This window comes from Protopterus annectens, chromosome 5.part1 (genome assembly GCF_019279795.1).
Source record: "Protopterus annectens isolate FY-2018-M chromosome 5.part1, PAN1.0, whole genome shotgun sequence".
NCBI lineage: Eukaryota > Metazoa > Chordata > Ceratodontiformes > Protopteridae > Protopterus > Protopterus annectens.
The window spans coordinates 581,780,041-581,852,129 of record NC_056736.1 but is presented as its reverse complement, the minus strand read 5'-3'; positions in this window follow the sequence as shown (position 1 = coordinate 581,852,129).

The following is a 72,089-nucleotide window of genomic DNA, read 5'->3' as shown; positions in this document are numbered from 1 at the left end:
GGTCATGCTGCTCAATGCTATAAGTCTAAATCTCAAAATGCACTCACTTGAAGCACTCCTTAAAATGGAGAACATCAACATTTGTGCTGTAACAGTAACCTGGTTCAAGGCAGCAGGAAGCAGCCCTGCACTACTGGGCTATAACTCATTTCACACCTTTCAGCCCTAGAACTTGGACTGAAGCTCCAAAGGTGGTGGTGTTTCCATATTCATAAAAGATGAACACACTTCTAGAATGGTAGCCCAACATAATGCATCAGAGATACTTCAGGTGCAGCTAACATTGGTTAAGACAGTGATTCAGGTCGTAGCCTGTTATAGGTCCCCAACCATGTCCCAACACTCATACTCCACGTTCCTAAACACCCTGGAGAATACTAGGGTCCAAGCTAGCACTCTCATACTGGGCAACTTCAACTGTCCCTGGATTAACTGGGAAAACTACTCATGTACCAATACACTTGCCCAACATTTCCTGGAATTCATTAATTCCAGTGCCCTGGACCAGCTTGTTCTTACCCCCACTAGAGGTAGCAACATCCTTGAGCTGGTAATTACTAACATGGGCAACCATTGCTCTACACCAGTAGTCAACTCCTCCCTGGTTAGATTCGACCACAAACTAATCACCTTGGAAATCCACATCTCGCCCTCCCACAAAGGTAACCACCATGAAAACCTTCTCCAAAGCTAATTTTGGGCTCCTAAAAACAGAGGTGGCTAACTTTACGGCACCCATGCAAATGGAGAATAGTTGCTTGACCACCGAATCATACACCAATGCACTTTACGAACACGTACACAAATGCATGGATCTCGCCATACGCAATAGAACCAAGACCCTCTCCTTGAAAAAAAAAGAAGCCAATCTGGTGGTCCCCTGCCATAAACAAACTCTATAACAGAAGGATGAAACTGATGTGGAATAAGGTGAAGACCAAAGAATGGAAAAACTCCCTTATCATCCTCAACAAAAAGCTGAGATCCCTCATCAAATCCTGTAAAGCTAGTTATGAAAACAGAATTGCAGCAGATAGTAAAGACAACCACAAGGCCTTCTATAGTTATGTAAAGAATCTCTATGGCAATACCCAGATTTGCTCTGAGCTACTGCACAGTGGTACCTCCTATACCGAGCCAACAGATACTGCCAATATACTGTCCGACAGATTCAGTGCCAACCTTACCCCCTCCTCCCAAAGGACCAAACACAATACCAGTAGATTGCCAGGCACCCAGTATTGCTGCTGCACAGGTTAAAACAGCACTGTCCAAGGCCAAGAATACACCTTCTATGGGACCTGAGAATATCCCTCGCTGTATTCTACGTGAACTACAGAGTGAACTAGCACCTCACCTGTGTGCCCTGTTCATTCACAGCCTTATCACAGGCTTTGTCCATACTGAATGGCACACTGCTACAGTCATCCCTCTCCACAAAGGAGGAGCAACTATAGACCCTGGGAACTATCACCCCATTAGCCTGACAAATCTGATATGCAAAGCTATAGAACGCATCATCATGGACTTAATGAACAAGGATATAGGGAATATCCAAACTCTGGATTCCACACAGTTTGGTTTTCTGAAGAGTAGATCATGCCTGCTCAACTTGGTCGACTTCTTTGAGTCGGCCACCAGAGCTGTGGATGAAGTCAGCCACCAGAGCTGTGGATGAAGGCAAGGTGGTTCATACAGCCTACCTTGATCTGGCCAAGGCCTTTGATACCATTCCTCACTCAGGAATCATAGAAAAATTCACTAAGCTAGGTATCAACCCCTATATCACTAAGCGGGTTGCAAACTGGCTCACAGATAGACCCCACAGTGTGAAAGTAGCTGACTCCAAGTCAGACTGCTGACCAGTCACAAGTGGAGTCCCACAGGGATCGGTCCTGGGTCCTCTCCTGTTTGGTATCTACCTCTTATAAGTCCAGGCCAACACGAAGGGACTCTGGTTGACAGAGTTAGCAGACGACTGCAAGTTGGGAGCTATTATTAACTCCCCAAGTGATGTTGACATCCTACAGAAAGGCCTCACTGAGACCAGCGACTGGTGTCAGAACCATGGCCTTAAGCTCATTGCCAAAAAATGTGTCATCATCCCCTTTGGGAAAAACCTAGTTCCCATGAATTACCACATCAATGTCAGTCCACTGAACACAGAAGGCGTTATAAGAGATCTGGGAACACAGGTTGACAGCAACCTCTCTTTTGACCACCACATTGCTGTGGTCAGAAAGTCCTTCTATGTGGCACATCTCATCACTAAGGGTTTTGCATCCAGAAATAAATAGGTCATTGTCTCCCTCTACTCTTCTCTCATTGGGCCAGTCATTGAGTACAATGCCCCATTTGGCATGTACCTCACTAGACACCTGCAACAACTGGAGAGGCCGCAAAAGTACCTCACAAAAAGGATCCTAGGCCTTAAACACTTGTCCTATATGGACAGACTCATAAAACTCCAACTGTTATGTCTCATATCGCCTAAGTAGAGGCGATCCCTGCTTGACTTACAAAGCCATATCTGACTCAGCTCTGTTAGAAGTGCTACATCTAAAGAAATCCCAATCCCTCTGCACCACATGCTCCAGAGACCTCAACCTCATTACCACAGTCAACAGAACATGCTGGAGGGACAGGTTCATAACCCAGAGACTACCCATGCTATGGAATAGACTTCCCATACATGCCAAACAGAGCACCTTACTGTCCCTCTTCAAGAGAAATATTGATGAGTGGATGGGAAATAGAAAATTCATCCCGGGGATCACTCCAGTGGCTCTACTCGACAGAGGCACTGGGAACTAAGGTTGGGTGTCTTGATGCCAGGGTAATCCTATGGGCTAGGCATGTAAAGGCTCCAGGGCCATTAGCCTAGTACACACCTATGAACCTATTATCAGGGGACATAGAGGGTGTGCTGTAACAGGCTATAAACTTATGTATAATTTTGTTTAGTGTGATTTGGAATTCAGTGAACTCTATTTGTGGGTCTCTGGGGATCTGTCTAGAGGTGATCTGGTCCCTAACAAATATGGAGTTGCCAAAACAGTTGTCATTTTTAAATATCAATATCTGCTATTATTTAATTATTGATGAAGAGGGCTGAAACCTAGCCAACAGTAGTGGTGAAGAGGGTTAAAATTCTGACTATGGCCAAATTTAATTGAGTTCATTTAGTATATCAGACACTTGATGCAGGCAGATAAGGATGGACAAGCCTGTCCTGGCAGGAGGGGAGGGGTTGAAGCATAATTTATACATGCACAATCCCTTGGAGGAAGAGCTGTGGTGCAGTAAATATCCTGAAGGTAGGTTTATGGCTTGGCAAAATATCCACTGGTGGTAGCCCTCATTAGCTAGTTCGTTGTTCTCTGCACTTTAAGAGTGAAGGTATTGTGAGTACCTGTGGTGATGTATGTAACCTGTCCTCATTATTGCAGATACCTGCAGTGATGTGGTTAGTCTATCCCCACCATCCAAGAGCAAGGTTAGGACATATAAACAAAAATGATCTGCCAGTGAAAACTTATCTGCCTAATTGATATCCCCAGTGAACAGGTTCATGTTCGATACAGGTAGGCTTTATAGTCAACAAAGCAGAGAGGGAAAAATCATTAAAAAAAAAGTGTTGAATCTGACTGTACAGTGTGGATTAAAGATACAGTCCCTGTGAGAATGGAAGCATCTATATTTCATATGAATGTATGAGGCTTGTGTGGTACTTATATACAATCTGGTAGTAAATAAAATAAATATTAAGGGTTCCAGTGCTGAATATTTTGGAAATCCCATTTTCACCCACTAAAGGTGTGGCCGCTGTGGTGCAGTGGTTAGCATTGTCGCCTCACAGCAAGAGGTTCTCCTTTACGATTCTCAGCTGGAGTGCCTTCTGTGTGGGTCTGCATGTCCTCCCCGGAGTCGAGTGATGTTTAAAGACATGCAGGTAGGTGCGTGCATGAATGGGTGTGCCTTCTTTGAAAGTTGGGCGTTGGGCTGGCAACTCGGTGCTGTAAAAATCCACTGCCAATAATTAGCGGACCGGAGTTCCGCTGTGGCGACCTCTAACCGAGAAAAGATGAAAGACTGTTTTCAGCCACTAAAGGGATAAGTGGCTTTTCTGCCAGATTTCTGACTCAGTGCATTTTGATAAATACCTCTGAAACCAGCCTGTTGCTTTACTTCTGATCCCTCGGCTTTCAGTTTCCTTAATAGTAGTGCATGATCTGCTAAGGTGAATGCTTTTGGGAGGTTTTGAAGATGACCACAACACAAATAGCATAATTTCCTATGTCCAGATTAATGCAAATGTATTTATGTAGTCCAGCAGTAAATGTTTAATTGTAAAAACTAGCACTAAATCAGTGCTGTGTTGGAGATGGGATCCCATATTTTAGTAGGTATTGTAACCACTGGTTGTAAAAAAAAAAATATATATATATATATATATATATAATATATATATATATATATATCACACACACATGCACTACACACACACACACACACACACACACACACATATATATATATATATATATATATATATATATACATATATATATATACACACACACACACACACACACACACACACACACACACACACACACACACACACACACACTCTTAGGGTTCAATATGCTTAGCAGCCTGCAGTTTTCAACGTTTCAGTCATTACTACCTTTTCGGACAGATATGGTCCTGATATTTCAGACATCGAGGTTCTTGTTTTATACAAGTGTTATATTTATAAGTACATAATCAGTGTAGCATCTTAAATGTATGCAGACGGGACCTAATCAGCCGAAGCTGATTTGTAATTTTTAGGTTTTGACAACAGCAGCTTTAGAACAGCAGCCAATGTGGGCACTAGGCAGAAATCAGAAAGGTGGGTAACTGGAGACCATCACAACTTTTGGGATAGGTGGTTTATCAGTGTTACATAACAGAAATCATACATATAATCACATGTTCATAATGTTTAATGCTTTTTATGCAGGCAAAAGTGATTGAAACTCATTTGGTTTCTTCTTCTGGCTTTAAGTCCATGTGAGATTGTGAAAGGTGGCGATCAGGGGAATTTGCCCTTTCCCCAGTGTAGAGTGATCTCAGCCTTACTATATATAATTAACAGGGAGTGTGGGGGTGGGGTGGTGCTTGCACCCTACAAAAAAATGTAAGTATTTTGTTTTTTTTTTCCAAAGGGAAAAATCCAGGGTATCCCTTGACATCTCAGAAAACCCAGTATGCAACATATACTGGATCAAAAACCAAGCAGAAACTTCGACTGTGAAGTTTCTGCTTGGCTTATTTTGTTTTTTTTTTTTCAGTGTTTTGGCTTTCGATTTTTATGGATCGATGTTTAACTGTTTGACATTTGTGTACTTCGATGTTTCAAAGTACATCCTACATAATGTATTGTTGAATCACAGAATCACTTCATTTTGTATTGGTGACAAGATTTTTTTTTTATCTTTAGTTTTATTGTAGTGCATTCAGAACGATAAGGCAAGCTAATTTAGAATGCACTGTTGACATCAGTACAGTTTACTGTATTTAACAAAGCTCTTTTTAAAATGTTCTGACTGTGACTGGCTACTTTATATGCTGACTTTCCCTAATGATGAAAGTTTGCTTAAAAATGGAAATTCAGATGAATCATTTGACATTAGTGACTCACCAAGTTTTCCTATAGGAGTTTTTTTTTTTCATTACTTCACTTAAAACTCAGATGTACGTTGGCTGTGTAATAGGACAAAGTACAGGTTTCATATCTAAAAATAAAATACTTGTCTTCTATTTATGTGAATCCTATACAAAACAATATCACACAAGTCTTGCCAACCATAAAGACCAAATTCCAAGTTACAGACTTTCCAGACAGGCCTTTCATGTTTGAATTGTTTTACTTACCTCCCAAAATGGTCAGCTGTAAAAAAATGTGTTTTGATTTATCGTTATGGGAATAATAATGTTATTTTTAAAGAACATCAGGTCCAAACTATTTAATAAATTTAATTCATTAGAATTAAGTAATTGCACAAAAATGTCTCACAGGCTCACTCGACTGATTAATTAATGCTCGTTTTAAAACTTACATGTAATGTCTTAATTCCTAAGGGAAAGCAGTACCATTCTCAAGAACAGTATGAAGTCTTCCTTTTCTTTATCATGTTACATTTTGCCAGTCATAATGCTAGAAAATAATTAGACCTACAGTTTCTTTGTGCACGTGGACAGTATAAAGAATTGGTTTTAAAATGTGAAAAAAACAATTGCAATGAATAAAGATGGTCAAAACATGCATCCTACAAAGTGCTGCTTATGGTTTGAGGTGTATGAATTACTGAATCAGTGAGTGTTCTGGTTCCGTACATCGTGATCGAGTCACTATATGTTGAACACTGTCTCTTGGAGGAGCGATCGCACCTTACAACACCAAGAATTTGTGACATATAGAGCATTTAGTCACCTGTTGTTGTCTTGATGGTTCTTCTCTTCTCCAAAACTGCACTGCAAATGTCAGTGAATGCAAAAGAAATTCTAATCAACTATGTTTATCCTCTTGGGTCATGTTTTGAAAAACACTCAGTGAAAGTCCAGTGTGGCCATAGTGCATGATTGCCCTGAGGTTTCCATACCTGATATGTTATACTTGTGACGTGACTGAAGGATGATTATAGTGTAATGTTGACAGATGTTTTCTGCTACCACCTTTGCTGATGTATTTTCTGAAGGGAGGTGAACCGTGATTAGTGATTTGTTTTCAAATGACAACTTTTGCGACATAATATACTTTCTGTACACTTTTTCAGATGCATTGCAGGTATTTAATATAGGTTCATAGGTAGGTGCTAGGCTATCGGCCCAAGGGCCTACATAAGCCTAGCCAACAAGGTTCCCTGGCTTATGCCACCTAAGAAAGTTATTTTCCTGTGCCACTGTCAAGCAGAGACACAGATGTGATCCCCGGGGTGTATTTCCTATTTCCTATCCACTCATCAAGACTTTTCTTGAAGAGTGCTAATGAAGAACTTTGCTTGACATAGACGGGTAGCCTGTTCCAGAGTATGGGAAGTCTCTGGGACAGGAATCTATCCCTCCAGCATGTCCTGTTTATTGTCGTGACAAGGTTTAGGTCCCTAGAGCATGTAGCTCAGAGGGATTGGGATTTCTTTAGGTGTAGCATGACCAACAGCTCTGGGTTTGACATAGCTTTATATGTTAGTGATCACGTCGGATTAGGCGATATGCTACGGAGTAAAGCTGGAGTTTTTTGAGGCGGTTAGTGTAGGGCATTTGTTTGAGGCCAGTAATTCTTTTTGTGAGGTACTTCTGTGGCCTTTCCAGCTGCTGCAGAATTCTTGTAAGGTACATTCCAAAAGGGGCATTGTACTCTATAATGGGTCTAATGAGTGTCGAGTAGAGGGGAACAATGACCTTTTATTTCCTGGATGACAACCCTTTTATGATGAGGTGTGCTACGTAGAAGGACTTCCTGACTACTGTGGCGATGTGACTATCAAAGGAGAGACTACTATCCACCTGGGTCCCAAGGTCTCTTATCACGCATTCGGTGTTAAGTAGATTACTGCCTATGTGGTAGATCATGGGTACAGAGTTTTTACCAAAGGGGATGACACTGCACTTTTTGGCATTGAGCTTGAGGCCATAGCTCAGACACCAGGCATCTGTCTCAGCAAGGCCCTTCTGTAGGATGTCCACATCATTTGGGGACTTGACTATGGTTCCTAGTGTGCAGTCATCTGCGAACTTCATTAGCCAGAGGCCTTCTGTGTTAGCCTGTATTTCAGAGAAGTAGATACCAAACAGGAGAGGTCCCAGGACGGAACCCTGTGGTACTCCACTTGTCACGGCTTTGAGGTCAGATTTGGAGTCTGCAACTTTTACAGTGTGGGTTCTGTCAGTGAGCCAGTTGGCAACCCATCTTGTGATGTAGGGATTTATACCTAGTTTAGTGAGTTTAGCTATAATTCCAGAATGGGGGATGGTGTTGAAAGCCTTGACGAGGTCAAGATAGGCTGTGTGAACCACCTTACCCTCATCTATGGCTTTGGTGACTGTCTCAAAGAAGTCGATCAGGTTCAGGAGGCATGATCTGCCTTTCACAAACCCGAACTGGGTGGGATCCAGAGTTTGGAGGTTACCAATGCCTTTGTTTATGAGTTCCATGATGATACATTCCATGGCCTTGCAGACCAGGCTCATCAGGCTAATAGGTCAGTAGTTCCCGGAATCAGTGGTGGCTCCCCCTTTGCGGACTGGGATAACTGTTGCTGTGTGCCATTCAGTGGGCACAAAGCCTGATGCAAGGCTATTATTGAACATGGTGCTTAAGTGGGGAGCCAGTTCATTCTGAAGTTCATGTAAAACACAGCCTAGGATGTTATCCGGTCCCATGGATGCTGTGTTTTTGGTTTTAGAGAGTGCAGCTTTTACCTGCGTAGTTGTGATTACAGGGACTCTGCATTCTTCCTGTATAGATATGGGCCCTTTAGGGGGTGAGAAGGGGGGTAAAGTTAGCACTGAACCTATCTGCCATGATGTTGGCAATATCAGTTGGTTCTGTAATTTTCTTGCTTTTGTGCTGTAACTCAGAGCAGATCTGGGTGTTGCCATTGAGATTCTTGACATAGCTATAGAATGCTTTGTGGTTGTCCTTGGAATTAGTGGTGGTTTTGTTTTCGTAGCTAGCTTTTATACTAATAATTACCATCTTACTGTGAGTGATGCAGGATTTAACAAAGCATGGTTCTCTCATGAAGATGAAGTCATATTGCATAGATATCTTACATCATCCAGTTTAAAAGTATTTGTCTTACATTTTTAAAATAATTTTATTACATTGTTGCATTCCTTCATCACATCTCATTAAACTGAAAGGTTTCCAATGAGATGTTTCACAGATGCAGTATATGTTGTAACACTTTTGCCGTGTTTTTTTTTTGTCAGCTTAACCTTTAAATTACAATTTGTATTCTCTAGAAATGACTACAACAATTAAATGTTTAAAAGTCTGCAGCCCTGTATTGCTAGTGGATTATTTTTTGAATAAATATGTTTCTGAACTTGTCACCAATCTTGTTATGGTGGCATATTTAAGTTGCGTTTTACTGCTTAGCCACATAGACTTTTTGCATTAGTAATTGTATTTTCTCGTAGGTTTGTAGGTTCATAGGTTCATTTACCTAGCCTAGTTTCCCAAATGCCCCAGTGCACTACCTGGTTAAGTGACTTGCTCAGAATTGCACTGCAGACAAATGGAGGCTGTGGGTATCAAACCCTAGACTACAAGAAACATCTCCTTAACTACTCATAGCTTGAATCCTCTGTGATAAGTGCCAGATTAACTGGACCTTATTTAGCTAGGCAGTGGGTTGGATTTTCCGAACAGGTACAGAATGTGTAATAAGTTTGCATATATTGACCTCATGAATATCTGGGATGTAGGTATGATTTTTACATATGATCTGGCTGATGCAGTTATCAGACCAGTGATGAATGCCTGTGCTGTAGCACATTCCTTCCTGGGATGATAATGACAATAAAGTGGATTGCAATTCTTGGCCCTGAGGAGAGCACACACTGTTGTTGCTTGCAAACAGGCCAGTTGCCATTTGTCAGTGTACTTACAATTTGGTAGTAAGACTGATTTTTCTGGCACTAATAAACCAAGGCCAGTAATCAACTCTGAATATCGTACGGAAACTGTGACAGGTTGGAATAGCTTAAGTTTCTCTTGGCCTTTTTTGTCCTTCCATAGGTTGAAGAAGTGGGTGTTAGATGATGGTAGATATGTGGTCCTTTACGAAGTCTACAAATGCTGTCATACAACAGGGAGATGCTAAAGTCATGCAGCTCCCACAGGTCACATAAGACTGATCTTTTTGACTTATCTTTTGAACTAAGTCCATAATACATGTTATAATTTTTAACTTCACAGCTTAAAATATTTGTATGTAGTGTTTTATCTGTGGAATTTATTGTAACAGTGCTGTTATCTTTAATCTGGCACTTTAATAAATATGGATAGACAAGTGTGAGTTACTTTTAATGTAGTTTATCTGTTTGTGAAACCAAACTAATTTATCAAGAACCATGACCCAAGCAAAATAATCCATGTTTTACTAGTTTTCATTTTTATTTATGCTTTTCTTTAATATTTTTATTACGTTTTTTGCATAGGAGTACTGGACATCTACAAACCCTGGAAAATACAGACTCATAAGTCTCACTAGTGTTATATGCAAAGCCATGAAAAGAAGTATTATGGAAATGATCAATAATGACATAGGAAACCTCCAGGACCCAACCCAGTTTGTTTTCATCAAGGGAGGTCATGCCTACTCAACCTGGAAAAGGTCACCAAAGCAATGGATGAGGGCCAAATGCTTCACACTGCCAACCTTGACCTGACCAAAGTTTTTGCCACAAAACCACACTCTAGCATTTTTGATAAACTCAAGAGTTTAGGTATAAACCCTTATGTTGCCTGGTAGATAGCAAGCAGGCTCACAGACAGGACCCAGAAGGCAGAACTGGGGAATCAACCTCTACAAATAGGTCAGTCTCAAGCAGATTCCCTCAGGGATTAGTCCTGGGACCACTCCTTTTTGGCATTTGCTTGTCTGAAGTCAAGGGGAATATCATGGACCTCTGACCAAATTTGCAGACAATTGCCAAATAGGAGCAGTCATAGAATCCCCCACCGACACTAATGTTCTCCAGGAAGGGCCGACACAGACAAAATGACTTCTGTCAGAGCCATAAACTAAAACTAAATGCCAAGAAATGCATAATAATATTCTTTAAGAAGTCATTCACCACTGGTAACTATTAGACTGACAACAAACCCCTAAGATTCGTTCTAGTAGTCAAGGACTTGGGGACACACACGCAGTAATTTAGCCTTTGACCATTACATTTCTACAGTAGTGAGGAAATCATTCTGTGTTGTGCAACTTATCAACAAATGTATGGCATCCAGGTCCAAGGAGGTCATTGTTTGACTGTATTTAGCATTCAACAGACCTATCATTGAGTACAATGCTCCCTTTGGTATGTACCTAACTAGGCACATTCAACAATTGGAATGTCCATAGAGGTTCCTCACTAAAAGAATACAGGGAATAAGTAACATGTCCTATGCAGACCACGTCAAAGCTCTATCCCTGTATTCTGTCTCATACAAGTTACTGAGGGGACATCTATGCCTGCCATACAAGGCATTGTCAGAAAAATGTAAACCTTGCCTGTGATATAAATAGGTCCTGCTGGAGAGACAGATGTGTATTCCATAGACTACCCCTTCTCTGGAACAGGCTCTCTGTCCATATGAAGCAAATTCCTTAATAACCCAATATAAGTGTAACTTGGAAAATTGGATTGGGAACAGAAAATTCATCCCTGGTTTGGCACATATGTCTCTAATGGACACAGTCATCCTGTTAATAGTTCATCTCCCAGGCCCCCTGCTTCTAAATATTTCATCTTCCAGGCCCCTGCTTACAGGCATCAAGGGTACCAGACCTTGTCAGAGATTTGGGATACATGGCTAGGCTTAAAAAGGCCCTAGTGGTCATTGGCCTAGTACACACCTATGAACCTATGGAGTGCATTGTTCTTTAAGAATTGGTATATAGGGGTTTGGTGCAGGGTTATTTTTCTGTTTTCTTATTATTTTTCATAGATTGTTTTGATTGTCTTTTTTCTGGTTTGATATGACTGTGGCTTATGTTTTCCACTTTTTTTATTATGGTGGCAGCAGTTAACAGCTGAAGCTAGGAGTATCAACTCAAGGGATCTTAGGTAGTTATTAGAGCTCCAAAGCCTGTGTAACCCATCCCTGAGTGTCAGGTGACTAATAAAGGACTGGAATTGGTTCTCCCACAATGCTAGGAGTGGTTGGATCCTTTGGCAACACAAAGTGAGAGAAAATGCCCTGCTGTGGCTACTGAATCCAGTGATGGATTCTAATCCTTTAATCCAAAGTCAACAAACAAAAGAATAGCAAATCATTACTGGTCCTTTTGCACGAACACAAAACACTCTGTTAAAATATTCACAATCCAGATGTCTTTGTGGATAAAAAAACAACTTTCCTTATGAATGAATAACAATAGCTTAAGCGCTTTCATCTCTGTCTAGTCAGAAACTTCCTTAGAAAGTTGTTTTTTATCCACAAAGACATCTGGATTGTGGATATTTTAACACAGTGTTTAGTGTTCTTGCACAAGGACCAGTATTGGTATTGTGTGCATTTGCTTTTAAACTGTTATTTGACTTTGGATAAAATTTTGGAGTATTGAGTTTACCATAAGCGTGCTGCCATTTTCATCAGTTTAACTGTGTTCTCTGAATCCTGCTACTATGCCTAACGTCATAGTGTGGTCTTTGTTCATTGTTGGAAACAATGATACAAGCTATATTGGCAGTGCACCTCATGACTGAATTTTTATACATTTCTGATTGGTCTGCCATGTTCTTTACCCTCATTTGCATTTATTACTCTCATCAACATAATGTTGCTCATTTCCAACTCATTGTTTGCATACAATATATGACAGTATTTCATGTTTTTGCTCGACCACACTAACTATGTTTCCGAACTGGCCCACCTTGCATGCTACCACTCATCACACAAGCTTGCCTTATGCATTACATTTGTTTCTGAATCCCAGTTAAGAATTCCTGGTCTGTGCAACTGGCTATTTTTAATAATTGCAATTTTATACTTTTTTACTTTCAAAGACATCAACCTTTGAAGGCAAATATATTTCTTCATCTCTAAGAGTGTATTTTTTCAGTTCTGGCAAATATTTCTTCACTTCTGGTAGTACATAGTGTCAGGATGGTGAGTAAATAAAAGACAGTGGTGGTGTGGCTTAACCTTCATGTGGTCTACATTCAGACGACTTCTTTCGGCTTTTTCCTGGTTAGGGGTCGCCACAGTGAAACTCTGGTCTGCTAATGATTGGCAGTAGATTTTTACGGTGCCGAGGTGCCAGCTCGACGCCCAACTTTCAACGAAGGCACGCCCTACGCATGTCTTTCGAATGCCACTCAACCACAGGGAGGACATGCAGACTCCACACAGAAGGCGCTCCAGCCAAGAATCGAATGGGAGAACCTTTTGCTGTGAGGTGACAACGCTACCGCTGCACCACCATGGCTTAGTCTCTAAAAGAAAGGGTACCGCATGACACGCAACCTCCTGTAACAAGTTCATTAGCATTTAAAGACATGGACTACATAGGTTGGTATTAAAATGACTACAAGAGATGACTATCTAGGGCAAGTTCACATTTATTTTGATGCTTAATTTCTAAGCTTTTTACAAAAAAATATCTTAAGCAGTGTAATATAATGAACAAAAATTAACATTAGTAATGGCATTGTTAGACATCAGCACGAAGCTTCTTACTGCTGTCTCCATGCTTGTTGAAGTCACCAGTGCCCCTGTTAGTTGTAGGAGAGCTAATTCCTGTCCATCATTAGTCACCTGACACTCAGGGGTGAGATACACAGGCTTTGGAGTTGTGTCTGTGGAAGGGGTAGGTAAAGTGTACAACCCAGTATCCTTTGCGGACAACAGTACTGTGGGTGCTGATTGTGCCATGTTTTGGCTGCTGACATCATCTGGTTCAGGCAGTTTCCTGAAATCAAGCACACCCATATCCTTGGTTGGGGGGCCTATACATAGAATCACTTATGAAAGCAGAGAGAAACCCTCTTATTTATAAGCTCTACTTAGTGGCAATACCAGATCCCAGTGCTACATAGTAATAATACCAGATAGCAGTGTTGCTTAGTGACAATCCCAGTTCTATATAGTAACAATCTCAGATATCAGTTCTATTTAGTGATAATCCCAGTTCCCAGTGACACAAAAGCTGTACAATAATATGGCATGCTGTAAAAGTAAGTCCACATACCTTCTGTGGAATATCATAGCCACTAGAATGCTGAAATGCCTGTAAAGGTGACAAAACTGTATTCAATCTATGAGTACTTAAAACTGTGGCATGTGGCACTGTTTTATACATATATAAGTGCATACCCATCTGAGGCATCACCAAGAGACACTTGTGTTGGTGGGTTAAATTATTCTTCAATGTCCATCCCCTTATGAGGGAATAGTCTGGCACACGAAAGATGCCAGGAACTCCTTGACCACGAGGGTGGTATGAGTTGAAGGACCACAAGCTGTGGCCATTGTCTCTCCTACATGAGGGCAGATGCATTGTTGAGGGCATGGCAGATCATGTTGATGAACCTACTATGCACTTGTAATGAAAATCTATTATGGCCACTGACTGCATGGACAGTCACAGTAAGGTCCTGCTGTACACCACTGCAGAAGGTCTAGTCACTTTTGTTGGTCTGGGGGATCTGCTGGCCATGTACAAGGAAGGCCTGTAGTAAGATGGCCTTCTGTGCCTGAGATAGTTTTTCCAGATGTTTCACTCCTTAAGAGCCATCTCATCCTGCAACTATGAGCATACACTCATGGTTTGTGACTGGGGACTGATATCTGCTGCATCCAAAGAGGGGTCCCTCATATTTATGCCCAAAGAGAGCTGAGAATGTGTGACTACTGACCCACCACTGTGGCACAGGGAAGTTCCACAGGTAGCTGCCATGAAGCAGCTGGCTGTAGTTGGAGACAGGTATGCTTTCCTTAGACCATACTGTCTGGTACATACCAGTTACGCGTGTTGTTGCAGGGTGTGTGGATTCCATTGCATCAGTACATATAATCTGTGTACCGCATCCCCACATCATCACAAGTTTGGCTTCCACCATACACTTAGAATGTTATTTCTGTCTGTACCTGTACCCTGTTTGTCTTTATTTGGCATGCTGCTGTGCTCCCCTCAACAAAATAAAGTTTATTTGCAGTACATATGGCCATTGTCCACTGTTGTGTGCACCTCTACCTTACCATTCAACACGACAAGATGATGTGGCCCACAGCAAACAATTCCTGATTATGTTAGGTAAAACCCCATAGTTGTTTCCCAGGTAACTGGTTACATGTTAATGTTGTTAAAACAACCCCCCCACCAATAGTGCAAGTGTGCATATGTGCAATACACCACAGTCCAAATAATCAGTATGTATGCTGTTATCACAAGTGTTGCAACTGCTTTTGTATGCCCCAGAAATCCTCCAGTCACTCTAGTATCTCACTAATAATCAGATGGCAAAGTGAGCACCGCAGTGGCAATGGTTGCTTTTATCATGCAGTTTCATGGTGCATAGCATGTCAGTTATGCTAATAAGGCATTTGTGATTAATTGTCTCTGAACTGCACAGTTCATGCATGCACATGAGACCAAAGCACTGCAGCAAGGCTCATACCTAACCATGAATATGTACAAATGAGCATGAAGCACACTGCATGTGTCTGACGGGGTTACTGACCCCCGGGGGCTGCAGATGTAGTAATCAGCTTTTTGTCCCCTAGGGGTATTGCAGTGTAACTCTGGAAAGGAATATGGGTGGCTCAAGGTGCACAGATGTAAGCTAGAGGGTCTTTTATACCCCAGTCATCACCCTGACACTCTGTGCATTTATGTGGAACTGTTACTAGCTTCAGGCACTTTCATGCTGCCTCGCTGCTTACTGATGTGATGCCAGCAACACGAGTCAATATGGTCCTGTTACATTTTTCCTTTAAGGCTGCAACCTGTGAAATGGGCATGCTATCTAAGGGTTCTAGCTGTGGAAGGGCTTCTTGGTGATGCAGGAAGGAGATGAAGATATTTCTTTACTTCCTACAGATGGACTACTGGGAGCTCCTGCTGTGAGAGTCCCCAGTAGAAGACTGATGTCTAGAACTACCTTGCCATGGTCCCAAGTGATGCCACAGGTATCATCACTCTGGATGAAGTAAACTGAAGAGGCACCACTATGACCTTCTTAGCCAATAAGAATAGGATTCTAGGCAAAGTGCACTAGAGTTGTACAACAAGTACCCATGATAGATGGCTAATTGTGATTATTTAGGCATAACTGTTCAGCTATATGCAAAACATGTGAGTCACAAACATCTCTCCTTTTCTTTTATGTTTATCAGCTCCTTGTGAAACTAAGGATAACAGCTTGATGTACTAAAGAGGTGTGACACTTCTGTCCAGGTGCAGGGGTGTGTATATGTGTGTGTGTGTGTGTGTGTGTGTCTGTCTGTCTGTCTGTCTATCTATCTACATTCATAGGTTCACAGGAGATTACTAAGCTAACTGCTTAAGAGGTCTTACAAGCCTAGCCAATTTAACTGATTTTTACCCAATATATGGCCTCTAATGACAAGGGGATGGCATGGATTTATGCTTATCTTACACATTACTCCTGTCCATAAGAGAGATAGGTGCTACTCCATCTGTGAATTTGCAATTCCACATCCACTGATCCAAACTGCATTTGAAGAGAGCCAGGGAAGGCTCTGCATAATGTGAATAAGAAGCCTGTGACAAGGAAGGGACAACCTCTGAGATGCACATCTGTCCCTACAGCATGTTTAGTTTGAGTTGCTGACTAAGTTTGAATCCCTAGATCAGGTGATGCTCATGTTGTCTGACTTGCAGTTGTGTAGCAGATCCATCAGAGCTGGATTTGTGAGTCATATGTTACCCTTCAATAGTTGGTAGGGGACACAGCAAAGGAATAGAGCTTTTAGTCTATCCGCATATGATATGTTGTTTACACCCTGTACTTTCTTTGTGAGGAACCTCTGAGGTCACTCCAGCTGCTGTAAGTACATTTTAAGTACATGGCAGATGGTGTATTGTACTCAGTTATTGGTATAATAAGGGCTAAATACAGTGGGACTATAATTTCCTTGGATCTGGGTGCCATACCTTTACTTATACGATGTGCCACATAGAAGAACTTCCTCACCACTGTGGACACATGGCACCTCTGTCTTTTGTTATTTCATGTTGAGTGGGTGGTTGAAATGTATGAAAGACATTATAGCCATGCACTACTAGAGTGCTTTCCATGGCTTTGAATCATGCTTCAGTAACTGCAAAAATGTCAGTGTTCTCTAGGGCGAGGAGAGCTTCCAAGGAACGTAGTTTTTTTGGTAAAACTCCTAGAACTGAGCAGTAACACCATTAGGTTGTCCTGAGTAGCTTTTGTTATGTTGGAAGGTTTGTCTGCTTGGCAATACTTAAAAAGGCACTACAGGGATAGATAATGTTTTGGCCAATATCCATAAGCATAGAGGTGATAGATAAAAACCATCCCTGGCAAAGTAGCATGGCCTGTCAACCATGTCCTTCCAGGCTAACAAATATCAGACACCTTTGGAATAACACCAGTAGCTAAGCCAGTTGTTAAAGACGATCCTTTTCTGTTGGTATTGTGGCATCATCCTTGGAGATGTTAGAATGCTGCTCAGTGCCTGGATCGTACCTGCTGGTATTGTGGCATCATCCTTGGAGATGGTAGAATGCTGCTCAGTGCCTGGCTCGTACCTGCTGGTATTGTGGCATCATCCTTGGAGATGGTAGAATGCTGCTCAGTGCAAGGCTCGTACCTGCTGGTATTGTGGCATCATCCTTGGAAATAGTAGGATGCAGTTCAGTGCAAGGCTCATACATGCTGGTATTGTAGCATCACCCTTGGAGATGGTAGGATGCTACTTAGTGCTAGGCTCGTATATGGTAGAATGCTGCTCAATGCCAGGCTCGTACCTGCTGGTATTGTGGCATCACCTTGGAGATGGTAGGATGCTGCTCAGTGCCAAGCTCGTACTTGCTGATATTGTGGCATCATCCTTGGAGATGGTAGAATGCACTCTGTGCCAGACTCACACCTGCTGGTATTGTGGCATCATCCTTGAAGATAGTAGGATGCTGCTCAGTGCCAGACTCATAACTGCTGGTATTGTGGCATCTTCCTTGAGGTGGTAGAATGCTGCTCAGTGCTAGGCTCATACCTGCTGGTATTGTGGCATCATCCTTGGAGATGCTAGGATGCTGTTCAGTGCTAGGCTCATACCTGCTGGTGTTGTGGCTTCACCCTTGGAGATGGTAGGATGCTGCTCAGTGCTAGGCTCTTACCTGCTGTTATTGTGGCATCATCCTTGGAGATGGTAGAATGTAGCTCAATGCCAGGCTCGTACCTGCTGGTATTGTGGCATCATCCTTGGAGATGGTAGAATGTGCTTAGTGCCAGGCTCATACCTGCTGGTATTGTGGTATCATCCTTGGAGATGGTAGAAGGCTGTTTAGTTTAACCTCATACCTGCCTGTGACACACACATTCTGAGAGCTCAGTCATGTCTCTCTTCATATAGTCTAAGGAGGTACATTTCAGTTGATTCATGGTCATATGGGCTATGACTGTGTTAAACTGGTACTTAATTAGGTAAGTAACCTGAGTGCTTGCATGATCTGGCAGATCATGGCTTCTGTCAGGCAACTAATTGTAACCTTCTCCTTATCCAGCCTGGTAAGAGGGACATCAGTGTGTTTCACAATGGAGTCTCCCATGACCAGAATATTGGGTATGGAGTGTTTCACCTTATGGGTTTGGTAGCTGAGACACAATGATGTGTGGCTTTATGTGTTGTTATGGGAATTGTATTCTTTGTGTGCATGCAGAGTTTCTGAGGATTGCACCTGAGAGGCCATTGAGGTTTGTGTAAGTTACATGGGAGCACCTCCACATACGTAGGTCTATGTGTGTGTTCCATTGTAGTTGTGGTGAGTGATGTGTATGACGCTGACAACCTTTTTGTTGTGTTTTGTGCCTGTATGTGAGAGTCTAGTCTTCAGTGTCAATGTGTAACTACATCTCTTACATATTGTATTTGTTTGTTCAGGAATTAAGTGGTTGTCAGTGTACATAAGACAATTGTTACATTGCCTTAGGCTGCTCATGTCCACTAATCTGGATGCAGAGATTGCAGAAAAGTGCCTCTCTATCATTGCAGTTTCTAATGTGTACTTGCAAGGGATAGAAATGGGAGCTGTCTGTAAGCAGATGAGAGGAAAGGTGCTTACTTCATGTAATCTGCAGCTAACCTAAGCAGCAATGCTCCTCAGCACTCAAACCAGATGCTGTCTGAGCAACAAGTCCTGGATGCTATAATAAAGTATGGTAGACCTAAATAGTTCTAACTAAATGTGTAAATGCTGCTCACTGTGCAAAGGTAGGTAGTTGTACCTTGAGTAACACAAGACTGAGGTGGTTTTCATAAGGAAATTTCAACTTCTGATGCTTGCGTGTACACAAGGCACCAGTAACCACAGCTGTGAGAAGACCAGCGTTGTATAAACGTGAGGCTTATATACAACCAGAAAAAAACAAGTTTTATGCTAACTATGCCCTAAGGCCAATCAGGCAACCACACAATGAGCTTTCCACCAGCAATTTCCAGCCAGAACAGGAGAAATCATCCCACTACTGCCACAAGAGTGCAGACTTTGACACCCTTAATGTAAAATGACTGGTTTGGAGCCCAAGTGTTAAGGAACCACAAACAGATGCCTAATACTAACTAAGAATCACTAGATGCAATGTATTCAGTGCAGAATAGTAGCCCTTACAGCAGTTTGAAAATACAACTTTAAAATAGTGCAAAAAAAAACAATAAATAGCACAATAATCGTTCATAGTATAAATGAAAATAGGCAATGCAAGTGCAAAATGATACTTTTGTTTGTCTTGACAAGGATGCCGTCAGATGTTAGCAAAGTCTCGCAAAGTCTCTGGTGTTTTCATCAAGTGATGAGCAGCACAAACCACTGATGATATAGCTGAATATATTTCAAATATCTGCAGTACTTATGCAGTGCTGCTAGTTAAGTATTGCGTGCTGCTGTTATATGCCTAATGATACACAGTCCTTGGCAGTTTAGGCTGACCTGTTATACCATCTGTCCTATGTCTGGAAAGTGTCACTGGTAGCTGGCAGCAAGGTAATGAAGAGTTGCTCAAGGCTGGGTGACCCACAGTCACGTGTGGTGTCAGTCCTTCTGACATACCTTAGTGGTTGCCTCTCTACATCGCCGTGACCATGGTTACCTCCTTGGAAGTCATGCATGGTGCAGTGGTCTGTCTGATTGGCATCATTCATCCTCTGCCTGCTCAATGTTCCTTGCCACAACCTGTTAAACCAGGTGCACTATGCGTATGGATTTGGCAGACTACCATTTTCTATGTGCTGATGGTTGTCCTATGTCATGTTACATTAGTGCTACTCCATGCCTGTGACTCATGTAATGATATCTTTTTGTCTTCTGTTACTGTGTCCCCAAAGCATGGTCACTATTGTGTCAGGCAGTGTCCTGTATTTTAGGCCACATCTGCCACATTGTATGGTGCCATCCCCATGGTCAATGTTTGCAAAACAAGCCCTGTTCACATGACATACACACAACTGGTCAGGTTAGACAGCATATAATCTTGTATTCTGGGGCAACTGCCGGCTGTAGTACCATGTGATCTGATGAGTGTATTATATTTTTTTACACTATGTACATAACGGTATTTTACTCCTCCAGGATCTGTTATTCCACACAGTGTGGTTCACATTAGTGATGTGTCTTTTTTATTTTATATCTCCATCTTTATCACTGTCCTTTTTTATTACATATAGTTTATTGTTTTGTTTCTCTCCATTTCTGGTCATACTTTATGCACTGTCTGCCACACGTGTGGATGTGCTACAGCCAAGGTCTCCTCTGACCACCTACTTTTCCTTTATGTTTAATTTCTTTAGCTGGCTTCAGGGCAGCCACATAACATGGGTCACCAAGGATAGATGATCTGCAGGGTTCCCTGATGAACTCTGGTGGTGGGTGTAGGCTTCTCATCAACATCACAACTTTATAAGGCCTGGAGATGGCACTGATGGACCAGTGACTGGATAACTAAATGGTCACCTTGGAGCATGCCCTGATATGACTAGCAAGATTGCACTGTTGCCTGGCCCTGACAAGTTAGCCAGCAGTGAGGGCAGTCAGAGTTGACTGACTTCTGGCTGGGTGTACCATTTAGCAGTACAGCATTCAGTTGTTCTTCCCTGAGCTTCATTTTCCTGCCTAGTCTGTAGTCCAGTTCTTCATCTTTTGTCTTTGTTTCTTTTTTGTGTTACCCACATTTGCATCACCTCATCTCCTGTTGGTCTTTATATGTCTTATCTGTGTTTGTTGGCCCCTGGTACTATACCTATACCATTTTTCTTGTTCACACCTTCCCCTTGCTACCTTTAGTGGTAAAAAAAAAGAGAGGAATAACCATCTGTCCCACAAAGAAAATATACTCTTTCATCCCTACTTCTGTCTTGGTTTTCCCTTCTGTTTCCTTCATGTTGATAGGTTCATACAAGGTTACTAGACTAATGACCCTAGAGCCTTTACAAGCCTAGCCATATTTATCCCAAGTTGCCCCAATTGTCAGTGGTTAGGTGAGCAAAATTTGTATAGGGAAGAGGTAATTAATAAAGACTGCCTCTGTCCATGACATACATGGGTGCCGTCCCAAGAGTGAATTTGCTGTCACCCATCCATTGACCTAGGTTTTGTTTGAAGAGGCTCAAGGAGGGGCTCCGTTTCACATGAACTGGAAGCTTGTTCCAGAGAAGTGGCAGTCTCTGGGAGATGTATCTATTTCTGCAGCATGAATTGTTTATGTCAGAAGCTAGGTTAAGATCCCTGGAGCGTGTGACCCTCATAAAGTTTAATTTATGAATGTGTAGCTCTTCCATTAAGGCTGGGTCATTGACTGTTCTGTAAGGCAAGCACATATCACCCCTTAGCAACCTGTAGCAGACAGAATACTGTGACAGGGCTTTCAGTCTTTCTGTGTAAGACTTCCTTTGTGTACCCTGTATTTTATTGGAAGAATTCTGTGGTCTCTCCAGCTGTTGCAGGTGTCTGGTGAGTACATGCAAAAGAGAAAATTGTACTCAATTATTAATCTGATGAGGGCCGAGTGTAATGGAGCTATAACATCCTTAGATCTAGATGCGATGCCTTTACTTATGAGATATGCCGCATAGAAGGACTTCCTTCCTACTGTGGATACATGGTTGTGGAAGTTCAGATTGCTATCAACTTTAGTACCCAGATCATGTACCACTGGGTCACTCTACACCAACATACTGCTGTCTATAATGTAATTAATAGTAATGTCAGCTTTCACAGAGGGAATAATAATGCACTTTTTTGTATTTAGCTTTAATCCATGGCTTTGGTACCAATCATTTGTCTGCGTTAACCCTTTCTGTGGTATATTAGCATCACTGGGTGACTCAATGACTGCTCTCAATTTGCAATTGTTAGTGAATTTGGTTAGCCACAGTATGTTCCATTTGCCTGGATGTCTGAGAAATAAATTCCAAACAGTAAAGGGCCAAGCACATAACCTTGTGGTATGCCACTGGCGACTGGTCTTCTGCTAGAGGTAAAGTCACCCACTTTGACTGCATTTTATGTGTTTTTGTTATTACTGAATATTAATTGAAACCAAGTACAAAATCCCAATGGTGCACCATAAACTGTGAACAAATCTAGCAAAGCTGCAAAAATCCAATCCTTTATTTCGAAAACACGATGAACAAAGGTAAGCGCTTTCACGTTGTGTAGATGCTTCTTCAGACCTCAAATTTGCTCTCCAAAGCCAATAACACAGCATCCATGGGACCTGGCAATATACCAGGCTGCATTCTACATGAACTACAGAATGAACTGGCACCCCACCTAAGTACCATGTTCAATCATAGCCTCACCTCAGGCTTTGTGCCCACTGAATGGTGCACTGTGATGGTTATCCCACTCCACAAAGGGGGAGCCACGACGGACCCCAGGAACTACCGCCCCATTAGCCTGATGAGTCTGGTCTGCAAGGCCATGGAACGTATCATCATGGAACTCATAAACAAAGACATTGGTAATCTCCAAACTCTGGAACCCACCCAGTTCGGGTTTGTAAAAGGCAGATCATGACTCCTAAACCTGATAGACTTCTTTGAAGCAGTCACCAAAGCCATAGATGCGGGTAAGGTGGTTCACACAGCTTATCTAGATCTCGCCAAGGCTTTTGATACCCTCCCCCACTCTGGAATTATAGATAAACTCACTAAACTAGGTATAAATCCCTATGTCACAAGATGGGTTGCCAACTGGCTCACGGACAGAACCCACACTGTGAAAGTAGCAGACTCCAAATCTGACTTCAGCCCAGTGACAAGTGGAGTACCACAGGATTCATTCCTGGGTCCTCTCCTGTTTGGTATCTACTTCTCTGAAGTACAGGCTAATACAGAAGGTATTTGGCTAATGAAGTTTGCAGATGACTGCAAACTGGGAGCCATAATCGAAACTCCTAATGATGTGGGCATCCTACAAAAGGGCCTCACTGAGACAGATGCCTGATTTCAAAGCCATGGCCTGAAGCTCAGTGCCAAAAAGTGCATTGTCATCCCATTTGGTAAAAACTCTGTACCCATGAACCACCACATAGGTGGTAGTCTACTTAACACCGAAAGTGTGATAGAAGGCCTTGGGACACAGGTGGACAGTAGTCTCTCCTTTGATAATCACATCACCAGAGTGGTCAGGAAATCCTTCTACATGGCACACCTCATCACAAAAGGTTTCTCATCCAGAAAAAAAAGAGGTCATTGTTCCTCTCTACTCATCACTCATTAGACCCATTATAGAGTACAGTTCCCCTTTTGGTATGTACCTCACAAGAGATCTACAACAACTGGAGAGGCCACAGAAATACCTCACAAAGAGGATTACTGGCCTCAGATACCCTATGCAGACCGTCTCAAAAAACTCCAGCTTTACTCCATCCCATATCGCCTACTCAGAGGCGATCTCTGCCTAACATACAAAGGTATGTCAAACCCAGAGCTGTTGGACATGCTCCACTTAAAGAAATCCCAATCCCTCCGATCTGCACGTTGTAGGGACCCAAACCTTGTCACCACAATAAACAGAACATGATGGAGGGATAAATTCCTGTCCCAGAGACTTTCCACACTCTGGAACAGACTACCTATCTATATCAAACAAAGCTCATCATTAGCACTCTTCAACCAAAATCTTGATGATTGGATGGGAAATAGGAAATTCACCCTGGGGATCACATCTGTGGCTCTGCTCGACAGGGGTACAGGAAAATAATTTTCTTGGGTGGAGAAAGCCAGGGAACCTTTTTGGCTTAGCTTATTTAGGCCCTAGGGCCAATAGCCTAGTACCTATGTATGAACCTATGTGTCCTGTTGGTGAGCCAAATGGCTACCCATCTAGTGACGTAGGGGATGATTGCCAATTGGGAGAGTTTCTCTATAATACCTGAGTGGGGGATTATGTCAAATGCCTTGGATAGGTCAAAGTAGGTGGTATGCACTGTCTTTCCCCAGGGCCTTGGTAACTTTCTTGAAGAAGTCAACAAGGTTTAACAGGCATGCTCTACCTTTAATTTCTGAACTGGGTTGGATCCAGAGTTTGGAGATTTCCTATGTCCTTGTTCATAAGGTCCATAATGATTCTTTCCATGGCCATGCAGATGAGGCTAGTCAAGCTTACGGATCTGTAATTCCTAGGGTTGGTTGGTAGTCCCCCTTTGTGCAGTGGGATTACTGTTTCTGTCCTCATTTCTGCCAGAACATAACCAGTTTTCGGGCTATAGTTAAACAGGGAGCCAAGCGGGTCTGCTAGGTCATGTTTTAAGCTGTTTGAAAAGGCAACATAGGATGTTGTCTCTTCCCATTGATGCCATGTTTTTGGCCTTGGAGAGAGCAGAGATGACCTGCTCTCTTGAGATAATAGGCTGAGGAATGGTGGTAGGTATATTTTGGGGGGGTGACTGGTGGGGACAGGGGGTTGAAGTTTACTCCAAATCTGTCAGCTAGCAGGTTGGCTATTACCTCCATTTGGTGCTATCCAAAACACATAGCTGGGTATTCCCTTTTAGATTTTGGGTGTAGTTAAAAAATGCCTTGTGATCATCCTTAGCCAGGGAGGCTTTTTTTGCTTTGCTTTGGAGGACTTGATAAGATCTCTAATATGTTTGTTTAGGCTAGAGAGGGATTTCTTCCTCTACTGATCCAGTTCCGTCTTGTTCTTGGACATTAGTTTTTTTCTCTTGTTGTACAGCCTGTTTATATTAGGGGTCCACCAGAGTGGCTTGTTTTTTCAGCAATACCAGGTTTTAATCTGGCCAGCTACAAGTCTATATAACTGCTTAAGTACGGAAAAAGGAAAAGTCGGTACAATTTGTCAAGTGGTTCACTCACCAAAAGCAGAAAACCACAATAAAAGACAAAAGCGGTGAACCAGCCACTTAGGACGAATCAGTGAAATGCTCCTGCAATTTCAGCCGTTGATACTGGCAATAGTAAGTCACCAAATTGTTGGTCTAAGCAAACCAAAAACATGCACAGAACTGCCACCCCTGTGCTAACATAAAACGATGACTCTTCGTTGTGAAAATAGATGTCCTTTTAATCAAAAACAGAAACAGGAACAAAAAAGGAATAAGCGCTTTCACGCGGTGCAACCGCGCTTCTTCAGATTTCATTAGAACATAGCAGAGACTCAACTTATATTCCGCACTAGGCGGGAACTAGCATCAATTAACAAAACCATTTAATCAATTAAAAGCTTGTTGCTAAGCAACTAATGCATAGATTGTGCATCAAACATTATACACGTCCAGGCATAAAACACATCGACACACATATAGTCAACAAATATGCTGTGTGCTTATACGAACTAAAACTATGCATAGAGCTATTCCATAACAACATTGATAGGGTGTCCCATTCACAAACATTAAAAACAATAAACTCAAGGCATGCCTGTGAAGAAACTTTTCAGAATCAAAATGTGTAAAACAGGCGAACCATATTATTGATCATTTTGTTAAAAGCAGTCAAAATACTCGATCGCATATATCCATTGCGACTATGACTAATACCTGGATCTCAAAAATATATGTTTGCATCCTATGGTATAACACACTTAAATCATAACAAATCTTGGGGTTTTTATATAAATCGCCAACAGCGTTAAGATATAGATCCCGCTTAGGCAATTGCAATCATCAAGAACAAAAACAAAACACTAAAATAGCGAAAAACAGGTATACTAACCATATATCTGTACATGAACTCTCCTTGGGCACACTAAATACCAAGTCACTTGCATTTAAAAGTATACCTGTTTTTCGCTATTTTAGTGTTTTGTTTTTGTTCTTGATGATTGCAATTGTGCTATCAACGGCTGTAACTGCTTAAGTAGTTATACAGGGAATTGGTGTACAGCTCTGCAAAGGAGTCTGTGTTATCTGTGTTCAAGGGGGCTTTTAAACTTCTTATACCATCATTAAGTAGATGGTACTTTGTCTTGGAAAAAAAAAATTAAGTATTTTTGAGCTTAATGGGGTATCTGGCCTTATAGTTACATCAGACAAGACTGATTTATAGTCCGATCTTACCAGGGAGGACATCACATGGGAGGGTACTATGCTCCCCCATGTTAGTGAATACTGTGTCGCGGACATTTGAGCCCCCTTGTGAAGGTTCTTACTAGCTGTTCAAGAGCATTTACATTGACAAAGTCTAAGAACCTCTGAGACAGCATGTTTGTGGTCATGCATGTTTTTCAGTCGATGGTAGGATAATTAAAATCAGTCATGAATAAAGTGTTGGGCTGTATGGCAAGTGACTACAGTAAGTCCAGAAATGTGGTATGCCTTTCCTGGTTCATGGTGGGAGACCTATAGCTAGCTATGATGTGGTAGGGGGTTTTGCCTATAATTAATTGGACATAGAATAGCTCAAGAGAGTTGTACTGTTTGACCAGTCTCAGGGTGTAGTTGTCCTTAATAAAGATCTATACACCTCCTTCTTTGGTTCTTTCATGCTCAGTTTGTGGACTGAAGGTATGGAAGGCATTGTAGCCCTGCATGGCTGAGGTGCTTTCCACAGCTTTGAACCATGTTTTAGTGACTGAACAGATGTCACCATATTCCAAGGTGAGGAGTGCTTCCAGGGACTGCAGTTTCTTGTTTAGACTCCTAGCATTGAGCAGCAGTACCTTGAGTTTATCTAGGAGGATTTTGCTATGTAACTCCTAGCATTAAGCAGCAGTACCTTGAGTTTATCTGGAGGATTTTGTTATGTAACTCCTAACATTAAGCATCAGTAACTTGAGTTTATCTAGGAGGATTTTGTTATGTAACTCCTAGCATTAAGCAGCAGTACCTTGAGTTTATCTAGAGAGGATTTTGTTATGTAACTCCTAGCATTAAGCAGCAGTACCTTGAGTTTATCTAGGAGGATTTTGTTATGTAACTCCTAGCATTGAGCAGCAGTACCTTGAGTTTATCTAGGAGGATTTTGTTATGTAACTCCTAACATTAAGCAGCAGTACCTTGAGTTTATCTAGAGAGGATTTTGTTATGTAACTCCTAGCATTAAGCAGCAGTACCTTGAGTTTATCTAGGAGGATTTTGTTATGTAACTCCTAGCATTGAGCAGCAGTACCTTGAGTTTATCTAGGAGGATTTTGTTATGTAACTCCTAGCATTGAGAAGCAGTACCTTGAGTTTATCTAGGAGGATTTTGTTATGTAACTCCTAGCATTAAGCAGCAGTACCTTGAGTTTATCTAGGAGGATTTTGTTATGTAACTCCTAGCATTAAGCAGCAGTACCTTGAGTTTATCTAGAGAGGATTTTGTTATGTAACTCCTAGCATTAAGCAGCAGTACCTTGAGTTTATCTAGAGAGGATTTTGTTATGTAACTCCTAGCATTAAGCAGCAGTACCTTGAGTTTATCTAGGAGGATTTTGTTATGTAACTCCTAGCATTAAGCAGCAGTACCTTGAGTTTATCTAGAGAGGATTTTGTTATGTAACTCCTAGCATTAAGCAGCAGTACCTTGAGTTTATCTAGGAGGATTTTGTTATGTAACTCCTAGCATTAAGCAGCAGTACCTTGAGTTTATCTAGGAGGATTTTGTTATGTAACTCCTAGCATTAAGCAGCAGTACCTTGAGTTTATCTAGGCGGATTTTGTTATGTAACTCCTAGCATTAAGCAGCAGTACCTTGAGTTTATCTAGGAGGATTTTGTTATGTAACTCCTAGCATTAAGCAGCAGTACCTTGAGTTTATCTAGGAGGATTTTGTTATGTAACTCCTAGCATTGAGCAGCAGTACCTTGAGTTTATCTAGGAGGATTTTGTTATGTAACTCCTAGCATTAAGCAGCAGTACCTTGAGTTTATCTAGGAGGATTTTGTTATGTAACTCCTAGCATTAAGCAGCAGTACCTTGAGTTTATCTAGAGAGGATTTTGTTATGTAACTCCTAGCATTAAGCAGCAGTACCTTGAGTTTATCTAGGAGGATTTTGTTATGTAACTCCTAGCATTAAGCAGCAGTACCTTGAGTTTATCTAGGAGGATTTTGTTATGTAACTCCTAGCATTAAGCAGCAGTACCTTGAGTTTATCTAGGAGGATTTTGTTATGTAACTCCTAGCATTAAGCAGCAGTACCTTGAGTTTATCTGGAGAGGATTTTGTTATGTAACTCCTAGCATTGAGCAGCAGTACCTTGAGTTTATCTAGGAGGATTTTGTTATGTAACTCCTAGCATTGAGCAGCAGTACCTTGAGTTTATCTAGGAGGATTTTGTTATGTAACTCCTAGCATTAAGCAGCAGTACATTGAGTTTATCTAGGAGGATTTTGTTATGTAACTCCTAGCATTAAGCAGCAGTACCTTGAGTTTATCTAGAGAGGATTTTGTTATGTAACTCCTGGCATTAAGCAGCAGTACCTTGAGTTTATCTAGAGAGGATTTTGTTATGTAACTCCTAGCATTGAGCACCAGTACCTTGTGTTTATCTAGGATGATTTTGTTATGTAACTCCTAGCATTAAGTAGCAGTACTTTGAGTTTATCTAGGAGGATTTTGTTATGTAACTCCTAGCATTAAGCAGCTATCTAGGAGGATTTTGTTGTGTAACTCCTAGCATTAAGCAGCAGTACCTTGAGTTTATCTAGGAGGATTTTGTTATGTAACTCCTAGCATTGAACAGCAGTTCCTTGAGTTTATCTAGAGAGGGTTTTGTTACGCCTGGAGTTTGGTTATTTTGACACTGTCGAAAAAAGACAGTAGGAGTTGCTAATGCCTTTGCCAGTATCTGAAAGCCTAGAGGAGACAGGTGCAGACCATTTTTGGCAAAGCGGAGTGACCTGTGGATCATATCTTTCCAGTCTGACAGATATTGAATCCCCTTGGATTGACACCAGAAGTTAAGCCAGTTGGTTAAGTCCATCATTTTTTGTTTGTATTGTGGCATCATCCTTGGAGAAGGTAGAATGATGCTTAGTGCTAGGCTTATACCTGTCTGTGACACACAGTCTGAGAGCTTAGTCATGTCTCTGTTCATATAGTCTGGTGAGGTACATCTCAAGTGGAGCCTTTCTCCCCCGGCCTCCGCTAAAAATAGGCTCTGTCCTAGTCAGACTTTCCTGGTAAATAAATAAAGTCATTCACCCCCACATGGACTCTGACAGAGTCACACTGGTTCTTGTGGTTGAGTGACCTGATGAATCCGGGCACCTGACAAGCAGCTAACTGTTTATAACAATACATTGGTGTGGTTAAGGGCAGGCAACAGTGCAATCCTGCCAGTTGTGCGCCTAGCAGTGCATTGATGTGAAGGTGAATGGGCATCATTGTATGCATGATTCTTGCATACTAGTGAACTCATTAGGTCACATGACCTACATTGTGAAGTCCTGGTTATAAGACAATCTGTCAGGTATCCACTCCATTGTGCTTCATTGCTCTTGGTATGTTATTAATCAGCTCCAGGATGCACTGTTATTATTTGACTGTGCTATTTAGCCATTACATGGCTTCATAAGCTACATATCTGAATACCAGCCCTTATAATGCATGGATAGTTAGCAAAAATTAAAAGGTTTGGAGGCAGAAATGTGACTTATTCTTCAGTACAAGTGGATTAGCTGAGAAGCCTGAAAAGGTATAGTAAACTGTCTTACTGCATGTTGCTGGAGAGGAAGCCCCAAAAGGCATTTGCAGTCTTTCACATTTCTTGAAGTGGGGAAGACATAAAAAATGCAATAAGACATAAATTCAGGAATTCTTGTGAACCTCTACAAATTTGCCATTTATTCACTGTTTGCCCTTTACAAGTGCTCAACGCCCTTTGTCTGCTATACTGTATGGGCTGTGAGATGTAGTTTGAACTGAAGACTAGAGCCAGAATTTCCTGAGCTATATTATTCAATAATAAGAGACAGAGTAGCTCATGATCTAAATGATGATGAAGCAAGGGTCAGGCTTTCAACGTAAAACAGACCTGACCTTATCTAATGGTGTGGATGCATGCAGTGCAAGGGAAAATACAAGTACACTGTGAAAAGAACCAGGTAAGAAAAAGGATTTTAAGATAAAATATAAGTCAAATAACAAGAATAACATGAGAAAGAGAGGTACTGTGGTGCAAAAGCAATGGATATGAAAGGAGAACCTTGCAACAATGAACTGTGGCAACATGATGACCAAAACACTTATGCGGTTGAAATTCAAGCTTTGCATAGACTACGAATGTGAGAGGAAGTGTTGTCCTCTATTTAATTAATTCTGTAAGATCTATGTTGGAAGCTGAATTTTTTTCTATAGTGTGCAGAAGGAATAAAAGGGTTGCAAATTGTTGCACGCTACTTTTGCAAACATTGTATACAGTTTTGCTATTTCTATCTGTTGTACTTTTTCCAGGTGAAACCTGAAAATGGTCTTTTGTGATCACAGTTTAATTTATTTATTATTTGTTAACTGGGTTAGTGAACTGGTCTACTGACCCTTTTAAGTCATTATCCAAGCCCAGAGAGCAGAAACATATGACAAATTGCAAAGTACATTTGTAGATGGTACGAATATAAAAATAGTGCAGTTATAATGGTACAGTATATTTACAGTATTTAGAATATTTGATTCTCGGCTGGAGTGCCTTCTGTGTGGAGTCTGCATGTTCTCCCCGCGGTCGAGTGGCCTCCGAAAGACATGCGTGAATGGGAGCCCATCTCTGAAGGTTGGGTGTCGGGCTGGCAACTCGGCACCATAAAAATCGACTGCCAATCATTAGCGGACCGCAGAAAAGCTGAAAAGACAAACAAACACTTAGCGACAATTTTACAGTCATTTTAAAGCATTGTATGATGCTGGTGATGTACAAAAGGGATGATGGATGCTATCCATTGTCCCCAAATAGATACTGTCACCCTCAAGATTTTATTTATTTAGTTTTAAAAGCTGTTAAGGACTGCTCATTTGATAGTTTGCTCCATGTAGCTGGGCCTAATTTGAAGAAGACATTTTCTCTAACTGTTGTCTTGAAATGGGGATCTAGTAAGCATGAATGTTTCTTCATCACTGTGTCTTAGGAGGTGTGCTTGTTCTCCTAGTTGTAATATTCTTTTCACTGAAGGCACTATCCCAACTGTTTTTGTATCTTAAATAAGAGGTTACTGAAAAGAAGTGTAGCTTTGAGTGTTAAAGGGAGCTTTACTACTTCGCAGTGGTGTTTCTAGAGTCTGTTAGATTAAAAATCTACACATACTATTTTGAATAGACTGAAACTTGTACATATTGCAGGCAGAGTGAAAGCATTATAGTAGTAGTAGTTAATACTCAAGTTTTGGCATATTATATTCCTGGCTATGGCAGTGCTAGCATTGAGAGGAGGTGAGACATATGGTAGCATTGTCTGAGCTGGGATGATACCTTTGTGTAGATTTTGTCAGTGTGTATTGAAAAGGTTAGCCATGGGTATACTGCATATCTTAGGTATTTCTTTTCAGTGAGTTTGGGGATAATGATATTAATGTCTTTAAGACACAGTGGTTGTGATGATGATGGTTATGATGATGATTTTCTTTATGCTGGAAAGACCATAAGGATGGTTTTCCTGGGACTGATAATTAGCTTGTTTGATGTAGTCCAGTTGCTGAAGTTGGACTGAAGGTAGCTTTACAGGGTGTTTTCAGTCCTGTTGGAGTCGCATAACAGTATGTCATTAGCATGCAGTTTGTGATACAGGGAAGGAAAGCCTTGTCTGAGATCATTAATAAACAAGGAGAACAGTAGGGGGCCTAGAAGAGAACCTTTGGGCACTCCAGCCTTTATAACAGCCTGAGTTAAGAATTATTGTTGGCATATACTTGAAGAGTTCTGTCCTTTTGGTAGTTTTGGAACCAAAGAAGTATATTATCACCAAAGGTAAGTTTGGACAGCTTGTGAAATGGGACACTGTTATTAACTGTTTCATATCCCCTAGTCATATTACTAGATACCTGCTGTAATAGCGCCATTATAAATATTGTTATAGATAGTATTTGTGTGTGTAATTAAGGCAGTTGTAGTGTTAAAGCATTGCAGTCCATGCTGTTGACTGCAAGGAAATCCGCAGCTATTTATGTGTTTGAGTAATTGATTATATAGTACCTTTTCAAAAAATTTTAGTAATGAGAGACACATTTAATATGGGGTCATGAGCATTTTGGTAGACAGATGATGATACTGTGCTTGAGTACTGTTGGAACTAGATCTGTAGTGATAGATAATTCCTCTTCTGTCATAGAGCAGAAGGTTAACCCTGGTTAACAAATGAAAATACGTATTCAGCAGAAACAAGAGAGTGAACTGCTTGCAGGTACTGCTGAAATGAAAAGAATTGATGTGATTAAGTCTGGAAATGCCACAGAAGCAATGAGAGAGGAATGGATGTTAGATTTTTGGGAAAAAAAAATATTGAGAATTAATCAGCAGAAATTAAACTTGATACTGGTGTAGAATTTATTATTTTTTCCTGAGTATACTTTGAACCACTGTATCTTAGAAGGTAGTAAACAGAAAGTATTTATACACTGTTAGAATATTCTGGCCCCCAGAATGAGCCATTTGATAAAAAGTTACTGAAATGAATTTAAAAATAAATTGAAGATAATTTCTTTTTTAAACTGTAGCACACAAATAAATACATCTGCTAAAATTCTGGGTCTTGTAACTTTTGAGAAGTTAGGAACGGTGAAACAAATTCACAGTGTAAGACCTAATACTGCATGTGTACAGAATTAATCACACAAGCACAGAGACATTCTGAATAGTGCAAAAAGTCATAGCAATGAGATCCTACATAGTTATGCTGATTTACTTACAGTGTAAAGAAGTTTTCCAGGAGATTATAGCATAACTATAAATTGTGATGCTGTGCTAATACGTACTGTAGCAAAGTGTTAGGAGCTAAAGTAATGATGTATTTAATGCCTCTGTACTGGCCATAGTTGTGAATGTCCCCTTTGTTCTTGTACACTGGTACTAGTATGCTTAATCTCCTGTCATCTGGGATATGCCTTCATCTCCATACTCCTGTGAATACCCTCTGGAGCCATTTCTTCCGTAACTCACCCAACATCTCGGTCATATCTGCTGTGTCCTTATCTGAGCTGCTGCTTTTCCTGACTTCATTAGTGATGTTCTTACTTTTTCTAGGGTGCGCTTTTCTTCTTGTTTCATCATAGGCTGTGTCTGGGGCAGTACAGGTTCTGTGGAGTAATGTCGGATGACTGTCTTCTTTATCATTTGTCTTTGCCTTGCAACTTAATAGAGTTCTTTGTACCATCTACTAATTACAGGACCTGGTAAAGTTCCTCAAATACCTGCATTGTTCTTTGCTATTGCAACTGCTCTCTATTAGCCTGGTCTCCCTTTTCTGTCTCCCACTTTTTTCTGGATTCTTTCTTTTCTTTGATGACTTCCTGGACTTCTACATTTCTCCATCAGCTTTCCTTACGTACCTTATTTCCATTCTGGTTTGGCTGCATGACTTCTCCATAGTTGTCACAGATGCTGGTTAAGGTGCTGATATTCTTTTTCTGCTCCACCTATTTGTTTTTCCTCTTCCTGAGGTGCCAGAGCCATGGGTAATTCCTCGAACTATTCTGCTTTCTCTCCACTCAGCTTCCACGTCTTCTATGGACCACTGCTTGAAGCTGACAGATTATATGCTGTGGGATTCACTGGAGGTGACTTTGCAGTCATGGATTCTACCCCAGTGCCTTTTCCTTACTAGGAGGAAGTCTACCTGAGTTGCATGTTTGCCACTCTTGTATGTAACCGCCTCTCATGCTGAACCATGTGCTGGTCACCATCAAGCCATTTGCCAGAGAAAGGTCTAGAATGGCCTCTCCTTCTTTATTACTCTTTCTCCAGACAGTCCTCATATCCTGTTCTATCTGTCCTGATATGTGCATTCAGGTCCCTGTTTATCAGTATCTGTCCTGCTTTATCTAGTAGTTCCTGCAACTGTTGCCTGTCTGCACTTTTTTCTTTACTATCACAATCCTGCTGTAGGGCACAGGCTGTGATTATGAACAGTGGCCTATCCTTTTACTAGAGATGTCTGATTGCCACGAGTCTGCACTAATTCAGATGACATTCCTCATTGTCTTCTGAAGCCTCTCTCTCACCACAATCCCTGCACCATTTCTAGTCTATACTTCCCCTGTGTAGTAGATGCTGGATCCCAAACCAAGTTTTCTGCACTGCCCTTCCATCTTGTCTGTTGGTTACACAGGATGTCCAGCCTCCTCCTTACCATCATGCCATCCACTTCCAAGCAGCATCCTGTCAGTGAACTTATAATGAGTGTAGCAAGTTCATGTTTGGCAGGTTGATACTTTTGCATCCAGAGTTATCCCAGGTAATCCAGGCTGGTAGCTTATTGACCCAGGACTGCTAGGGCTGGTAGGCACACACTGGCCAATAGATGCACATAAACTCCTCCCCTGTCCATTAGCATGGATCCTTGGTATACAGACAGATCCTCAACCTTTTTATTTTTTTGTTGACATTAGTCAATGTGACCAAATCACCTAAGGACAATTTTTATACTGTCACGTAGCTAGCCCCTGACAGTGTGTGTAGTCTATGATCTGTGTTCACCTATCTAGACAATACTTCTCACCTACTCCACTGTCATGACAGCTGGATGGTGAGTTGGTCCAGTGTCATGAACTACTTGATTCAGGTAATCCCGCAGCCACTGACCTGAGAGTGCTGTGGGACCTGGACCTCAAATGAGAGATTCTTCTAGGATGAATGCTGGTGTGGCCTGCATGAAATTTGCTGTACTTTCTCCATGTTAATAATTCCACTACTTTCTTGAGAAGCACTTTTAGTCCTATGTGATCTGCCTCCATGTGTCAGGGCCAGTACTCCATTCTCTTCCCCTTCTAAGATCCTCTCCCACACCCACTCGAGTCTGATAAGTTCTAACTGGTGTACAAATGGAGTCGGCCATGGATGCTTGGTGTGCCGCCATACTATGCACCAGTAGGATCATGGCATTATTCCTGATGTCTGCCATTTCCACATACCTCTGGAAATCCTTACATGCACCCTGGAGAATTCTAGCAATTTTTAGCTCTCTCTCTGTAACAGTGCCTTAACAATTTCATGGCACATTTGCTGCTGGGCAGACAATTCTTTATATGTTTCCTAGGGTAGCTGTGACAAATTCCTGCACTTGGCACCCCTTTGTAAAGGTGTCACTGTGGACAATGTTACCTCTGAATTTCTGCCATCATTCATAAAGTGTTTTTCTGGGTTTGGAGATACTGCTCTAGGGGTGCAAGGGTTTGCTCCCTGTAATAGCGGGAGTATAATATCAGCATGTATGTGACTTTGTGATGCACTGTCACCTCCTGCAGCTTAACGAACATGCTGTGGAGTGTCATCATCTTCATCATCATCATCTCATGACCACCAACAGCCATTCTGCTGCTATCATCCATATTTATTTGTATTGTGGAACTGTTGTTTCTGCTACTGTCCCTGTAAAAAAAATAATGAATACATTACTAATAAAAAACAGTAGCACACACTACTGTATACTGAATAAGGAATTGTAGAGAACACTTACCATGCATGCTGCCTTCATAGTCAATATGTGCAGAAGTGGAGAGATCACCTGTCAATAGTAATTGCCATATGTTGCATGTAATCATTCCGTATCAGCATTCAATTATATATATATATATATATATATATATATCAATATATGTTACTGTTTTAGACCAATTTTCCTGAGCAGACATATGTTGCTGCTGCAGACATTGGTAATAACAAGTGTCCATACCTTCTCTGATGATTCCAGTCCCATCATATTCTGTGTCACAATCAGCCTCAGTAGTGCTACGGGCACTTGCACTCACCCTGGCTCTGGCACATCCTTCTGTGTCTTGCAGTGTGTTAATGTGTGGTTCCTTCCATCGACAGCATTTATTTCCATTTCAACTTGATTTAAGGCCTTTCCTCTCTCAACTTGTTTGGGCTTCTCCTTTTCCAAAAAGGCATTTGCCGTATGTCCTAAGGGCTGCCACGAGGATGCAGTTGTCCTCTTGACTGAATATTATCCTCCCGCTGTCTTGAACATTGATTTTGCATCATTACAGCACATAAAATAGCATGCCAAAGTCATACTTTAAAATCTTTTGATGTAACCATCAGTCAGACAATGCAGCAATGAAACCATGCCTGCTTTCATCACAAATAAATCAAACATTTCAGCACAAAACTACAGGTTAATTGACACAAGACCTATATTTACATATATGTGCAGGGTCCCAATGCAGCAAACCAAAATTAAGTTGTACTGATCTTTGCATCATTCTGAACACATTCACACAGAGAAGGCAAACACTTTAACAGACCTGTATTCCTCCTCTGCCTCTGTCCTGTATTCATAACGTCGTTTCTCATTCAGGGGTGACGCTCAGAAATCACCAGTAAAGCACAATCACTAAATGACACCATAAACGTCCAGCATATCTTTTCCACTACCATTATGAATACCTCACTATGCGTTTCTACTGCTGCTGTAATGACTTTCCATTTATAAATAACAGTTCTTCAGTATTTGCATAAATCTGATTATTGTATCAGTAAAGCGTGTATTCCTTCAAGTAAGCTCTGTAACTTAATATCATTATGAAAGTTTTGATCTTAATTTGTACTGGTTTAACATTTACTGCTTACTTTACAAATCCTGCAGTTTCCTAAACCATTTGGCACCTAACTCCAGTAATCACATGTTAATGTAATTTGTTAAACCTAGTAGTTTATACATCTGGTAAACAAATTAGGCTGTTTATACTCATCTCTATCCACTGCATTAGTAGGTGAATGTGCACGGCTACTTATCGCCATAACCAGGCCTGACATGAACGCACTTGGAAAGCAGATGGAGTCCACAGTAGTCCCCAGTATTTCACAGAAACCTGCAGGAACTGTTATTCAATAAGGTGATAAAATGTTCAGAAATGAAAAAAAATGGAGTCATGCACGTCAATTTGCACAATCATTGTTACATTTTATGTGTACAACTTCTGCCATTGAAGGTAAGGTAAAACAGTGTTGCCTAAAGAAAATACATAGGATATTATTTAAAACTGCAACTTAAGTATACAAAACATAGTGGAAAGTATAACTTGTACTGAAAGTGGATGGTAAGATTCCAGATAACACCCTTCCCTAAATAGACAAACTGTGCACACGTGTAAAAGTGTAACAATTTGAAGGAAGATGGACTCTCGTAGTATTTCAAATTGCATTAAAGAAACTATTAGCACAGTATGCCAATGTGTGCTTTACTGATTCCATGCTTAATAAATGAAACCATATTTCAAAAAATTAAAAGACATGTTTAAATAAGTGCACATAATAAGCAAGTGCAACGTTAACTTCAGTGCTTTGCTGAATAGTACAAGTAATGTCAGAAATATTAAGGAAAGAATCTGAGAGAGGTAATCAACTATGCTGTTATGTGCTCTCTATGTAGATGATGAAATACAGTACAACTCAGCTCAACAAAACAGGAGATTGGCAAAGGAGACTGAGGGCATCCGTAAGTAACAATAAAACAATGTATTTCCACTTAAAAAAGAAATGTTAAGTAATAAATGCTATTTTTGTCTTTGTTTGTGTTTCTGTAACTGAAAGAGTAGTTATATACAAAGATAACAGAAGGACTTAAGTGCTTTCAGTACAGTACTGTAACCCAATCCCTATCAGGCAAAAATTTCAAATGTATTGCCATTTCTTATGTTAAACCAGCATATCTCATTAGTGTTAGTAGACTGCAAATGTAAAACCCACCACCTCTTGACAGTAATGTACTGATTGGTCCCATGTATTCATAAGCTTTTCCCAGAAATTTTATTTTACTTTAATGAAGTTTTAATAAAAATAAAACATCAGTGCTAATAAAGATTGGAATGATGAATAACATTGTGTGAATTTATTGTATGCACCCCCCACATTTTCTCTTTTTCGTATTCCTTTGTCTGTCTTTATTTTCTTTCTTTCACATTTTGTTCCTTTTTCTCCAGGTCTTTAAAACGACTGCAAATGTAAAAGTCATGGGCAATCAGAATCGCCATATAGCTGAAACACTAGATGTTCATAAGGGTCATTTGCATATATCCCATGTGCCTCTGTCACAGGAGGTTTGGGAGGTCACTCATTGGAATTTCTAGCTTGGCTGGAGTTTTCATTTAGTTTTTACTGATTGTTTTTTCTCCAGGTCCAAAATCCTTAGAAGCAGCCCAGCTGCATGCTTCTCAGGTCAGGGAATGTTCACCCAGGGATGACCTCACAGGGTCAGGGTGGTGGCACATGGCAGCCTGGCAAGTCTCACAGACCATGGGCTTCGGGACTTGATTTTGGATGTGGTGGAGCAGGTAACGGAGATACGTCTTCATCCAGATCAGGATGCTTTTCAGCAGGTTGAGGACTCGCTGCCCTGGTTGGGGTCCTCCACTGCCACAACATTAGGCTGTGGAAATGTTTAAGGTTCTGTGCACCACGGATTCTTGTTGGCCTGGACTCTTCATCAGCCCCTCCTTCCCTCATCCTTTCTTTTATACCCTCTTACCTACTTTCTGTTGCCCCAAACTACCCCAATAAAAAAAAAATTGAAAAAAATGACTGGTATGTCCCCCCACCTAGTACTCATCCTCTCTCATCTTCTCCAGCACAACAGCTTTGATGTTTTCCTTCTGTGTTTCCCTGTTTATTATGTCTTCCCTTTTTCAGTCTTTCCTATTTCCCCTTTCCAGTTTTTTAAAGCAAACCACAGGGTGTTCACATAAGGATACCCGTATATGAAACCCCTTTATTTTTTAAAATATTAATAATAAAAGTTGTACTGTCCACTGCCTGCCTTCACTCTGTCAGGTGCTTGCTCATAGCCATGCTCATCCTCAGTATCTATGTACGAATGAAATCATAAGAACCCCAAGGTTTTCACGTAGTACTTTGCAAGTACTTAAGGACTAACTTCAGCTGTTGTACACCTTTGCCACAAGTGGGCATGAATTTTAAAGCACCTTTTTACACTTTTGCCACAAGTGGGCATGAATTTTAAAACACCTTTGCATTTACTTATTCAGTATGAAAGACCTGCAAATACTGCATTTATATATAGGTATAGCAGTGCTCTTTGCAAATAACTGCTACACAAGTGCGAACCTCGGGGCTATTAATACCACCCTATACTTTTGAAAATATCTGTAAGGGTCTGTGCTGGGCAGAGTGATGTAAAATTCATTCTCATCCATTGTTTCACCATCAACTTCACAGCCTCGAATGCTGTCACATTATAATGGGACAGCCTTCCTAAACGTTTACATTTTTCATCTGTTTGAAATGTATCTGATTACTAAACATTGTAAGCCAAGTCATATCCCTAAAACATTTTTTCTATTTCCGTTCATGTTTTAGGGGAAATATTTTTTCAAGCTTATGCATATGTTATAATGAACCTTCAGTTATTGCTCATGAACAACCTTTCTTATTTCATCAGTATCATAATTGTTTTCATTTATGTATTGGTACAAACTTGGCTATACATTCATAAATAAATATTTAATTTGTAAAATGCTGTACTTATCAATTATCAGATTGGTTCTTAATTATTAACACATCCATCATCCCCTAATTGAATTCAAAAGGCTTACCCACATTGCATTAAGATTCTTGTAGAGTACCTTCCAGACTTCTAAAGAATTGGCTGCAGTCACAACATAGGCCCCTATTTTTATTTCTCATTAATTACTGTTATAGGATCTTGTTAATTACTGCAGTTAATGTGGGATTCATAGTCATTATGTAGATGCATTATAGCTATTTCCGCTGTTTGTAATTGAGCACAGTTCAGCCCCAGTTCATAGAGGCCACTTGCACAAATGCTTGTTGACTGCTAATAAGCTTACGCAAATTAAGTCCTAATGAGATATGATTTTCTGTGTGGAGCTTTTCTGCCTGGGCCTCCACTGAAAATGGATAATTACTGTCCAGTCAGACTTTCCTGGTAAACAAGTGTAAAATAAAATAAATACATAAATAAATAAATGAATAATGTAACTCAGCGTATGCTAATGAAGCATTATATTGCCTGTTTGAGATTAATAGTGGAATCTTCCCCACTTTTCTACACTGTCCACATATATGTTATATAAAGCTGAGTTGTCGTCAATCATATCTATTTGCAGTCCATGAAATTACTGTCACTTGCTGCTAGCCTTGTTATTTCCAGGTGTGAGTTGCTTGTCTTGATCAAGCCACAACTGCTTGCACCCAGCAGCACTTGCTGGCCAAGAAGATGAGATACAGGCAGAGAATAACTCATAGCTTTAATAATCAGGAGATATTTGACAGGCACAGGATGGGCATGGGCATTATAAGGGTCTTAGTGGGTATGTATGACCCTCACAGTGGTACTGGAGGAATGTGTAGACTTCCTATCTCTATGGACACTAAGCTATGGATAGCCTTCACTAAATTTATCATGCGGACCTTCCAGAGACAGACTGGGAACACACTGGGAATCTCATATGCTTCTGGCTTGAGGATGTTGCAGAATGTGGTTCAGTACATCTATTTCCCAGTGTCACCTCAGAACACAGCCAGGTCTATTCTTCTTTTATGGGGTGGTACATGCTTGGTGTGATAGACTGCACACATGTTGCAATTATGGTCTCTTCTGGCCCACAGGGGGAGCAGTACTGCAATAGGAAGGGCTTCCATTCCATCAAGTGCCAGGTAGTGTGTGATGCATGGGGGTGCATTACCAATGTCTCTGCCCAGCATCCTGGCAGTGCACATGATTCCCATATCTGGCACACTAGCTCAGTCTACCAACTCTTCCTGCATGGTAGAATGCCCAGTGTGCTGACATAAAATTGCATTTATATCCAGTGTCTATTTTAAGCTCTACAAGTTTCCCATTAATTTGTACAGTACAAAATATTTCACTCTTTGCTGACAACCAATAGACTATTGTATTACCTGTTTCATCGATCACAGAGACATCATCAACATAGAAAGTTTGTTCACAGCTCTCAGAATTTTCTACAGTCTCTTGTCTGATCTACTTGCTTCTTCGGATACTCTCTTTTAATATAAGTCTATGACACTTTAGACTTGCAAAGCCTTTTGAAACTATTCCATTTGTGACACTGCTGACCAAAAGCTAAACACTTTTCCTGTTTAGGTTCATGACTGCCTCCACAATTGCAACAGTTAACAATGAGGTTGGGTGTGGCACCCTTCACTTTATATTTCTTTTTCCTCTTAACTTTCTGCTGTACACTATCAATATTCGCACTAGAAGACACTGAAAACATGCTTTTCTCATTTGTAAACATATTCATATGCTTTTCTGTAATCTCATATATTTGGCAAATCTCAATGGCTTTGTTCAGTGTTAATTCACTATCTCAAAGTAAAATCTTTCTCACTGTATCATTATTAACACTACATACAAGACGGTCTTTTATCAGCTCATCTCTTAGGTCAACAAAATCTGCATGTTTTTGCTTTATTTCTTAAGTTGGTAATACATGCTGCAATAGTTTCACCAGGCTTTTGATTACTTGTGTAAAATGTATGCCTTTCCATTGTAATATTTGTTTGAGGGTTACACATTTCTCTAAATTTATGTTTTAAGCACTCAAGGTCTTCCCTTGTTTCAGCCTGTATCATAATATGGCTGTTCTCCCCCTCCCCTGCAGACATGGCAGGTGCATACACAAATAAACCTTTTGGCTCCATGGCTTCTGAACCATCTACATTGAGAAGTATAAATGCTCTTTTAAGTGCATCTTTATCAGAAAATGCAGTCTGTATGAAAATATCATATTCTTGCTCAAACACTCACCAGTTCTCAGCAATATTATTATCAAACACCAGCGATTCAGGTCTGCAAAATCCCTCTGCCTTGGCAACATACTGCTTTTAAGCAGAAGTATAACCCTGGTACTTGTAATTTTGCTCAAGTGCACAACAATCGCTCCGAAAATTCTTTATTTTAACACTGCAAACATCTTGAACACTTCGGGTACTTCAGACACTTTGAAAAGTCTTAATCACTGCGAAAAAGTTGTACAGTCTGAAAAATTTGGACATTTTAACCTTTTTGAACATTTTAGCCTTTTTGAACATTTTAAACACCTTGGAGATTATTTCAAACACTTTAATTATTATGTCGCTATTTTGGACATTTCGAATAACTCGGAAATTAGTTTGAGTGCTTTAAATGCTAGGCCACATGTTTGGCGACTGAAAATCATTTAAAACAAGTTTAAGTACCTTCGAATAACTGCTGGCCTGGTTGTGAGTTCACTCCTGTATATTACCCCACTTCCAACTGCGTGCCTCATGGTTTGTGAGCTGCTTTAACTTCGGATCCCATTCTGACACCATGTCACATGTCTTGTGCTTTCAAATGAGACACTGAGGCACAGAATGGGTTTAAGTTATTTTTTATACACACACACACCAGGAGCTGTAACTTGTACATATACTTTGAATTTCATATGCTTACTGACTAACTCATTACTCTGACTGACTCATTACTTCTAACACACTCACGTGTGCATCTCCATTCAAGCTTACATTCACACTGACTGACTACACAAAATGGCACTGATTTTGCATGTGCTCAGTAACTTATATGCATGTGCTATCTAGCAACAGTGGCTGACTAGGTTCAGTATACACACAGATCTACAGTAATGTCCACAGTAAGGGAGCACATGCAGAGATACCAAGAAATTTGGCAAGTAGTTAATAAGAATGGTAGACTTAGGTAATTTAACTCATCAGATCAGTTGTTAGTGTTCCTGCACTCCAGACAAAACAAATTTCTAACCCAGTGACTGGGCCCATTTGAGGTGATAACAGAAAAAGTGAACTATAAAGTTAGATAATCATGAAGGGGAAAGGTAAGGCAAATATACCACTTTGATGTTTTGAAGCCATGGGAAAAAGTAGAAAGTTTTGGCGTGAGCTTGAAAGGTGAAGTTCATACAGGAGATAGTAGAGAAGCTCTAGCTGAATTGCCATTAAAAGAATACTTATCAAAATGCAAAAACAGGAAGTGAGGAATTGTTACTAGGAAGTGAGGAACTGTTACTAGGAAGTGAGGGAATTGTTACTAAGGAGTAAATGGATGTTCTCAGAAATGCCTGGAAGATTAAAATGAATAGAACATAATATAGAAACAACACATGAAGTCTTATAGAGTATCAGACTAATAGGTTCATGGGCTGGTACTAGGCTATCAGCCCTAGGCCCTATTCAAGCGTAGCCAAACAATTCCCCGGATATTTTTTCCCACAATATTTACTTCCCTGGACCCCTGTCTAGCAGGGCAACTGATAGGAAATTTATTTCCTATCTCCCATCCAATTGTCAAGGTTTTGAAGAGGGCCAAGGAGGCACTCTGCTTGACATGTATGGGCAGTCTATTCCAGAGTCTGGGGAGTCTCTAGGTTAGGAACCTATCCCTCCAGCATGTTTTGCTCATTGTGATGACAAGGTTTAGATCCCTGGAGAGTGTGGCTCTGAGGGATTGTGATTTCTTTAAGTGGAGCATGTCCAACAGCTCAGGGTTTGACATGGCCTTGTATGTTAAGCAGAGGGTGCCTCTGAGTAGACGATATGCCACAGAGTATAGCTGGAGTTTCTTTTAGATGGTCAGTGTAGGGCATCTGCTTTAGGCCTGTGATTCTTTTAGTGAGGTATTTCTGTGGCCTTTCCAGCTGTTGCAGATGTCTTGTGAGGTACGTACCAAATGGAGCATTGAACTCTATAAAGGGTCTAATGAGGGATGAGTACATTGGGACAATGACCTCCTTTTTCTGGATGAAAAGCTCTTAGTGATGAGGTGTGCCACATAGAAGGATTTTCTGACTGTTGTGGTGATGTGGTTATCGAAGGTGAGACCACTGTCCACCTGTGTCCCTAATTCTCTCATCACACTTTCAGTGTTTAGTGTACTGCCACCTATGTGGTAATTCATGGGTACATGGTTTTTAGCCCATGGCTCTGGCACCAAGCATCTGTTTCTGTAAGGCCCTTTTGTGGAATACCCACATCATTTGCGGATTCAGTAATGGCTCCCAGTTTGCAGTCATCTGTGAACTTTGTTAGCCAGAGATCCTTAGTGTTGGCCTGTACTTCAGAGAAGTAGATGCCGAACAAGAGCAATCCCAGGACTGAACCCTGAGGTACTCCACTTATCACTTGTCTGGAGCTTGATTTGGAGTCAGCTACTTTTACAGTTTGGGTTCTGTCAGTAAGCCAGTTGGCAACCCATTGAGTGATGTAGGGATTTATGCCCAGCTTAGTAAGTTTATATATGATTCCAGAGTGGGGGATGGTGTTGAAGGCCTTGGTGAGGTCCAGATAGGCTGTGTGGACCACCTTACCCTCGTCCACAGCTCTGGAGACTGATTCGAAGAAGTCAGTCAGATTCAGAAGACAAGATTGGCCCTTCCTGAATCCAAACTGGGTGGGGTCCAGTGTTTGAAGGTTGCCAATGTCTTTATTTATAAGTTCCATGCCCTTGCAGATCAGGCTTGTCAGACAGATGGGACAGTAGTTCCTGGGATCCAAGGTGGATTTCCCACACGTGGAGTGGGATAACTGTAGCTGTAGGCATGAAGCCTAAGGTTGAGGCTATGATTAAACATGACACTTAGGTGTGGTGCCAGTTCATTTTGTAGTTCATATAGTGCACAGCCCGGGATGTCATCTGGTCCTATGGATGCTGTATTCTTAGCTTTGGAGAGTGCAGTTTCTACCTGTGTGGCTGAGATTACTGGAATTTGGCAATCTTTTGGTATTGAGATGAGCCCTTTAGGGGGTGAAGTTGGCACTAAATCGATCTGCCAGGATATTGGCAATATCCTTGGGATCAGTATATTTAATGTCATTCTGTTGTAGCTCAGAGCAGATCTGAGCATTACCATTTAGATTCTTGACATAACTATAGAATGCCTTGTGGTTGTCTTCGGAATCTTTGGCAATTTTGTTTTTCGTAACTAGCTTTGGAGGATTTTATGAGGGATCTCAGCTTCTTACTGAGGCTGGTAAGGGAGTTTTTTGCATCCTGGAATTTTCCTCTTTTCAGCAACAGTTTCTTCCTTCTGTTGTATAGTTTGTTTATGGCAGGGGACCACCAGATTGGCTTCCTTTTTTTGGAGGAGAGCATCTTGGTTCTATTTGGAATGGTACAATTCATGCACGAGTGGATGTGCTCATACAGTGCCTAAGTATAGGATTCAGCAGTCGAACTTTCAGCTTCTGTTTGCATGGGTGCCATGAAGTGTGTCACTTCTGACTTAAGTACATGAAGTTGGCTTTGGAGAAGTTTTTTTCAGAGGTTTCCTTAATGGGGGGGTGAGGTGGGATGTGGATGTCAAGGGTGATTTGCTTATGGTCAGACTTTACAAATGAGGGGGTGACCACTGGTGTGGAGCATCTATCTCCCATGTTGGTAATGACCAGGTCTAGGATCTTGGAGCCCCTGGTGGGACAAAGGATTAGTTGATCCAGAGTGTTGGAATTTATGAATTCCAAGAACCGTTGTGAAAAGGTGTTGGTACACGAGTAGTTTTCCCAGTTAATGGCAGTTTAGTTGAAATCACCCAGTGTTAGGGTATTTGGTTGTATCTTTAATATTTTCCAGTATATTTAGAAAGATGTAGTGAGAATTTTGGGGCATGGTCAGGGATCTGTAGCAAGCTACAATTTGGATTGCAGTCTTACCTAGTGTTAGTTGCACCTGGAGAATTTCAGATGCATTGTGTTGAGCAACTAGCCTGGAGGTGTGAATATGAACACTCCTCCACCTTTAGTGTTTTGGTCTTGGTTTGGTGGCCAAAAAAGTATGGTAAGAGTTGTAGCCTGGTATTGCAGGGGTGCTCCCTGGAGTCTTGAACCAGGTCTCAGTTACTGCACAGATATCGATGTTCTCCATTTTTAGGAGTGCCTTGAGAGAGTACATTTTGAGGTTTAGACTTCTTGCATGGAATAGCATTACCTTCAGATTTTGCATGCTTGTATCTGTTATGGTGGTGGTTTTGTCCTTTGAATCTTGCCTACAAAAGGCATTATAGGGGTGGCAAGAGCTTTAGCCAGTAACCTGAATCCCAGGGGTGACAAGTGCAGACCATCTCTGGCAAAGCATCATGGTTTGTTGATCATGTCGTCCCAGGCAGACAGATACTGGATCCCCTTTGAATGACACTAGAAGCTTAGCCAATTGCTGAAGTCAGTCATTTTGTCCTTATACTGTGGTATCATTCTGGGCAAAGGCAGGATGCTACTCAGGGCTAGGGTCATACCTGCCTGGGCCACATGATCTGAGAGCTCTTCCATGTCTCTTTTCATATAGTCCAGGGATGTACATCTCAAGTCATTCACTCCAACATGGACAATGACAGAGTCATATATGTACTTGTTGTGGAGTGACTTGAGTGCATGAGTTATGTGGCGGACCCTGGCACCTGACAGGCAGCTCACTGTAATTTTCTCCTTGTTCAGCCTGGTGAGTGAGACATCAGTGTGCCTGACTATAGAGTCACCTATGACTAAAGTGTTAGGTACGTTGTGTTGCATTAGGGGCTGTTGCTGGGTGGCACACTGGTGATGTGAGCTATGTGGCACTTTGGTTGTGATTGGTGTTTGCATTTCAGCTTCGGAGGTCCTTGTTGCTTGGTCAGGTTACAGTTAAGGGCCTCCGCATATGTGGATTTAGTGTTGCTATATGTGGGTGTTGGTGGAGTGAGTTTAGAAGGACTGTGTGTTGCTTGAGGTGTAGTGCAGGTGTTAAACTTCTTTTCTTAACTGTCTGGCAGAATCTTGGCTGGAGAGAGCTTTGCTTCCAGTTTGGCTATGTAAGTGCCTCTCTCGCAGGTTGTAGTTTTGGGTGGTAGGAGGAGAGGGTTGTCTGTGTACATGAGACACAAGAGTCACAAAGTGAATGGAGCATCCTAGTAGCAATGATTCCTAAACCTGATGGAGGGATTAGATTATTTAATGATTTTAGAAATCTGAATAGCATTTGAAAACTGAGGAGTTGATTGAAATTCTAGGAAGGGCCAAATACTGAACGCTAGACCTGATCAGTTGGTACTGAAAAGTCGTACTTTTCTCTCTGCCAAAGAAGGAAGAAAAAAACAACCTTTGTATTCTCAGATGGTCTGTTTCAGTACATTCTTACGTTTGGGACTACAAGGAGCTCCGGCCACCATTCCAAAGCTAATGGATAAATTGTTTAATACCTCTCCATGATGCACTGCTGCATACTTGGATGATGTGACCATGATGCACTGCTACATACTTGGATGATGTGACCATGATGCACTGCTGCATACTTGGATGATGTGACCATGATGCACTGCTGCATACTTGGATGATGTGACCATGATGCACTGCTGCATACTTGGATGATGTGACCATGATGCACTGCTGCATACTTGGATGATATGACCATGATGCACTGCTGCATACTTGGATGATGTGATCATTAATTTTGAGGACTAGGAGTCCCAATTACCAAAGCCGTGGGGCTGTGTTAGAACCTATAAAACAAGCAGCCTTGACAATGAATGCTAGGAAGAGTAAATTGGGCATGGTGAAAGCTAAATGTCTGGGATATCTTACAGAAAGAGATGTGGTTATACCACAAGTATAAAAACAGAAGCCATAAAACTGGCCTATACCCTCCACTAAAAGACAGGTGAATGTTTTTGAGAACTATAGAAAGTCTGTGCCTAATTTTGTGACTATTTTCTATGCTTTGACAGCTGTTGCAAGGGGAAAAGCACCTTTTAAGTTGCATTAATCCGTTGAGCAAAATATTGCATTTAATGTAATAAAAAGGGATCCTGTGTTCTAAACCTTTGTTTAGAATTCCTAATTTTACTAACAGTTTACCTTGAATACTGACATATTAGATACAGGTTTGGTGGAGGTGCCATCCCAGCAGTTATGAAGGGAGGAGCACCATATGTATTATATTAGCTAGAAGCTGAGCAATGCAGAACAGAGATACTTGGCCAATGAAAGGGAGTGTGTGACTATAAAGTGAGCCTTCTCTGCCATGAAACACTATTTTTATGTATGGTAGTGGTTATGTTTGCAGATGACATTGTGATCTGTAATGAGAGTAGGAATCAGGTTGAGGAGACTCTGGAGAGGTGGAGATATGCACTAGAGAGCAGAGGAATGAAGGTCAGCAGGGCTAAGACAGAATATATGTGTGTAAATGAGAGGGAGGGTAGAGGAATGGTGAGGATGCAGGGAGTAGAGTTGATAAAGGTGGATGAGTTTAAGTACTTGGGATCAACAGTTCAGAGTAAGGGTGAATGTGGAGGAAGGTCTACAAGACAGTAGTGAGACCAGCTATGTTATATGGGTTGGAGACAGTGGCACTGACAAAAAGGCAGGAGTCAGAGCTGGATGTGGCAGAGTTTAAGATGTGACTAGGATGGATAGGATTAGGAATCAGTATATTAGAGGGTCAGCTCATGTTTGCATTGGTTTGGACATGTGCTGAGGAGGGATGATGGGTATATTGGGAAAAAGTTGCTAAGGATGGTTCTGCCAGGTAAGAGGAAAAGAGGAAGGCCTAAGATAAGGTTTATGGACATGGTGAGAGAGGACATGCACAGAGCAAGATGCAGAGGATAGGAAGAAATGGAAAGAGATGATCATATGATGATGTAGTGGTTCATGCCCCATTGCAATGTTTACATAGGCAAATTGATGACAGTATGAAGTAGTGCTGGTGGGTATTATCACTCTCCAACCCTTTCAATGTACAGTGACACATAGGTCCAATCTAGCTAACAGAAAAGTTGATGAGCACCTTCAACTCATCATTGCAAGTTCAAAACTTCTGGTTCTGTGCTGTGAGGGGATAGTTGTAATATGCTGGCTCTGTGTTAGCTCTAGAAAATGAATACTGTGCCTTTAAAATGTGCTATGTAGCATGGAGCATGAAAACATTCTCCACAACAAAGGATACAAATATCTCAACCTATATATCTCCCTCTGTCTACCCCTTAAACATTAGCTTGCTATTTACCTACAAGCTCTTACCCAACACTAAAAATTTACCTCCTTTAATACTATTCACATACCTACAAAGCTCAATAGCCAAAAACTACAGTCCAAAAAACTGAATACTTCTTTCACCATCTTATCTCCATCCTTCTTTCTGGAGACATTCACCCAAACCCAGGCCCCTCTCCCATACACAACCCAACCCCCCCATCCACACCCACCTCATGTAGCATGCAAAACCTTCCATTTGTCAGCTCTAAATGCTCAGAGTTTATGTAACAAACTTCCAAACCTTCATGCCTGGCATCTTCATAACCAGCCAGATATTCTCTCCATCTCAGAATCCTGGCTCAAACCCCATATAAAAGACTCCAACGTCATACCACCTAACTATCACATTTTAAGAAAAGTCAGAACACAAAAAAGGTAGAGGGGTAGCACTGTTATAGTCTGCATCCTTGCTAATCACCCCCTATACCAAACCTTTCCCTCAATTTGGTAAAGCAGAGATGATTCCAGCCTTACTCCACCTAAACAAGCACAAAATCATTTTCCTTCTCTCCCTCTATACCCCCCCTGGTGACAATGTCTCATGCCTTGAAGACATTCTCTCCTGGGTGTCCTCCAACATCACTCATGAAAAAGTAATCCTGGGTGATGTTAACATAAACTAGGCTACAATTCTATCGCCCACTAATTTGCACAATATCAACTTGTATAACTTCACACAATTAATCAATACCACTACTAGACTTTCAAAAAACTCCACTAATAGTAGTATATTAGACTGGATCCTAGTATCCCACCCACGCTATATCTCTGACAGTGGCACTATCCCCGACCCACTAGCTAACCATTTCCCCACCTTTTCCCACCATCTCCCATCTACTTTGCAACATACTCGCACCTATATCTCTTCTTGCTGCTTAAAAATTTCAACCCAGACATTTTCAAAAATACACTAAAGTACAGCAACTGGAACCCATTAAAAACCCTTCCTCTAGATAATGCCGTCTCCTATTTCAACACCATCTTTACGGACCTACTCAACTCCCTTGCCCCCTTAAAATGTTGTCTATCTAAAAGCAGTTTTGTAACCATGCATCTTCGTGGCAAAGCACGGGCACGATACAAAAAAAAAAACCCTCTACCCTTACCGAATATAAAACTCTACACTGCAAAGTAAAAAAAAACTCATTGTCTCTGACTAGAAAACTTATTTTTTACCCGCCAAACTAACCATAATACCAACCCCAAACAATTTTAGAAAGAATAACATCTCTCCTCAACCCTGGAAAAAACAAAAACCTCTGCCCCGACCCAGATACAACTCACATGGATTTAGCAACCCAATTTAACTCCACCTTTATTGACTCTATCAGCAAACTAACACTATCCTTCACTAACAACTCTGCAGCTCCTCCTCAGCCGACCTCCACCCCCTTCTCTCCCAACATCCCATGCCCCCAACTCCCACCTTTCTCCATCAATCCCATCTCCATATACACTATAAAAAAACTCCTCCAAAAATTAAAACCTCTCTCCAATGCCCCTGATGACATCTCCTCCTATTTCCTAAAAGTTGCTGCTGAAGTAATTGCCCTCCCTGTCTCCATACTAATAAATTGTTCCATCTCAGAATGCCAGTTCCCCCAACTCTGGAAGAAGGCCTTTATTATCTCTCTCCATAAGGGTGGAAATAACAATGACATCCCTAACTTTCGCCCTAACCCCTATTTCTAAACTACTTGAGAAGTGTGTCCACCAACAACTCTTACACTATCTCATCAATAACCAGCTTCTAACCCCCATGCAGCATGGCTTTAGACCAGGTCATAGTACCTCCACTGCCCTTCTGTCCTTCCTTGAAACAATCAACAAAGCCCGTGACTCCAGACACCTTGTATCCACTCTTTTCCTTGACCTCTCTAAGGCCTTCGACACCATTTCCTACAACCTGCTTCTTTCCAAACTCTCTTAACTAAACATATCCTCCTCCTCCAGCCACTGGTTCTCAATCTGCCTCACAAACAGGCAATAAGCAGTTAAATGATCTACCTCACCCTTCCTCAACACTTCCACAGGCATCCCCCAACGTTCCATTCTAGGCCCCCTATTATTCAATATATTCAAAAATGATTTCTACCATGCTATCCCAAAATCCAGCCTTATTCAATATGCCGATGATTCCACTATAATCTGTTCGTCCCCTTCAATTACAACTCTCAATAATCTAACACAAGTTGCCTTCTCCCCTGCTGAACAGTGGATGCTAGACAATCATCTTACCCTGAATGCATCCAAAAACAAACTTATGCTATTCAACACCTCTAAAACCTCTTCCCTAGACAAACAATCCTTCATAATTACCAGCAAAAATAATACCCCCGTAGAACTAGTCTGACACAAAACTGTTATCGACAGCCAACTAAAACTTGACAAGCATATACAAGCAAACATAAAAAAAAAACATAAAAAAAACTAGGTATGCTCTACCGTCATAGTTGCTTTCTCTCTCCCACCACCAGGATTACACTAGCCAGTACATATCTTATCCCACCCCTTTCATACGGTGTGCCCACCCTAACTAGCCTTCATTCTTCCCTCACTACAAAACTCTCATCCTGTTATAACAAGATATCAAAATTTGCTGCTGGTCATAGAGCTTCCCACCACTGTAATTCCCTTCACCAACTAAGTTGGCTAGAGCTACCTAACCTCCTCGCCTATACCCAGCTTATCCAAGCACACAAACTCATTCACAAACCATCTCTCTGCCCCTCCCTAGCAAACACCTTTGAAATGCACAAACCAAATAGATCACTAAGATCGAATTGCCAAAACCTAATTAAATTGCATAAACCTTCATGTCCAGCTGGGAATCACCCGATGTCCTTCTCTCTAGCACACCTCTGGAACTCCCTCCCTCCCCCTATCCGCACCATCAGCAGTCTTTCCTTGTTTAAAACCTCACTGCACTCTCACCTTACTTCTGAATGGAAATACTCTTAATTGCTCTCAATCAACCTAAATTCAGACTATTCTGACCTCTTAATTCTTCCAAACTCACTTCTTGCCAGTCACTACCTACTATAGTACTCCATCCTCTGTGATGTTATTTACCTACAACTGAAAGATCCCCACCACAATTTCCAAAAAAAAAAAATTTGTATTTCCAACTGAATGTTAATTGTTGAATAATTTTTTTTTGAATGTACATCTTTTTCTTTTATGTATTATGTAACATTTACTTGAAAAAATGATATGAATATTTGTGATATGTATTTGTACTTGGCTGTACTATGTACTACTATGGATTTTATACTTCCTTCCTATATACTTGTATTTTTTTTCCAGAGCTTTTAACGCCAGGACTCCATTGAAAATGAGCTCCTTGTAGCCCAATGGAGTATCCTGGAAAACAAACTGCAAATAAAAATAAATAAATAAAAAAATACTTAGAAAACCATTGTGCAGTAGTAAGCTAATAAAACATTAAATGCTGAATGAAAGGAAGTAATTTGGAGAGGTCGAATCAGGAAGTTTATTTAGTTTAGAAAGCAGTAAGTTACCGAAAGTGAAATGGGCGAGCACACTTTCGCGACAGTGTGCTAAAAAAAAAAAAAAAATGGGGAAATGGCTGTTGCTGAGATCATAGCACAGCGGGGATAAATAAGGGGGATATTCCATTTTCCCCACTGTAGTGTGATCTCAGAGTGAGAATATAAAAGTGGGGGGGTGGGGGTGCAAGGGGACTTGCCCCCCCTGTGTAAACGTGATTTCTGTTTTTTTTTTTAATTTTGTTAATTTTTTTTTTTTTTTAGCACACTGTCACGAAAGTGTGCTCGCTCGTTTCACTTTTGGTGAAACGGGCATTCGGTAGAGTGTCCTAGATACATACACACACACACACACACACACACATATATATATATATATATATATATATATATATATATATATATATATACAGTTTGACTTTGAAACCTCGAGATACTGAAATATCGAATTTCAGTATCTTGAGACCAGAATAGAGAAACTGCAAAAAAACGAGATAACTGGCATACAAAATATGGAAATTACCAGGCCACAAATAATAGCAAACCCTCCTCCTACATAAAAGCACCAAAAAAAAAAACACATTTAAGCAGAGGGCCAAGCCTTTCTGCACACCCTCACTACTTATATATACCAACTCCGAGGTTGCATAACATGAAAAAAACAAACCTAATGTAACGCTCCCTACTCTCCCATTGCACACTGTTATGCTTATGTTACAAGAAATACACACGCTACACATACACAAAGCACACCAATTTCAACACTTACACACACACACACGCACACACACACACACACACACAAAATCACCTACCTACCTTAACCGACTTCTGAAACTTCCCAAAAAGGTAACACAAACCACATTTCTACACAAAACCCTATCAAACTACAAACTTATCTTAATCTCTAAACATAACCACACATCGGCTGCCATCTTTCCTACCCATAAACCAAAGAGCTTAAAGTGACAGCATACAAGGAAAAGCAGAACACACCACACCTACTACAGATTCGACAATATACAGTTTCAAGCAACTGCACTTTCGCTGTTCTTGTCTCTAGATACTGAAATTCGATATTTAAGTATCTCGAGGTTTCAAAGTGAAACCATGTATACATATATGTATATAGTTGCATTTCGTAACAATGAATGCCTTTTATGCTATTAAATAAGTGTGAATCCTCAAAAAAGTGAATGCTCTTTTTGTATGTGTTTCAGTCTGCTGGTTGCTTTATTTGGCAGGTCGCATTGCAGCAGGCAGGGAAATTTATCATTGTGTTCTGGGCACTTGGACTGGGTAGCATAGACTAGCCACAGATTCTGTTGTGACTAGCTCTGTTTATATTTGAATTGAGCACTAATCCCCAACAAACATTTTCTGGAGAGGGCCCTCTGCACCCCTGTGACAGGAGGTGTGTGGCTAGAGACCCATCCATTGAAGCTCGTTGGACTAGGGCTCTGTTCTGAGCTTTTGATTGGCTATTTTGCCCACCAGAATAGCCGGCCTCAGGCATAGGCCAACTAGACAGCCACCTAGGGCACCACTCTAGCAGGGGTGCTTTTCCAGTAATCTGGATGGTTGACCAAAGGCCAGCCCTGTCTACGGTAAGGTTTTTTCATTTCATGACATGCAGTGCTGCTCACCATCATGCACGATGAGCAGATCCAGTTACTATTTGCCGGGTATATAAACAGTAACTTTTCCCTTAGCTGTAGTCTGTTTTCCATTGGAGAGTTTTTTGGTCTACAGATCAGTACAGCCTCTGAGCTACCCTCTCTAGATCCTTTCATCTAAACTAGCAGACTACCCTGGCACAGGAACCCTAGCAGGGCATTTCTGGTCAGGCCCTGTTACCAAATGTAAGATCCAAAAGAAAATATCCAGCACCAGGAGAAATTGCAAATAATATTTAAATATATTTATTAGGGCAAAAAATCAGAAGAATTGATTGCAGTCATCCATTAATGGTTTAAACAATTAAGCAAATGAACTTAACTCATTCAGGCCAGGAGTTAAATAGTCCCTGTTACCAGCCACACCTCTTACCTAGCACTATGGAAGGACACTACCCCACCATTTCACCAGCCCACCTGGTCAAATTAGGCATCCTGAGACAATGTAGCAATTGCCTCATGTACATGGACAACCCACTTCTGTTACAATACACAAACTCAACATGCGAGAGGTGCATCTACATAGAAAATAAGGCATTAAATGCTGAATGAAAGGAAGTAATTTGGAGAGCTCGAATCAGGAAGTTTATTCCTCAACTGGAGGTTTAGAAGCAGTAAGTTAATGCTTGCCTTGAAGACCCTGGAGATGTAGAATGTGACAGTCCATTCTTTGTATTTTTATCTGTAAGGTAAACACCTTAATCATTATGCTAACCTCCTACCTCTTCAGGGTTAACTTACAGTTTGCACTTGTGGATTATACTTGGAGACGGAATCAGGGCCTACTTGGGACGTACAGCCTGTAACATTAAAAATAATAATAATAATAGTCTGGAGTGGCAGTGTGGACTGTAAAAGGTACTGTGCATTTTTTTATTTGAAATTGCAAACCCAGGTGGGCTATTATTTTAGGTCATCTTTTGATTTTGCAAAAATAAATAAATAAACCTGTGCTTTATAGACTTGTGCCTTCAGTGGTTCTTTGGACTTTACAAATAATTAAAACTGCAATTCTGTTAACTGGATCAAAACTGGTTCTAAGGATTTCCAATAAATAAAACAAACAAATAAAGGTGCTATGAAATTTAAGCAGCAAAAACAGATCAAGGGACCTCTTCCTGTACTCAGTGTTGAATAGTCTCCTGAGGTGTGAACTTTGTTTGGTGTTTTTAAGGACTATCATACCCAATATTTTTTTGGACCTCTGCTTCTAGAGCACATTACTATGGGACTAACTTCAGATGAGGTAACTAACTACTAAAAATAAACATAAACAACAAGAAAAAAGAGTAATTGCTTTGCAGCATGCAGCAACTCAGCATAATATGGAAGACTCTGTTACTCGGAATTAATTAGTACATTCCTTAGTCAACTTTTAAAGGTCACGTTTAAACCAGAGTCAGACTTTAGTTTTTACACGAAAAGTATTTGCTTGCATCACCATTCCTTTGATCATTTTTTGTCTAAAAACTGTTTTTTTTGAAAAAAAAAATAGTTTAAAAAATACTTCCGAACATGGAAATGCAAAGCTGCCACATTTCTTGTATTAATGTGCCAGTCACTGGTATTTATGTCACTTAGGGCTCAATAGATAATTATACGTAATTAAAATATGTTAAGTATTTATGATGTAATTATATAATTGCCAACTTGTTAAATTAACAGTTTGAAAAAACAAATCACCACTTTTTTTGCCAAACTGTTAATTTAATAGGTTACTGATAGCATGGCTGAATCCATAATGAAAGTTTGAGACCCAATACTGCTGGTTCTGACACTGTGATTACATATCCAGTACTTACACAAGTACTAATTCCAAAACTGATGTACTTTAGAGAAGGGGGAATAGTCTTGAGATATTACAATTTTGGCATTAGTATATTTTCCTAGTTCACTGTGCCAAGGGTCAGAGTTACAGTTCACAGACCTTCAGTGGTTACCCATAAACACATGTAAAGATTCAGTTAGCTATAGTGGGATAGAAAGTGACCCATGTTCGATTAACAGCCAGACACCTGCAGGAGCTCCCATGGGGAAGTGAATAATGATGAAGCTGTGCCTTCTTCTCTCTCTTTGGAGAGGGGTGATACAGTGACATTGCTGGTAAAGGGCATGGGGCATTTACAGTCACAGTGCAGACTGGCTCTGAGGATGACAGCTGGGCTAGGCTTGTGGAAGGGCTTGGAGGTGGTGTTGTTGAGGAGGAGACAGAGGAAGCTCCTAAACCACAAGTCTTAGTCTCGGAATTACAAAAAAAAAAAAAAATATATATATATATATATATATATATATATATATATATATATAATAAAATAAAGGGAGAACAGTGTATGTTGAATGTTGCTGTTTTCCATTAAAGATATTTTTTACAGGGGAAGCAATTCCACCCCCACACCTTATACTATATATAGCTTGGAGAAAAAAATACTCTAAAAAATGACAGTATTGCATTTATGTAAATCCATATTTTTGCTTATTCAGTCTTGTTATTCCGGAACTTGCACTAACAAGTCCTGAAATGTCAGATGGTTGCTAGCTTATACAGAGAAACACCAATGTGTAGGGCTTTCACTCATGTAGACAAGTCCAATAACTCTGCTAGTAGCTCTGATGGCTTTCTGATCCATTCCCTTCCATATCAGCTAAGGGTAGGGTGGTGACTGCAGCTGGAAGGGGGGGTGGATTTGGTTAACATTGATTGGTCTGCATGGAATAAGGTGATTTATGGGCTCAGAGCAGATTCTGTTATAGGTTCATAGGTAAGTACTAGGCTAGCTGCCCTTGTGGGACATTTTAAGCCTAGCCAATTTTGCTTCCAATGATGAGAATCAAACCCTGTACCTTGTGTCTGTGAAGAAAACAGCTTAACCATTATACCAACCCCTTGTGTTGCTATGGAAGCAGAATTTCCAAACTGCTATTGAAAGGGTTTACAAAAAAGTATAACGTTCAGCAGTTTAGAGGCCATTAAAGCACAAGTGTTAGTCAAATGAAGTATCTAGTAAGCAGCCAATGACAGCATCAGTAACTGATTTTGCAGCAACACGTAATGGTTTTATAAATTCCCTCAACACCCTGGTTTGTTTAACATGGATGACACAACAGCCATTAAAAAGACTTCATTTCCTGTAGGATTCCACATACCGGCAACTAAAAATCAAATATCAATGCATGATGTTCATGGAGCTGTAGTTGTATGACAGGGCACCAGATAAAGGCTGCACTTATGACATATCTTGTGGGCTGCCAAAATGAATGCAGGATGGTTTTGACATGCCCCCAGAGCTGTGTTGGTGGAATAGCACACCAGTTGCTAGCATATAATGTGCAACTTTGAACTCAAAGCAGTCACTTAATTTTGTCAGGTTAGTTAACATTGTAAAAGTCAATTTCACAAAATTAGATGGGGCAGACAGTTAACTTTCTTCTGGAGTAATATGTTTATAAAACATTTAAGAAAATCTCCAGACTTGATTTGGGTATTGTGGGCTGTAAATAAATTATAGCAGTCAGTTTCTATCCTATATCACACACCTGAACCTAATTTTGAATTCAAGTTCAGTATTTTTGGGTTAGATTCCTAAAATGACCACAAAAATATTACTAACCGAAATGACATTTATGGAGGTGGCTTGTATGCAAAGATGACTTTCCATTAAATATATGCCATAAAACCAGTGCAAAAGCTGAAGTGTTTTTTTTTTCTTTCAGACAGCACAAGTACCGTTTAACTTATTTAACAGAGCTGCTATGATGAAAAATGTATGTATATCAGCGTCATATTTGGAAAGAAAAATTCACTCAAGCATTGTATTTAGTGAACTCTTGGAAATGGAGTGCATAAATGGAAGCATGCCCATAGGAAATAAAGAAGTTATCATTTATAATGTGTGTTCTTTTTGGCTGGATTATAACATACCATATGGAACTGATTTGGGGATTTTCATCAGTTATTTATTTATTTTTTTATGACAAAGTATTAAATGGTTCCATATTTTTCTTTGTGGTGAGGGTGGGCGAGCCATTGCACTGTAAATGACTGCCATGCTAATTAGGAGCACACAGTCCTTTATGCCATATATTATAGTCTGCATGAGTCCCTACCACCTACAGAGACATCCCGACTGATTTTTTTCAAGAGTTGCATACCATTGCACTTACTATTGCCATTCAACATTTCTTTTTGGTGAGCTGTCATAACACTTTCTTAAAAATACAACGATTATGCTTACAGCAGTTCGAATTAGTTCATTTTTATGGCTTGGTACTGACATAAATAATTTATAATCATTATTAAAATACTAATGCTAGTAAAATTATTTAAAGATTAAATGTATTGTAGACAATTCAGTGTATTTTAAATAAGTGCTTATACCTAGAAATCTGTTTTTATAAGAACATTACAGTAAAACTATGTCCATTTTGTTATCATTGGCACTGCATATAGCAAGGTATTTACAGTGTAGGTTATGCTAATATTACTCATTATACTTGTAACATGATAAAACAGGATATAATATATTTTGAAAGTGCATTTTTTAAACATTTTAATCAAGACAGAAGATTGTTTTTCAGCTCATTTCGTCTGGACATGATGTGCACCATAATCTTGTTTAACATTGAAGAAACAGCAGCCATTGGAAAGGGTTTTCATCTTCTGCAGGACTTCACATACTGGCAACTAAAAAATAAATAATAACTTTTGACCTAACTCTGAAACTGGCAATAAGTGCAGGGGATTAAGGCTCTCAGCTGTTAACAAGTTGCTTCCTATAGTCAAGGGTACAGGGTTCAGTTCCTTCAACCTCCGTCTGCTTATTGTTGGATTCTTTGCAAGTCATTTAATCAAACAATGCCTCTTGGTCACTCCTGTGAAGGGCACTTCTGTCCAATGAGCTTACCTGGTTTTCAAATGAATAATAATAAAATGCTTTTTGGTTTAAAGAGTTTTTTAATATTCATTTGATGACAATTACAATATGTAGTGAAATAATTAACATATTAAATACTGATGTTTCTGTGCAATCTAGAACATGCACTTAGCACTGTCATTGCATGCTCTAACAGTTGTGAAACCAAATCCTTTAAAGAATTTATAAAATGAATTAAGCAAAGAAATGAAAATAAATGTGATTGTGTATACTGCTGAAATATAATTTTCCAATAACTGACGACGTGGTGTGGTATATTGAAGATTTACCCACGGTTGGCATGGTTTAATCACGAAGGCGAAGCCCGAGTGATTAAATAAAGCCAACTGTAGGTAAATTTCAATATACCACAACCACAGAGTTGGTTATTGCTATTATACAATGACATTATTTAAGACAAAAAATACTTACTTTTCTTAAATAATGTCTTTGTATTATAACGATGCATTACTGTTCTTCCGCTGGTGGTGGTATACTGCTTCCCTGTGTTGATGTACTGCGCATGCGTATGGGACTTGCATTCCTAAGCATACCCAGTACATCAATGCTTTAAAATGCAAGCAATGGAGAAAGGAAGTCTCCGTTGCTCTGTTTTTTTCTTTTTTCTTATATTTATTAAAAAAAAAAGTTTTGGACGGTTTATACCAACAGAAAAAAGTCCGGGCGACCGGACCTTTTTCCATTGGTATAATGTGGGATTTACAATGGCACATTGGCCAATCAGCGTACACATTTTGGAATATTAATGGCAAGTCATTGTGTAATATATAATACATCAGCACATATTCAACTGTTGATTTACAGTCATAAAACTTATAAACAATTAAATGATAGTAGAAACAGATTATCTGCTCCTAAACAAGGGAATTTGATATCTGAATAGATTATGGAACAAAAATTAATTAATATTATTTATTTTTCATTCCTCACTCGATAACTAGATAGTCAAAAATTCTTTTCAGGAGTAACTGAGGAGCATTTTCCATGTGACCTGAAGAAAGTTACATGGTTCACAAGTGAAATCTAATGGAATCAAATCTAGGCTTAATGATGAAGGTCTTTTAACTATGTACACTAAGATTAAATTATTTATGCACATAAATTACTAATGTAACAAATCTTTACCCATACTGCTGTACTTATAACGTAAGAAAATCATATCAGGCTTGTAGCAGTATTGCAAAAAGGGTAACTTTTAATGAGTTGGCAATTTAAGATGCTGAGGAATAATAAGGGCTTCTGCTTCCGTGTCCATACGTGTCCCATTATTCAGTCTACTGTCATAGGACCAGATGTGTCCATACGTGTCCCATCATTCAATCCACTGTCACAGGACAATAGTCTTTCTCAGGTTACAACAGGGCAAGGACGGTGCTAGCAATGGAAGTGGCACCATTCCAAAGCAAGACACAGATAGTTACCTTCACACCCACGTGCACACCGAGTGGAGAACATAACATTTCCAGACTGCTGGTGGAAGACCCATGTGAATACTGCAAAAAAATACATACTCCTCACAGATGACACTCTAACCAAGAACCCTAAGAATCAGACTTAGAAAAAGTGCTTGAACAGCAGACAATTTCTTGCAAGAGGACAAGCCCCACTTCAACCCTCATGTGGGGGGCTTCACCTCCCACCACTCGTACTTAATTATACTAACTGTGGTCACACAACCACAGAGAAATGAGAAAATACCACACACAGTGAATTATTACTGATCATATTTAACTTTCTCCATGGTTGAGTGACCTGGAATTAGTATGTCAAAGTAAGGGGGGGTACAGGTGGGCTTGCCTCTCCCTGCAAACGCATTCCTTTTTGGTGCATGTTCTCTTTCTTACACAAGTCGAATAAAATGAACTGTTGATAAAAAGCCTTGTTAATAAAATTAACTATCAATAAGATGGGTCGATACATTGTGTTTAGATAAAATGTGCATTAGATATATATAATATGTGTGTGTGTGTGTGTCTAAGGTTGGAACATGTGCAGGAATGCAGAAGATGATTTGGTGAAGAAGATTTGGGAGAGACAGAAAGACGGTAAGAGGAATTGAGGACATCCAACAAAGAGGTATCTGTATGGCATGACAGAACACCTGTGACAGTCGGGCAAGACTGTGAAAGAAGGTAGGCGAGTGGCAGTGAATTGAGAGAACCATATACATAAATGGAAAAAAAGGGGAAGATGATATATAAATATATATATATATATATATATATATATATATATATAAATAGTTATGTATCTATATATCTATATTTCTCTGTCTTCTCTCTCTGTACATATATATATATATATATATATATATGCCCGTTTCACCGAAAGTGAAATGGGCGAGCACACTTTCCCGACAGTGCGCTAAAAAAAAAAAAATGGGGAAATGGCTGTTGCTGAGATCATAGCACAGCGGGTATAAGGGGGATATTCCCTTTTCCCCACTGTAGTGCGATCTCAGAGTGAGAATATAAAAGTAGGGGGGTGTGGGGGTGCAAGGGGGCTTGCCCCCCTGTGTAAATGTGATTTCTGGGTTTTTTTTTAATTTTGTTAATTTTTTTTTAGCACACTGTCACGAAAGTGTGCTCACCCGTTTCACTTTTGGTGAAATGGGCATTCAGTAGAGTGTCCTAGATACATATACACACACACACACACACACACATATATATATATATATATATATATATATATATATATACAGTTTGACTTTGAAACCTCGAGATACTGAAATATCGAATTTCAGTATCTTGAGACCAGAATAGCGAAACTGCAGAAAAACGAGATAACTGGCATACAAAATATTGAAATTAACAGGCCACAAAAAATACCTAACCCTCCTCCTACATAAAAGCACCAAAAAAACAAAAAAAAACATTTAAGTAGAGGGCCAAGCCTTCCTGCACACCCTCACTATTTATATATATCAACTCCGAAGTTGCATAACATGAAAAAAACAAACCTAATGTAATGCTCCCTACTCTCCCATTGCACACTGTTATGCTTATGTTACAAGAAATATACACACTACACGTACACAAAGCACACCAATTTCAACACTTACACACACACACACAATCACCTACCTACCTTAACCGACTTCTGAAACTTTCCAAAAAGGTAACACAAACCACATTTCTACACAAAACCCTATCAAACTGTAAACTTACCTTAATCTCTAAACCTAACCACACATCGGCTGCCATCTTTCTTACCCATAAACCAAAGAGCTTAAAGTGACCGCATACAAGGAAAAGCAGAACACACCACACCTACTACAGATTCGACAAACTATGATTCGACAATATACAGTTTCAAGCTACTGCACTTTCGCTGTTCTTGTCTCTAGATACTGAAATTCAAAATTTCAGTATCTCGAGGTTTCAAAGTGAAACCATGTATACATATATGTATATAGTTGCATTTCATAACAATGAATGCCTTTTGTGCTGTTAAATAAGTGTGAATCCTCAAAAAAGTGAATGCTCTTTGTTCTGGGCACTTGGACTGGGTAGCATAGACTAGCCACAGATTCTGTTGTGACTAGTTCTGTTTGTATTTGAATTGAGCACTAATCCCCAACAAACATTTTCTGGAGAGGGCCGTCTACACCCTTGTGGCAGGAGTTGTGTGGCTAGAGACCCATCCGTTGAAGCTCGTTGGACTAGGGCTCTGTTCTGAGCTTTTGATTGGCTATTTTGCCCACCAGCATAGCCAGCCTTAGGCATAGGCCAACTAGACAGCCACCTAGGGCACCACTCTAGCAGGGGTGCTTTTCCAGTAATCTGGATGGTTGACCAAAGGCCAGCCCTGTCTACAGTAAAGTTTTTTTTCATTTCACGACATGCAGTGTATGTGTTTCAGTCTGCTGGTTGCTTTATTTGGCAGGTCTCATTGCAGCAGGCAGGGAAATTTATCATTGTGTTCTGGGCACTTGGACTGGGTAGCATAGACTAGCCACAGATTCTGTTGTGACTAGTTCTGTTTGTATTTGAATTGAGCACTAATCCCCAACAAACATTTTTTAGAGAGGGCCCTCTGCACCCCTGTGGCAGGAGGTGTGTGGCTAGAGACCCATCCATTGAAGCTCATTGGACTAGAGCTCTGTTCTGAGCTTTTGATTGGCTATTTTGCCCACCAGCATAGCCGGCCTTAGGCATAGGCCAACTAGACAGCCACCTAGGGCACCACTCTAGCAGGGGTGCTTTTTCAGTAATCTGGATGGTTGACCAAAGGCCAGCCCTGTTTACAGTAAAGTTTTTTCATTTCATGACATACAGTGTTGCTCACCATCATGCACGATGAGCAGATCCAGTTACTATTTGCCAGGTATATAAAGAGTAACTTTTCCCTTAACTGTAGTCTGTTTTCCATTGGAGAGTTTTTTGGTCTACAGATCAGTACAGCCTCTGAGCTACCCTCTCTAGATCCTTTCATCTAAACTAGCAGACTACCCTGGCACAGGAACCCTAGCAGGGCATTTCTGGTCAGGCCCTGTTACCAAATGTAAGATCCAAAAGAAAATATCTAGCACCAGGAGGAATTGCACATAATATTTAAATATATTTATTAGGGCAAAAAATCAGAAGAATTGATTGCAGTCATCCATTAATGGTTTAAACAATTAAGCAAATTAACTTAACTCATTCAGGCCAGGAGTTAAATAGTCCCTGTTACCAGCCACACCTCTTACCTAGCACTATGGAAGGACACTACCCCACCATTTCTTCAGCCCACCTGGTCAAATTAGGCATCCTGAGACAATGTAGCAATTGCCTCATGTACATGGACAACCCACTTCTGTTACAATACACAAACTCAACATGCGAGAGGTGCATCTACATAAAAAAAAAATGGAATCATTGCTCCTTCACTCACCAGTCAGTATACCTGACCCCATGGAGGTTGTTTGCATTCACATACCACCACCCGCACCCACCATGAAACCAACACATAACACTCATATGCGGAGGTCCTCTCTAAAAACATACCCAAAGCACAGAGACCTCCCAGACACAAGCACACCACACTTAGCTCATGTGTCGATAAACACAGTACACAGAAAAACACACATGCCAGTGTCTCACCAGGTAAGCCATTAAGGTACAACACAAATCCAGATGTACTAGTCATAGCTGATGCTATTGTGAGACACACTGATATTCCACTCACCAGGTCTGACAAAGAGAAGATCACAGTAAGCTGCCTGTCTGGTGTCAGGACCTGGAACATCACACATGCACTCAAGTCTCTCAGCAGGAAGCACTGTTATGACTCTGTTATAGTACATGTTGGTGTGAACAACTTGAGACGTACCTCTCTGGACTACATGAAGAGAGACATGACTAAGTTCTCGGATTGTGTGTCCCAGGCAGGTATGTCCCAAGCATTAAGCAGCATACTGCCCTCACCCAGGATGAAGCCGCAATAGAAGCAAACAATGATTGACTTCAATAATTGTTTTAACTTCTGGTGTCATTCTAAGAGGATCCAGTTCCTGTCAACCTGGGATGACATGGTTGATAGACCTCAATGCTTTTCCAGAGACAGTCTCCACCTGTCACCCCAAGGATTTCGGCTACTGGCAAAGGCTTTCGCCTCCCCCCTAGTGCCTTTTTAGGCAGTGTCACAAGTACAAAATGTCCAATGTAAAATCTTCCTCAAAAACTAACATCAGGGTCATGCTGCTAAACGCTAGGAGTCCTAACCTAAAACTACACTCGTTGGAAGCTGCCCTCACTTTGGAGGATGCTGACGTCTGTGCAGTCAATGAAACCTGGTTCAAGGCTGTGGCGAGCACCCTGGACATACCAGGTTATAATGCCTTCCACTCGCTCAGACTATCAGATGATAGTGGAAAATCCAAAGGAGGAGGAGTATCTGTTTTTATTAAAGACAAATATTCCTCCAGATTTGTATGTCTAAATGAGGCCATCGAACTTTTCCATGTACAACTATCCATAGGTAAAACTTCTCTTCAGATTATCACCAGTTATAGGATCCCCCTCCTTGAACCAGGATACCTACAACGCTTACCTGGATCTCCTGGAGTCCCTTAGTGTACCACCAAACACCTTGATTTTGGGAGATTTTAACGACCCATCAATAGATTGGTCTAACTATACCTGTACTAAAGTGCTCAGCCAGAGATTCTTGAACTTTGTTAACTTTAATGTCCTGGACCAGCTGGTAGACACCCCCATACCTCTCAACCTCTAAGTGCAAGAAATCTGGACAAAGCCTGATAAAATGGGGGTACAAAGGCCCAAAAATAGGGACAGATTTTAAATATTGCTCTTATAATCTTAGAAAGTTGCTAGAGTAACAGGATTTGTATTAACCTACATTTTCTGAAGGATTAGAAGTCTGAAACTCAAATGTATTTCATTATTTAGTGACTTCAGTCCTTGCCAGAAAAATTATAAAAGTTATGAGAAATAGACCAAAAATATGAGGGAAAAATCTCATTTTTCAAAAAGCTGTAGAGTTGAGAAGTATGGACACCCCTACTAGGGATTCTAACATCCTGGATCTGGTACTCACAAACATGAGTAATCTTTGCACCGCCCCAAGTGTACAGTCATCTCTAGTGAGATCTGACCACAACCAGTCACACTAGAAGTAATAATAGTGTATGACCATCCCCTCAGCAGGAAGTAAAGTAAAACTTTTCTCCAAAGCTAATTATAATCTATTACAAGACGATATTACTAGCTTCATAGCCCCTACCCCTACTGATGGCAAAGATACCTACTCTGAGGTTTACTCCAATGCCTTGTATAAACACCTTCACAGTTGCATCAACTCAGTTGTACCTGCCAGGATAAAATTAACTTCCTCACGTAAAAAACAACCTGTTTGGTGGATATCCTCCATAAACAGGCTGTATAACTGGAGAAAGAAACTGCTGTCCAAAAGCAGTAGAGGATGGTCCCCAAACTCTAAGGACTCCCTTATTGGACTAAATAAGCAAATTAGACACCTAGTGAAAAAATCCAAAGCCGACTACCAAATTGGCCGCATTAGCCAAGGGTAACCACAAGGCATTCTTCAGCTATGCCTGCAACCTCAAAGGAAAATACTAGATTTCCACTGAACTTGTAAATGGCATAACATATACTGAACCTTATGATATTGCTGATTTGCTGGCAGATAGGTTCAGTGCACCCACCTGTCACCACCAACTATACCAAGGTTCAGTGCACCCACCTGTCACCACCAACTATACCACAAGACATTGCTCCTGCATGTCCTACCCCCAGAAATCTCTAAGGAACAGGTTCTTAATGTCCTTTCCAAAACAAAAAACACGGCATCTATGGGACCAGACAACATCCCTGGCTGCATCCTAAATTGCTTAAAGCAGGAGCTAGCAACACCTCTGAGTACCCTCTTTAACCACAGTCTAAGCACTGAGTGTACTCTTGCAGATTGGAAAATGGCCTCTGTCTTCCCTCTCCACAAAGGGGGCTCCTCTGCTCTCCCAGGGAATTACAGACCAATAAATATGAACAGCCTTATATGCAAGGCCATGGAGAGAGTCATAATGGACATCATCAACAAGGAAATTGGTGACCTCCAAACACTAAACCTATCCCATTTCAGTTTTATCAAAGGGTGGTTGTGCCTACTGAACTTGATGGACTTCTTCAAGACAGTCATCAAAGCTCTGGATGAAGGCAAAACTGTGCATACTGCCTATGTAGACCTGGCAAAGGCCTTCAACACCATTCCCCACTCAGGCATCATTGATACCCTTACTCAACTGAATGTAAACCAGTATATAGTTAGGTGGGTTGCTAACTGGCTCACAAATAGAACACACAGAGTTAAAACAGAGGACTCTCTATCCACCTTCTAACAAGTAACCAGTGGAGTACCACAAGGGCCGGTGCTTGGGTCCCTATTGTTTGGAATTTACTTTTCAGAAGTGCAGGTAAAAACAAAAGCTGTGTGGCTAACAAAGTTTGCAGATGACTGCAAGCTGGGCATGATCATTAAATCCCCTAATGACATTGTCACCCTTCAGGAAGGTTTCACTCTGACCAGCGATTCGTGTCAAGGTCATGGGCTCAAGCTAAATGCAAAAAACTGTATCATCATCCCATTCAGCAAGGGAAACATCCCTGCAAAGTACCACATTAACAGCATCACCTTAAGTACCCAATCCGTGGTAAGAGATCTGGGCACACAGGTTGACAACCTGTCCTTCGACCATCATGTTTCCACAGTGGAAAGGAAAACCTTTTATGTTGTCCAACTCATCAATAAAGGAATTGCCTCCAGAATAAAAAAGGTTATAACCCCCCCCCTGTACTCCTCCCTTATTAGACTAATTATAGAGTACAGTGTGCCCTTTGGTATGTACCTTGCCAAGCACCTCCAACCTCCAACTGGAGAGAACTCAGAGATACCTTACAAAGAAAATTCAAGGTGTCCAACACGTGCGTTATTCAAGCAGACTAAAATTTCTGTCACTTTATTCTGTGTCCCACAGACTACTTGGGGTGACCTATCCCTAGCCTATAGGACAACCACAGATCCTGCCCTGATGGAAATGCTACACATTAGCAAGACAAATGATACTCATTGCACTCGCTCTAATGACCCAACATGAGAAGCGACATTAACAGAATCGCCGGAGAGACAGGTGTATCTCCCAAAGCCTCCCCCTACTCTGGAATAAGCTTCCAGTCCTAGTAAAACAGAGCCCTTCACTAACACTCTTCAGTTTGTATAATTGGATGGGGAATCGCAAATTCACCCCTGAGGTTTTACCTGCGTCCCTTCTGGATAGGGAAAGCAGGTGCTGAGTCAGGTGTACTAATAGTGCCATTAAAAAGATGAAAATACTTGGCAAGGCTTGTAAGGGCCTCAAGGTCATTAATTAGCCTAGTAACCTCCTATGATTTGCCCTTAGCCTGCTGTTGTGTGGTCTCAGAGTTGTTATATATAATTAGCACCGAGTGTGGGAAGCACCAAGATGGCTTGGACATCTGCAAAAAATATGATTATACTTTTTATATTTTTTTGATCATTTTACATTCGATCTAAAATTATCGCTGTTTTGTGTTCATTGTTTTTTATTTTCTGTATTTTTATTTTATTTTACATTTGTTTACCGGGAAAGTCCGACTGGACACAGGTCCATTTTCACCGGAGGCCCGGGGAGAAAATCTCCAAAGTACAATACAGTACATATGAGAAGTCTAACATACATATATGCATACAATAAAGTAGAGATTAACAGGCTCTTAAATAAACAGAAAAAAACATTACATTGAAACAGCACTTGATTTTTTTAAAGATAACAATACCGAAATTAGAGTGTACGCATCGATGTTATGAAGGATAAAAACAGACTGGTAATGGTGTTTAAATTGCATGAGATAATTTGTTTGAGGCAATATTAGTTCTGTACAGTAACAATCAACAGTTTAACAAACTTTACAGGGTAAAAAACTGGTGTCACTTAGCAGAATCCTTGTGACAGTTCATAGGTATGGATTAGCCTAGGGAGTAGCAGGAATAAAGCCAGTTGTTTAAATAGTGGGTTTTCTGGAGTTTTTTAAATTGATTAGTGGAGGTAGTAGAAGTTATGTAGTTAGGTAGTGAATTCCAGATTCTAGAAGTAGTGCAGGAAAAGAGAGATTTACCAGCATAATTGTTATATCTGATGACCTCTAGGAGGTTCTGCTTACTAGATATTAAGGTTCTAGTGGTAGTGTGGGGTTGCATTAGATGCTGGAGTACTGGGGCTTTATCAGGAAGGTAGTAGAGCTTGTGTGCTATTGCTAACTGGTTGAGTAGCAATAGCTGAGGCAACTCAAGCCAATTGAGCTGCTTAGGGGATAGACAGTGGTGGGACCTATATGATGCTTCAGTAGCAGACTTGGCAATCTTGTTATAACAAGATTCCATTTTGTTTAGTTCAGACTGGCGGAGATTAGTCAAGATAGGGGAGGCATAAAGAAGGATGGATAGGAAAGGAGTCATTGCAATGGTGGCTTTGGTATGTTTAGTGATATACTGTTTGTTCCTATACAGGAGCCCAAGTTTTTTGTTTGCTTTCTTGATGGTTTGTGCTATGTGGATGTTGAATTTCAGGTTATTGTCAATTTCTACACCTAGCAGTTTGGTGTGAATGGTTGGAGTGATTTGAGTATTATCTTTGGAGATTATGGTGAAGTTGTTGTTTAGAGGAGGGATCTACCAGGGCTGAAAATAATGTTTTGTTTTTTTTTTTTGATTAAAAATAAGTTTGATGTTAGTTAGCCGCATTTCGGCTAAAGTAAAATAATTTTGGGTCAGGGTTTGTAGTTCATTTAAGGTGGAGGCGGCACATATAAGGGTGGTGTCATCAGCGTATTGTACTACTGAGGTAGAGAGAGGATGAAGAGATCTGGTTGATGAGAGAGAACAGCAGTGGGCCAAGGATGGACCCTTGAGGTACTCCTATGGATACAGGTAACAGGGGGGACAATTGGTCTTGCCATAGGACTGCTTGAAGATGGCCTGCTAAGTAGCGGTTGAACCATAATATAGAGGAGGAGCTAATGTTTAGGGTAGATATAGTTTCAAGAAGCATACTGTGGTTAACCATGTCAAAGGCTTTTGATAAGTCTAAGAATATGGAAGATACAGAAAGACGCTTGTTTCTGTGGTGGTTAACTATATTGGTAAAAGACAGTAGTGCTGTGGTGGTGCTATGGGAAGGTCTAAAGTCATGCTGTGATTTGGAAAATAGGTTGACTTTTAGGAGGTACTCCATTAGTTGAGTATGGACAACTTTTTCTAATATTTTGGATAAGGGTGATAGAACTGAGATTGGACGATAGTTGGTGAGCTCTAAGGAGTTATCTCCTTTGTGCAGCGGAATAATATGTGATGTTTTCCATGAGGTAGGTACCTTGCACTCTAATAGTGACCTGTTTATGAGTATAGACACAGGATAGGCTATAGCCTCTGCAGATATCTTCAGGAAATCTGCTGGTAGATTATCAGCTGCTAGCATGTTCGGTTTGAGTTTCTTAAGGAGTTTAGAAATTACTTTAGTGGACACAGGGTGCAAGGAAAAGCTGGAGGTATTGTTCTGTGTATTGGGGTGGATTAGGGTAGCTATTGGTATGGAGCTACTGGTACTATTTTGGGCATTGGCTAGGGTTTGGACTGTTTTGGTAAAGTATTTGTTAAACTGTGTGGGAATGTTATCATGGTTGTTTGGTAGCACAGGGGTTGGCGTAGTAGATTTTCCTGAGTGGAATATACCATTTATTGTCGCCCAGAATTTTTAGGGTTGTGGGCATATTTTTCTTGCATGTTTTTATAGTAATTAGTTTTGTCAAGTTTAATTTGTTTTTTGGCTTTGTTGCGGAGATCTAACTAGATTTGTCTCAGGGTAGTGGTTTTGTTTTTATGAAATTGTATCCAGGCCTTGTCCCTTTCTTTCATTGTAGTTTTAGTATCTTTGTTTAGCCATGAGGCATATTTAGTTTTTATTCTTATGAGTCAGGAGGGTGCATGATGGTTTAAGAATTTTAGGAAGGTAGAGTTAAAGTACTGGATGGCTTCATCTAATGATAGTTGCTTTAGGGGAGTCCAATTACAGCATTTCAGTGCATTGATGAAGTCAGTAGGTATGAAGGTCTTTTTTTTTCTTACTACTCTGAGGATGGACTGGCTGATGTATTGGGATCTGTTCCTAATTAGGTAGGTTGGCTGATGGTCACTTAGACAATCAGGAAGACAGCCAGATTGATGCGCGAGAGTGGGGTCAGATAACAGAATCCAGTCAAGGATGGACTGGTGTTTGGATGTTTTGTCAATTCTTGTGGGGGAAGATATGATTTGGGTAAAACCATGGAGGTTAATGTATGTAGAGGGATTGTGGCTGGAGCAGTTATTCCAGTCAATATTAAAGTCACCTAATAGTATGTTTTCTTGTGGAAGGGAGTTGGAGACCCAGTCTAGCGAGTTTTCCATTATAATAATGTTATTGCCTGGTGGGATATAGCCACCTACAATATGTATATGTTTGTTGGGGTTTAGTTTTAATTTAGCAAGAATTAGTTCTACATCTCTGACATCTTGGGTATTACAATCAAATTGTTCTATGGTGAGATGATTTTGGAATAATATTGCTACACCCCCTCCCTTTTTCTCTATTCTATCTCTGCGTATAATATTGTAGCCAGGGGCTGTAATCTCATTATTGTGGTGTTTCAGTTAACACAATGATTTCTGGTTTATATTGAGCTAGTAGGGAATGAAGGTCTTAGATTTTGTTATGTATGCTTCTTGCATTTATGTTTAAGAAGAGGAGAGATGAGCTAGGTCTATGGTATAGGGGATTTAGCTGATTTAAGTATGGGCTGGTTGATGTACAGGGTCCTGGATTCAGGTGTA